The following is a 72,089-nucleotide window of genomic DNA, read 5'->3' as shown; positions in this document are numbered from 1 at the left end:
CCCTTGGGACTTTGGGACAGTCTCTTCTACTGTGTTCCCTGGATCCACAATTGTGGCATCTAAAGGCCTCATTATATTTATCTTGAAAGACTACTTTCCTAAAAGATTTGTGTTCTGTTTGGTTACTGGAACGATTTTTTCTTGAATTGTCTTCTGCTATCAATTTGTTAGATAGACTTTCTATTGATAAATATCCCAAATTAATGGTATCTAAGTGTGACATAAAGCTATCCCATGATGGATCAAGTGAATTGATAATAACACTTTTCATAGTTTGATCTGAAATCACTTCCCCCCTCAATTGCAGCTCAGCTCTTATTTTGTTTAGATTTATCAAATGTTCACTTATAGAAACCCCTGGTTTCACTCTAGAAGAAAAGAAATCCTTAGACATTCTTGTGGTTGTGGCTACGCTATCGCTGTGAAATAGATTAAACATGCATTGAATTATTTCTGATACAGTTAGGTTTGGTTTGATGCTATGATACATTGCAGGAGACACGCTAGAAATTATTATGAAAAATGCTCTATGATGTAAACAGTCTATTTTTAAAGTCCAAGGTCTTCTTGGAGGACTAGTTATAAAGAATAGTAAATTTTCTTTCATAAAAATAACCTGAAGCTGTTGGTACCACTCTTGTAAATTAATGCCATCAACTCTAAGTTTTGGGAAGTCACTGGGTAAGTTCCCCACATTATTTTGTCCATTACTTACAACCTGAGGCAGTCCGTGGTCTCTCAAGTGCAGGAAATTACAGAACGGCATTGGGATGCTTGTAACGAGTCTGCGCGGTTCTCTGGCCAGTTCAAGTCTTTCGGGGCCGTCTACGTAGTTTTGCACATGCGCGTTGCTCATTTCTTCTTTGGCGCCGTTGTGGAAGGTTCTCTCCATTTCAGCTCTCTCGATCCGCTCCTCTTCAGATGAGTCGGTCTCTGGCTCGGTTTTTGGGGCTTTGGTGATGGCGGCGGTTCTTCTCTTTCTCTTGTGTGTGCTGGCACTCGATTCTGTCTGCGGTGTAGGACGGAATCGGCATGGCTCTCTGGGCTCGGGTGTCGTCGTTTTCGAAGTCAGGATGGGAGCGTGCAGGTCTTGAGTTGTCGGTTTGATTGCTTGCTTCTTCGTTGATGTCTTAGAAATTTTCAATCTTGGCCCAAAAGCAGCAAAAAGTGTTTTCATTGCTGACTTTACTTGAGACTTTGTTAAATCGTCTTCACTTTCTGATTTTGGTTCATCTGAAGAGTTCGAGACTTCTTTTTCACTTTCTTCGTCTGATAGCGTTTTTCGCGCCAGAAATTTTGAACTGAGCGTTTTGATTGGCTCTGCTTCACTCTCTTTTGAAGTTCGTTGAAACCAAGATGGCTGCCGTTCAAAATTTCGCGCGGGGTCACATCTTTTCTTTTTTACAACTATTTTCTCAGTAGTCATTTCACTCACAGTTTTTTGATCTTTGGGTTTTTCTTTAATGATGTTTTTCTCTCTCGCTGCTCCGCTGTTTCTCAGCATCTCCTGGAGGTCCGCGATGAGGCTTTCATCATTCTTTTGGCTTTTTAGTATTTTTAATATCTCTGACCTGAGTTCGTTATTTTCTATCTCGATTTCTTCCTGGTCGTTATTTTCACTCATCAGTTCTTCTTCTTCAGTGGTGTATTCTTCGGATTCTCTCGAAATCGCATTAGTGGATTCGTTGATCATCTCTTGATCAGTTTCTATTTCTTTGCTGTAGGCCCTGGTGTTGGGCCTATCTTTCTTGGACATTTTTAATTACTTATTGAGTCAATAAACCATCCTCTGCTACCAGCTTGTTGCAATATTTTCAGGATCAGACTCAATAAAGATAATAGAAGTTAGAGATTTAAATATATTTCTCTTTAATCATAATAGGCATTCTATATTCGCTGAATATTCAAGATAGAAGCAAGGAAAATGGGGAGGATGGCTCCTTTTATATACAAGGGGCGGAGCCAGGAATGGGAGTGGTAAATTATGAATACATTAAAGTCCAAGTAATAAGTTAACCCCTGATGTTCCATATATACATTATTTACACATTAGAGAATAAGGCATTTACATCTGACATTGAAAGACTCTTACTTTATTCCTGATGTGTTAGTGTAAGCAGGGCAATGAAACTATTTAAAAAGAAAAAAAAAACATTCTAACTACCATCTAGAGCAGGGGTGTCAAACTCACGGCCCGCGTGCCGAATGTGACATGCGCTGGCCACACCCATGCCCACAAAAGTTGCAATACATCACATGATGAGAACTTGACACTGCAAGTTTGACACCCCTGATCTAGAGCCATGGTGGCACAGTGATTAGAATGCAGTATTGCAGGCTAACTCTGCTGACTGCCAACAGTTCAATCCTGACCAGCTCAAGGTTGACTCAGCTTTCTATCCTTCCAACGTCAGAGCAATTGAGTACCCAGATTGTTGGGGGAAATATGCTGACACTGTAAACCGCTTAGAGAGAGCTGTATATAAGTCTAAATGCTATTGCTATTCCAAATGATTTTTAAAAATCCAGAATTCTATCTCTGCATAATATCTTGAACTGATTCTAAATGTACATTAAACCAATCAAGTATGATAGCATAATCATGGCATTACAGCTGGTTATTGCAGGCTTGGCCATGTGGCTGCACCTGGATTTAATTAAATTTTCCATTCTCAGAGAAGTCGGGCCTCCTTTAAAAGGAAAATGAAGAAATCTTTGACCAGAGCATGGCAGATATATTTTTGTGGCATGGCTAAAGAACCTGTTCCTAGACATCAAGAAAGTGGGACTTTGATAAAGGCTGTTAGAGATATCTATAAAATTAGAGATGCAATTTGCCCCATGTATATAATTTCCTCTCTCTCTCTCTCTTTTTTTTTTTTGAGGAAAAACTCCCAGCTTCATAATTACTCTTATTATGTAGGTGGGCAGTCTCTTAATATAGATAAAGACCTTTGCAGCTGCTTTCCGTGCAAGCTTGGTGTTTAATATGCACTTTGCAATTAGCTCGGATATAAAGCCCCATTTTTGAGGCAGCCCATTTTCAGATCATTTTTAATCTAAGCAGCGTTCAGCTGTGAAAGGCTGATAAGCATTTTGGAAATCTCTGGCTGTGACAAACACGACTTTAATCTCTGCTTAGTTTTTCTACTTTGTTCATTAAAACTCAGCTAAAAATATCCTTTCATGCATTCCAAATAGTCTTTTTTTTTTAAAAAAAAAATACTTTTCTCCCCATCTTCATAAAAAGTACTCAATTTGATTCCAAAGTCCATTAATTTTGGTCACAGTCTTACTTGGAGGTGGTATCTTTTCAAGTGTTTTCCTCCTAAAATCTGCTAAATGCTGCAGAAAAAGGAGTGCTTTTTTTTTTTTACCTAAAGGGGAAAGGATTAAAAAAAAAAAGGTAGTTTTATTTTTAAGATGTAAATTCACTTTTGGAGAACAATTCAATCTTATTAAATGAAATTAGGAAAGATGAAGAAATAAAAGGTTTGAGAATAAAAAAATAGGAGTACAAACTGCAAGCCTTTGCTGATGACGTGGTGTTTATCTTGGAACAACCAGAAATAACAGGAACTAAACTGTTAGGGAAAATAGAGGAGTATGGAAGAGTGGTGGGTCTCAAAATCAATAAACAAAAAACAAAAGCACTAACGAAGAATTTGACAAATGTACAGGAGAAAGAATTAGAGGATAAATTAGGAATACAAATGGTAAAAAAAGTAAAGTATTTGGGAATTTGGCTCACCAACAAAACAACATCAATTAGAGAAGATAATTATACTAAATTAACAAAACAGATTAAAAAAGATTTGGAAACATGGAGCAAACTACCACTGTCATTTTTAGGGAAAATTGCATCCATTAAAATGAATATACTACCTAGACTGCTATACCTTTTTCAAGTAATTCCGATTTGGCCAGGAAAGGATTTTTTTCAAAGACTTCAATAAAATGATAGCAAAGTATATTTGGCAGGGGAAGAAGGCCAGAATTAAAATAAAATGTTTGCAAGATACCTGAGAGAAAGGAGGATTAGGGTTACCTAACTGGGAACTGTACTATAAGGCGGCAGCATTAAATTTGATAAGAGACTGGATAGATCTTAAAAATAAGAGAATACTAATTCTAGAGGGATTTGACCTACAACGAGGCTGGCATGCATTTTTGTGGGAGGGAAGAGACAAACATCACGGATACTTCCAACAACACATTATTAGAGGATCATTACATAGAACATGGCAAGAGACCAGAAAAATACATTATAATAAAATTCCAAGATGGTTATCCACCATGGAGGCACTGATTTATCCTAATGCTATAGACATGGAGAAAATGAGAAACTACAAAGAACTATTGAACGATAGAAGAGAACTACAATCGAGACAAGAATTGAAAGAACAGGGTATAGACATTGATTGGTGGCCATATTTACAGATAGAATCAAGGTATAAAACAGATCAGGCACAATTCGGATTCCAAAATGAACCAAATGAATTGGATAAAATTTTACAAGGAACAGATGAGAAAATGATAACTAAAATATATAATTACTTATTAAAATATAAATTAGAGGAAGAAGTGTTTAAAGAAAACATGATAATTCGGGCAAAAATTTTTGGGTATAGTATCGAATTGGACAAATGGGAAAAATTATGGACTGTAAATTATAAACTGACAATGTCTATACCCTATAAAGTAAATCTCTTCAAAATGTTCTACCAATGGCACCTCCTACCAGCGCGCCTAGCAAAAATGTTCCCAAATATCTCTCCAATCTGCTGGAAGTGTAACACATAAAAAGGAACATATTACCATCTATGGTGGTCATGCTGAAAGATGAAACAATATTGGCAGGAAATAAGGAAAATGATAGAAGAAATTACAAACCAGAAGTTGGAAATGAAACCGGAAACTTTTCTATTCGGAATAATCACAGCACAATATGAAAAAAAGATAAAATACTTAATTATCCATATCCTAACTGCAGCTTGCATACTCTTTGCCCAAAACTGGAAACATGAATACATATCGACAGAAAACAAAATAATCACTAAAATCACAGAATGCGCAGAAATGGACAAATTTACAAAAGAGTTACAAGAGAAAGATGACACAGAGTACTACTTAGTATGGCAAAAATGGTATAACTGGTTGGAGAAAAAGTTAGAAATACATTCGTAGGTACATTAAAGAATAAGGTCAATTTTGAGAAAAAATTTTGAGTACCAATTAAGGTACTCAATTAAGGAGTGTAACAATTTAAGGATGGAATGTACATAAATGCCTCACATGTAAATACGTAAAATATATAGACATATAGATAAATAAGGGAAAAATAGTCTACTGATGTGACAACTTTAAGAGCAAGTCGTAAGACTGATTGATGTTTGTTTGTTTTGTATGTTATATTATTGTATTTATGTTTGTTTATACTTTTTAACTAATAAAAATTTAAAAAAAAACTCAGCTAAAAATATCCTTTCATGCATTCCAAATAGTCTTTTTTTTTTTTTAAATACTTTTCTTCCCATCTTCATAAAAAGTACTCAATTTGATTCCAAAGTCCATTAATTTTGGTCACAGTCTTACTTGGAGGTGGTATCTTTTCAAGTATTTTCCTCCTAAAATCTGCTAAATGCTGCAGAAAAAGGAATGCTTTTTTTTTTTAACCTAAAGGGGAAAGGATAAAAAAAAAGTAGTTTTTTTTTTTTAAGATGAAAATTCACTTTTGGAGAACAATTCAGAAAAGCAAAATGGAATTTCTTAAGCCTGTTGACAGCTGTTTAACAATGATGGTTGATTTAAGTTTTAAAATAAGCATTGCTGTTTTTAAGCAAGTCCTAACCTTTTCATTCCAGAAAGCCACCACTGTTTTTTTATGAGGGGAAAAAAATTCAGTATTTCTCAAGAGTGACAAATTATTTCTCCAAAATACAGAGAAAAACTTTGTTTTCACTATAGCCTGAGCTGCTTTTATTTAAGCATACAACAATGATGGGAAAAGAGAGAGTGAAGCAGCATCTGCAAATATGCTCCCATATAACAAACAGCAAATGTAATAAAAATGCATTCCTATCTGCTGGTAAGAATCTCATCCGTGAATGAATACTTGAAAGCAATCTTTAAAACATTTACCTGATCTCAGTAAAAGCCAGCTGAAGGAGAGTGAAAGAACCATCCACTTTTTACTGCTGATATAGAAAAATTGCTAAATGTATTTGCAAAATCATCAGGTTACAGAAATACAGCCAAATCCTTCCCTTTTCTTATGCACCAAGTCTTGTAGATGTGAATATCGAAAATTTAAAAGAACATTCCCAGGTCCTTCCTTTTTTGCAACCATAAAGTCAAGAGATGTTATTTCTAAAGAATACTTCTACAGGAAATCATCAACTTCCAACAGTTCCTTTGGTGACCATTACAGTTACACGGACAAAAAATTATTTGTGACCATTTTTCATGCTTATGACTGTTGTAGCATCTCCATGATCATGTGATCAAAATTTAGACGCCTGGCAACTGACTCATATTTATGACGGTTGCACTATTCGGGGTGGGTGGGTGGAGGGGGTTGTCACGTGATCACTTTTACAGTCTTCTGACAAGCAAAGTCAATGGGGAAACCAGATTCACTTAACACACGTTACTAACTTTAACAACTGCAACAATTCACTTAACAACTGTGGCAAGAAAGCTCGTAAAAGGGGGCAAAACTCGCTTAACAACTGTCTCATTTAGCAATGGAAATTTGGGGCTCAATTGCGATTGTAAGTTGAGGACTACCTGCAATGACAGAAATACAGAGGCCCTCCATCAGCAAAAACCCATTTCTGACAAACTCTCAAAGCCGTCTGGGCCTTCCTTTTTCTTCTACCTACAAACAGGTCCCTTTAAAACAAAATCTCTCTCCTTCTCTCTTTCGGGCATCTATAGAAAGCAAGAGAGCTGCCATTTTATTCCGTCCCCATTACATGTGGTATGTTGTTGCAAGCGGCTGAGGTAATAGCTTCCTTTTCTGCAAGCACCACCTGGTTATCCTCTCCATGCCAAATTACAAGAATTTTCTTCTTTTTTAAAAAAAACAAGCTTAAAAGTCTCTGCTTGGCTCCCTTCGCAGACAGCCTCCCTTGGTAAATGGGCTCTTTAGGGACTGTTTTTTTTTCTCTCTCTCTCTGTAATATCCAGCAGGCGGTTCTTTGAATAGTAGCAGCTGCCCCGAAAGGTATTGCAAAGTATTTTAATCATTCTCTTGGATAGACACTTGGGGGTGGGGGGAAGGAGGGGGTATTTTCATTCATTCATGATCCTACCCTACTACAATCAAGTCAGCATGCAGAACAATTAAGATGGCAATATATCTCTCAGTGTCACACACTGAAACCTTGCATTGGAGTCCCTACAGCACATGTTACTACAGAAAATGCAAATTGAGGGGGACATTAGATCTGGTCTTTTGGTGACATGAGTCTTTGAGAGCTGGGGGACTTACAAGTGTAATAAATTATTATGGTTGTTTACACAGCCATACATAGGTTTAGACCAGGGTGGGTTCTACTTACCTTTAGTACTGGTTTTCAGTGGGGCCGTGTGTGTGTGCTCGCTTCGCTTGCACGCACATACACTCTTCTGCGCATGCGCAGAAGCGTTTTGATGGTGTTGGGGTCGGTGGGTGGAGCCTCCCACTGGTTTTACTACCGGTTCTATAGAACCGGTGTGAACCGGGGGCAACCCACCACTGGTTTAGACTGGATATGGCATTTTTATCCATCAATTAGTCTTTCCTGAGGACCTGGGTTAGGCTGAAAAGTATCCCAAGTAAAGCTGCCTTTTGCGATTGGCTGATGGTCAGTTTGTCAGCGACAATATGTTCATATGGTGCTCCAGATGTTTTGGGATTGCACCCAGGGCACCTATTGTCTCTGGTACTCTCTTTGCTTTGTAAATTATTATCCAGAGTTTGGGTCTCTTTACATTACCAAAGAGAGAGAGAGAGAGAGAGAGAGAGAGTCCGTCCGTCCCTTGGAGTTGGGTGACTTAACAAATTTAAATAAATAAACAAATAAATATTGGATTTTGTGTGCCAATTCAAAGATTTTGCTGAAAATAGGTATGTTGAAGTCATACCTATTCATTTATTTGATTTCCATCCTGCTTTTTGTGCAAGAGCTCAAGGAAGCACCCATAGGATTCCCTCTTCCTATTTCTTCCCTCAACAGCAACTCTCATGAGGTAGGTTGGGCTGAAAGAAAGAGTAGCTGGCCCAGTCACTCAAGTAAGATTTGATGGCAGAGAGTGGATTAGAACGTTGGTTTCTTCACTCCTAATACAACACCACAAGAAGTATACCACACCGTCTCTCAAGCCAGTTCATGCCATGTTATACTATGCACTGGGATTGTAGCCAATGCAACGTTGGCAGAAATGCAAATGCAGGACATCCACAATATTACATTGTACAAAGTTCCTCCACAGATAGCGGATATTCTCTATTACACATAGTCACTCTCGAATCACATAAAATGATAAGAGTGATGATATCAGGCTTCTAGAAATAGCCTTCCACCACTTCTTTCCTGGATCCTGTACATGTTTTGGGATACCTGAAGAGAACTAATGAGCATCTGCTCACTTGGACTGCAAAAATTCAGAGGAACAGATGGGAGCAAAGAGGAATGTGTAGAGCAGTTATGGCTGTTAAAATGTTAGGAATCACATTTTGTGTAAGGCTATCGGTAGCAACAATATGGAAAATCTGTGCTTTTGTGGTACGGAGTGAGAAAATGTTTTGGTTTTGTTAATATTTGGTTTTATTAATGTTTAGTTCTGTAAAAAGAACTATGAGACAAATGTGCAGGTTTGGATGTAACAAGAAGGCAATATTTGGTAGTGTTTTATTTAGATGCTATAATAAGGGATTTACCTTATAATAAGGTGTTCAAAAAGACACTCCCTAACTATTTTCTTGACTCTTCAGCATTCTGTTTCTCTCAGATAATTTTATTACTATTTTTTAAAACTAACTGTGAGTTGTCTGCTTTACAGCTATATTCTGATGCAATAGTACTATGCAAATTGTCAGTACAATTATCATCAAAGCTGTAAAAACTCTTCAAGTATTTGACCTCAACTACCTTTAGGAGTAAAATATTAGGCGGAGGATCTCTGCTATTCATTACACCCTGGCCAGAATGCACATAGTTAATTGCATGGTACACCCAACTGACATTTCCAAAACAGACCAAAGGAACTGCCTGGAAGGTAAATTTTGGTGGAAAAGAGGCTGCAATTTTAATTTTAAAAAGAAGGAAGCATTGAAGCCTCATTCCTGTTTCAACAGCAGCCTGCTGCAACAAATGGTTCTCGAGTCAAAGGATCATAACGTGGAGAGTAAAGTTTATAAAAGAAAATAATTGCATCCCCAATAATATTTTGATTGTTAGAGGTCCATCTCTGAAAAACTCTGGATTTCACAGTGTAGTCATGCTTCAAAAGACTGGAGAGAAATGTTTCTGAGCATGTTCAAGCATGACATGTCTCTGCTAGTGACCAAGGTAGCTTGGCTTTTTTGCAGCTTCCATGCAATCCTGAGAAAAAGATCCTGGTCCTTTGAGGAATTCAGTCGTTCAGATTAATGGGATTCTACCTGGGCCTGGGGCTTTCCCCCCACCCCATCTTGTCAGATGACCTCACCCTTTTCCTATGTAATGATTGAGATCATGACTAAACTGCTATGTCTCTCTTGAATAAAGTAACAACTTCCCCATGTTGTAAGAATGAATATTACTTGAAGGATGATATACATACTTAGATGTATTCCAATGCTTGTATAACTAATTTAAAACCAATTGTTGACATCTTAAGAAGCTTTTTTATGTAAATAAAAATCATTTAGAGCCTCTTTATTTAAATCAAGGCTTATGATGATGATGGTTTTAGCTCTCCTGACTTTCAGTTTTATCATTTGGCATTTTGACTTCAATGCAAGTGATCAAGTCAAAAGACATAGTAGGCACAGTTAGAATGGTGTTGTGTGACCCCTTTCACATTGTGATAGGGGCTTGGTCCTATTTTTAACAATGGCTATATTATGTTTCTCACATTAAAGGCTGCAAGGCACATTAGGAAGGTGTTGGGACATTTTATCATATGAATAATCCTGCATGTAAATTGCAGGAAAATATATTTTTTTGGGTAGGGGGAGGGCAAAGGATGGAAGTCATGGGTAAGTAAAAAAATTAATTCATGGATTAATTTAATGCCAGTCATGTCTTTAAAGTATATGAACTTTGGAAGAGGAGTTTGGATCATCTAAAACTACAGAATGGCAGTATATTTCAATACAAACATCTTTTTATTTCATCATTTGTATTGCAAGACAAATTTGAATTGTCTAAAATTACAAAATGACATTAGATTCAATTAAAATGTCAGTTTCATAGTGACTGCATATTATTAAGTGAGCACAGGAAGTAGCAAAAAAGATTGGTTTTAAAAACAAGAAAGACAGTACAAACTCAGGATAGATATGTATTTAATTTCTGTTTGGGAACTCCCTCTCGATCAATGTGATGGAATGATCATATTATTGCTATATAGTCAATTGTCTTTAAAAATTAGACTAAATGATTTTTATGTTTCCCCTCTCTCTCTTTGTACATAAAGCCACAAAAAATTAAAAACTCTCAATGCATCCCCTTTTATGTTCCAGTTTTGAATCAAGCCAAATAGAATAATTGAGTCATAGCTAGAAGGCCAAATGAATCCTCAAACACTATGTTTTTGTTATGATCCTATAGAGCCATTTCTGAGTTTTCATCAACAAAACTTAATATTCTGGTTGGTGTCCAAACACTAAAGAAAGAAGGGATTGTAGATACAATGGAGAAAAAAAGTTATGTTGACTGATAAACCAAATCAGTTTCTTTCTGCTCATTGTACAAATTGCTTCCCTGTCTCTATTTTAATTGCTTAGATGCCGCTCATATACAATATGTGTCATCATTACCCTGTCTGTTTGGCTGCCTCCATCAATTTCTAGTCATGATTTGGGTTTCTGCTAGTTTTTCTTCATTGTTATTATTGGTTTGGCACATCCTCTTAGTATGCTCTATTTATTCCAGTCATATGCTTGCTTCTTTGTGTTTGATTCCATGCAGAAAATCTTGGCAAACTGGTTGCAATTACTTTCTATATTACTGGAAGAACTGATTCTGGTATTTCCTACATGGAAAATTTCCCTTTTGTTCTCTGCATAATTCCTGGACATTTGGGCTTTTTCTGTCATTGTTGGGTTTTAAGTAAGTATAAACAGTTCTGTTATAGATAACATCCATCACATTTTGTTTGTCCTGATTCATTTCTGGTGGACTTTGTCAAATTATTTGCCCAAATTATTATTTTATAATTATTTCCTTTTCTTTGACTCTTCTGCTTTTCTCAGAGATCTTTGCTAAAAATATTACATAAGCATTTGGGTAGCTCATGAAGCTTGAATGATGAAGTGCCATCATTAAATTAAATGGTACTTAGGAAACTGGATGGTTTAATGAGGGTTTAATGTGATTCTTAGTAGACAGATAAAGGTTTCTGGTTCTCACTTTGTTAACTGTTGGAAATAAGTGATTTCTTTCATCTCCAAATTAGGTGCCTGAAAGAGAAGGAAAGGAGGCCCGGTCCTACTATAACCTTCTTGGATGCATTTGGTTTGCCACCATGTGAAAGCAAATACTGGATAATTGAGCCTATAGCTTGATCCAGTTTATATCCTTATGAAAATGGTATTAGACACAGAAGATCATGAATCAACTGTTTACATTTTCAGTAAAATAGCAGAAACCAGAGACTTGAACATGACTTTTCTCAGGAACTCCAGGGGAGAAATGGTCAACTGAAGATGGTGGAATTGACCAAATCACAACAAAGAGCCAGTAGCTCTATATAAATCCTTTTTGGACCTGAGATCATTCACAACACTGGGTGAACTTTTGCAGCACTAGGTAAAATTTCTTTCAAACCCCAGCAAAAAAAGTTTTAAATTCAAGTTTAAGGACCTTATTTTTTTTTTCTCTTTAGGAATATAGAACAAAAGGGTGATTAGAACTTTGATTTTGGAAAGTTACAAACAGACTAAGGGTCCAAATGGATTTGAAGTAAAAGTTTGGAATTAATTATAAGATTCCTTCCCATGGGAAAATGCTTTAATTTTGAGCTTTTTTTAAAAAAAAAAACATGATAGGCTGGACTTCGAATGTTGGACACTAGAGGGAAGCAAAAGGAACTAAATAGAATTGGTTTATTTGATCAAAGTTAAAATAGATACGTTGTTATTTCTGGTAAACCTTAGTGGACTTTTGCTGATTAGGACTGAAGTGACAAGACTTTACGAATTTGTTTATAAATCAGAGATATAGGATAGGAGAAGGAGAGATCATTTGTTGTATTTTAAGGGGTGGTCAGTTACTAACATAGTTATACTTGTGGTGAAGGGACAAGTCATTTCTTTATATATTAATTTTCCCTTATTCTTATTTTTTGGTTTTCCATTTTTTTCTACGATTTTTCTTTTTATTCTTCTTCTTCTTCTTTTTTTTTTTTTAGTTTGTATTAGCTTTTCTCAAGACACTGCATTGGCAATCATACATTGCTATTCCGAGGACCATTTCTTTTCTCATTTTAAAGCAGTTTTATATGTTCATAAACAAGTTGAAAACCAGCTTTAATGTTGAGGAGACAAGCAGCAGAGAAGATAACGTTTGAAAGATACTGGGAAGTATCTTCCCAGTGGCTTCCCAGAAGCATTTTCCCATGGGAAGGAATCTTATAATTAATTCCAAACTTTTACTTCAAATCCATTTGGACCCTTAGTCTGTTTGTAACTTTCCAAAATCAAAGTTCTAATCACCCTTTTGTTCTATATTCCTAAAGAGAAAAAAAAATAAGGTCCTTAAACTTGAATTTAAAACTTTTTTTGCTGGGGTTTGAAAGAAATTTTACCTAGTGCTGCAAAAGTTCACCCAGTGTTGTGAATGATCTCAGGTCCAAAAAGGATTTATATAGAGCTACTGGCTCTTTGTTGTGATTTGGTCAATTCCACCATCTTCAGTTGACTATTTCTCCCCTGGAGTTCCTGAGAAAAGTCATGTTCAAGTCTCTGGTTTCTGCTATTTTACTGAAAATGTAAACAGTTGATTCATGATCTTCTGTGTCTAATACCATTTTCATAAGGATATAAACTGGATCAAGCTATAGGCTCAATATTCCCAATATGTAAAGCTGTTGTTTCCTCTGCAACTTGCATTTCTGCCCAGAACAGAAGAAAAGTACTTTCTGAGTACTAGAAAAATAGCTGAACTCCTATTTCCAAATACAAATGAAGAATGTGAAGAGTTATAGTTTAACAACGTTTGAAGAGCCTCAAGACTTCCATCCTTCAAATATGGAAACAGAAATTCTGTAAGCCCTAGGTAATGCTCTCTCTGTGTTTGTGTGTGTTTGTATGTATGTGTTACAACACAGACACACAAGCACTCAGAGATCTGTTGTGACTCCGACCCCCGAGGCTGACTTAGTGGAGGGAGAAGGCTCCGAACATGAAGGAGAGGAGTTGGCCAGGCCTCCCTCTCCAGGACCCTCCTCTCTGGCAATGCCTCAGGTGTCTCCCGTAGGAGAAGAGATTAGCCAGGAGCCAGGTATCTCCTCGCAGTTGGACAGTGACGGAGAGAAGTCTTGGCTGGATCCACCCCAGCATTGGAGAGACAAGCGCACGCAGCAGAAAAGGAGGCGTGCCACACCCCACAGGGGATAAAAGGGGGTGAGGTGGCCATTCAGAGTCTGTGACGGACAAAACTAACTACTAGCAAGTCACATTGTATCTTTGAAACAACGTTATCTGCCTTGGATTTAATATGGACTGGACTTGACAATTCTTGAACTGTGTGTATTTTGTTTGGGTTTATCTGACAGAGGAACACCCCCTCCCTGGTATGAGTAAAGTTCTTGGCAAGCAGTTACTGGGTTGCTGCCAATCCTCTTATCGAAAGAATTTGTTGTCTGCCAGTTTTATTTAACCCCTGGCTATCTGTTTGTGTGTGTGTGTGTGTGTGTGAGACGGGGACAGAACAGAGATCTATATAGGCATACAAACATTCACATACCCACTCAGAAGCTATTTTTTTTTAAAAAAAATCTTATTTTGATACTTTTACCAAATACAAAAAGAAATAATAGCTTTGCAGAGAGACAAAACAAATGAATTGCAGTGATTGTATAAATGAAAACTCCATTTCTTTTCCGTGCAGGTAATGCTGGGGTAATTGCAGAGATGGGTAAGAAGTGTAGAGAGAAAATGCATACCCGGACTTTCTGTTCTTCCTTTCTTCCTTATAAATGAACACAAGCTTCTGAAAATCCTAAGGGATGAAGTGGATAACCATTAATATTCTTTTGAATATAGTTTATCGTATAAATTCAGTGCAGGGATGCTGTAGTCAATAAGCTGGCTGGGGTGATCAAGTTAGGATACCCTTCCTTTGGATTTTTTGATTGGTGCCCTCAAAATATGCTGAGATGGCAATTTTCAGAATTTCTTAATCCCTATGGAATTCTGCTGGGTTTGACACCCAACATCCGAAGATTGGATGAGGAAGAAAATTGGGAAAATATTGTTTCTTATCCATGTGGAATCTTGCCTAGGTCCATTTCAGAACACAGCTGTGGTCCATAAAGCTAGATTAGATGTGTGTCTGTGATTATTAGGAGATCGGCAGTGACAGCATAATTCTGTTCATGTTTATTTCCAAGTGGGCTTTGCTAAATTCAATAGAAGAATATAAAATTGCAATCTGAGTTAAATCATCTGATTTAAATACATCAGATGAAATATCCAAATCAGCCTTAAATTGCCTTTTTATTTCCCCATTCCCAAATCCACGCAGGGAAGGCAATGTTCCTTTCACACTGTTTTGCATTCTACTGTACACAGACTAAGCACAATGTAAGCATAACAATCAGTACGTCTCCCTAGTGATTTTTTTGCCACTATCCGTAACACAACAACCCCAATCACTGCGTATTAATATCAAACCCAGCCTCCTAGGATGAAAAACGATCTCATCAACTATTCCACAAAACAGGAACATACACATATGATTACAATTAAAAATAATTATGACGGGCATGTTTAGTAAATTGCTTCTTGCTGCGTGAACGATTTCTGATGTTGGGACAAACTACTAACACACAGTCCAAAATGCACTATAAACCTTTTCGTATTCACATGAAAGCCACATTTTTTTTTAAAAAAAAAAATCTTCCTATCATTTGATGAAACTAATTCTTTCATATTGAGATTTATCTTTGAATCCTATGGTGCTGTCTTGTTAAAAACACAACCCCTGATTGCTCTAACTTTGACTCAGGAAGAAAAATGGTGACCTTAAGCTCTCGAGGTGTGGTTGGCCTACATCACCCAAGTCCCTAATTATTAGCTGCAATGTCTGGGGAGGAGAGGAATTGGAAGATTCACATTTGAGAGGGTCATAGAGTCTCCGGTCCTTTGCCATTCAAATCACACTGGTTTAAATGGCTGTATAACAAATGAAGAAAAAGTGGGGAGGGCTTCAAACAGGTATTTGGAGATACTGGACCATCTATGGGCACTCCCCCCCCCTTTTTAAAAAGTGTGATTACTGTATTTTTCAGAATATAAGATGCACATGTCTATATAACTCAATTTTATTGAATATGTGGTTATGATGTCAAGGAAGGTGTTTTCATAAAAAAAAAAAAAGACTCTTTTCAGAAATATGCCAGAAAGTTTAGGCTCCTGTCCTCATAGCATCCAAATCATGCAGTTTGGTTAAAATTATGAGCTGGTTGCTCATAAGATGCACCTTAGTTTTGGGGAGGAAAATAGGAAAAAAAAATTCTGCCAGCAGGTATTCATTTGGCTAGCGTTCTTAGCTTGGTCAGCTTCAGCACATTAGTTCACTGGTTTTGAGCCCCTGGTTGGGGCTTAAAAACAGCTTCTAAGCACAGCTGATCGTTGGAGGGAACAGCAAGGAGAAAAGCAGGCAAAACGTGGAAGATCGCTAGTGCCTCCTTAGGGCTGAAAAAAAGCTTCCAAAGCACAGCTGATCATCGGAAGGAGCTCCAGTAAAGCTCCGAAGGGATAAGAGAAGGCAGCAGCTGTTTCAGGCAGCCATTTTGGGCACCGTGCGTCACGTTTTAAGTCTCCAAACACATCACATTTTCAGGCAGCGATCAGTGGCAATGTGCTTTGGTAATCCCACAGCCTTGAAGGGCTCTCAAATGGAGCATTTGGAGGCTGAAAACACGACATGCAGAGCCCAAAAACACAAGCCATTGTCGGTGGCAATCTCTGCAGGCAAGAAAAGGACGTGCAGAGGCCGAAGGGTGGGAGATTTACATTCGGAGTATAAGATGCACTCAAATTTTCAGCCTCTTTTGGGGGGGGGAGGTATGTCTTATACTCTGAAAAATACGGTAAGTTCTGCTCACTCACATTGAAACCTACCACAGTTTTAACAATGGAGGGCAGAGGGGGCCTGGCATGCTATGGTCCATGGGCTCACAAAGTGTCAGACATGACTTAGTGATTGAACAACAGCAACCTTCAGAAATGTCTACATAACTCAATTTTATTGAATATGTGGCTATGATGTCAAGGAAGGTGTTTTTATTAAAAAAAAAAGACTTTATCAGAAATATGCCAGTAAATTTAGGCTCTTGTTTTCATAGCATCCAAATCATGCAGTTTGGTTAAAATTATAAACTGGTTGCTACTCTGTATATTCATTTATTTTTCTACTTGTATGTCACCTCAATCACAGGGTTAGACAATAGGATCAAATAAATCTATACAGCACAACAACTCTCCTGTCTGTTTGTAACCTTCAATTAGCGCAAACGATGAATCAAAGGACAAAAATTGTTGAATCGAACTATCTCAAAACTGCTAATTTAAAGAATGTGTGCAAAATCCAGGATCTATTATTCCTGTGTGTGTGTTAGCTTATGATTTCCGATGTTCGTCAGCTTCCCGCAAGCAAAGTCAATGGAGAAGCCGGCAGGAAGTTGGAAGTTATTTCCATTCCCATTGGTCTTTTGCCCATCCATGCTTCTCTGTAAAACAAAATGGAAGTGAAGCTTTCACCTCTGTATTGAACTCCTTTTCTTAGTGTGACACTGAGTGCAGGCAATAAAGTATATTATAATATTCAATTATACTGTTTCAGATATATGGTCATACGCATTAGTGAGAGGCATCTGATGGTTATATCTCTTGATCTCATGGCTGGGTCAGTGTGTCCAAAATAAGCAAACAAAATCAGCAGTTGTATTAAGCAATTCAAAGCATGAGTTCCTCCAGTTTACATGTGGATCAGCAGTGTTAATGCATTTTGACCAGGCCCATGTGAGCAGGGATTGCATGTAGTATAATGTTTCAACTGAGAAAATGTATCATTCAGTAATATAAACCCTTGAGACCATTATTCCTGAGTTTCTCCAGGATGATTATTTCCAGAAAGAAAATGTTGAATTTTTCCCCTTCAACACCCAACTTTCATTTACATCTGTAAATTCATTTACATCTGTAAAAGTTTATATATGTATTTTTAAAAAATACATATATAAACTTTATCATTCTAATAATGCCAAAATAGCCTTTGCAGATTTTTGGAATAAATAGAAGTATATGCATGCTGAAAAACTAAACAAATCACAACTAAACCCATCTTTACTTGGGGGGGAAATCCTCAGACTTTTTCCTAAAGGAATTGCATGACTAAGTTTATGCAAAGCTCAACCCTTTGATTGCTTGGGAGCCAATGAAGCCCCTTGTTAATTCTCTTGCCTTTCTATCTATAACCTCAACAACTAACAGAAAGAGGGAAAGTTGCAATTATCCTGGCAGAACATTTGCATAATGCTGCATAATGTATCTGGGATGGGGTGGGTTAGACCTATATAAACAGGAAAAGGATTCTCTACAAAACAGTACCTCAGTGTGCTATTCTTTGCCCAGCGCCCCTCTGTTTCCATAGAGGAATCCAACAGAAGGAAGAGTCTTTCCTTGCAGAATGTGTGCACATGAAACATCCTTCCACAAAGTGAAACAAACCGAGGCAGTTTTAGATTAGGTTGTATAAACAGAAGATTATTTCAGCAGAAATGTATGCCAAAAAGCTTATATGTTTCATTAGCATCTGGATTTTATAGTGCTCTTGCGGGGATGAGTAAGCAACATGTGAACTGAACATCAACAATCATTGCAATGGAAACTCGACTCTCCCTTCTCTCTGGTCTAAACTGGCTTTGTGAAAAGGAACTCCCCCAAATCAGGGGCAAAAAAAAATTACCTCCCAGGTCCATCTACAGGGCAGAACCATTTTGGTCCCAGGTCCGTAGAGGGTATTTTCCAAGGTGACACATTGACACATTGCACAAATTGTGCAAGCAAGGACTTACTACTAAGGCTTTGTAAAATATTGTTTATCCCCTGAAAAAAATCTCACCAGAGATATTAATATTTAGGAGACTCAGCCTGCTTTCCCTTCCACTGCAATACACCAAAACTGCATTCTTGGCAGGGTTAAAAAGAGGGTATCCTTTCCCAAGCAATTATCGCAATGCACAAAAATCCTTCATGGCAAATGGAAGTTATTTTCCATGTGGTTGTTTTGACTTGCTTGTTTAAAATGTATCTGTACTGCCATAAAGGGAAGCAACATACCACAAGGCTAAGGGAAACGCCAGGGTTGTGGATGGCAATGGTTTTTAAACTGTTTAACCTAATTACTCTTTTTTCCAGGTTTGAATAATGTCATTGCGCCATACGCATAAAAAACAGACTGTTTCTTTCTCTCTTTTTTTATATAAGCATCTCAGCAGCAAAGTCCAATACTGAATCCTCAACTCACAAACAACAATTACAAATTGCTCCATTGCCCAAACTACCCCCAGTTTAAGAACCACAAATGGAACAGTTCAGATCCTAGACCTGGATCTTGAGAGAAGCTAGCTTAATTTACTCTCAACCATGGCAGCTGGCTGCTATTGGGCCAAAAACTTTACCTCAGCCTTACTGTCTTTTCAAGGGGGTGAGGTGGGATGGAAAATATGGCCTTTAAAAGCAGTAAACAGTTCTTTCAGACAGCTAAAGTGGTACAAGCGAATAAAATGGCAGTAAGAGAGGTGTGGAATAAAGCAGCAAAAAAAAACAAAAACAAAAAAAACAACCCAGTCGTGAAAGAATGCAAGCTTTGGTTAAATTTGAACTAGCATGAGAGGATAGGGTAGAGCAGAATGGCAAACCATGACATGTGTCAAGGGTGCCTTGTTTTGGGTGACATGCCAGCATTCACCAACACCTGCTAAGAACTATTCCTGATTCTGACATGATTTTAGGAGGCTGCAGAGGCCATGGGAGAATGGGGTGTGCTGTTACATGGTCTCTGAACCTTCTAGAAGTCAAAGAGAGAGAGCTGTGTTCTTGTGTGGACCTTCTAGAAGTCAAAGAGAGAGGGCTGTGTTCCAGAGCCTCTGAAAATCATGCAAGAACAGATTTTTGCGCAGTTTATAGAGACTGCAGTGGCAACAGAGGCAATTCTCCAAAGCTGCTTCTAAAACGAAAGCTATGTGCAACCTGGAGAAGCTGCAAGTAGGCCGCAGGGGCCTGTCAATAGAAAGTGAGCGCTGCCTGAAGGTAAGCTGTGCGTGGCAGGTCCTGGGAAGCTGTGGGCCACGGGGGTAATTGCGCCATTCCCTAAGGTTCATGTGCCCTGGAAAATGGCATGAGGTGGCCTTTTGGAGTGGCAGTGGTGGCATTAGCTTTTACTTCAGCCACAGCCTCAGTACTGCCACTGAGTGCTGCTGTTCAGTGGGGCCTAGATTTGGGGGAGGGGGGGGAGATAGAGAATTGTTTCTCTTTTGTTCGGGGAGGGGATGCAACATTCCAGCATTCTGCAGCCAGGAAAGTATTATTTATTTATTTATTTATTTATTTATTTATTTATTTATTTATTTATTTATTTATTTAATTTCTATACCGCCCTTCTCCTGAAGGACTTAGGGCGGTGTACAGCCTAATTAAAAACACAAAGAGAGACAAAATTTAAAAATAATTAAAATTATTAAATAATAGGCCCAATTTATAAAACCCCAAATTTAAAAGTATTGAACAGAGCACCTTGTCTCTAGCCACTACACACTTAATTACTGCTAATAAAGTTACTTGAGCTAAAAAGAGCTTCTGATGAAAAATTTTAATGAACCTTCAGGAAGGCTTCTCTGAGAACAGGCAGTCCTTTGCAGACTTACAGGGCTTATATAAGGACATGCATATCTTTTCAGATGCCAAACCAGCATCAAAGAAATGGAAAGCAGCATTTTAGTGCTATATTTTTAGGACTGGAAAGATGTATCATGACCTCTTATAATATAAACTGTTCTTACACCAAGGAGGTCTTAGTTGTAGAGTTTGCTGGATGACTTTTTTGTAGAGGCCTTGAATTTGAATCCAAAAATGATAGGAAGATGAGAAAAAATAATTTGCTGTAAATTGTTCTTCCTGTCTGAAAGAAAACTAGGAGACAAATAAGATTAATGGTTAGAATGTACAGAAAATCACATTTAGCAGAATTTCATGACCTATTCATTTTTATTTCGTTTATCTATCAACAGTTTTATGAAAAATTGAGGCTTCTTTTATTTTGTTACGTATTCCAAAGCATTTTATTGCAACTTTTATTATTTAAGTTAATCATAAAATAAAAGCCATTAATACATGTTAAAAGCATTTGGTACTTTTTATTGATTTATATAGATTTTTAGCCTACTTTCCATTAAGCAAATACTGCTTGACTCCCAGTTAATATTATTTAGCAAGTACCGGTACATAAGTAAAAAAGTCAAAATGAAATTTCAATGCTATGCATATATCAAAATTTAATTTGACAGGTTATTACCTCAACATGAAGGACCATTTCATAATAAATTCAATATGTTATACCATCCTAATTAAGGAGAAAGTTAGAGTCATTTTGGAATCACATGAATGACTGGTAAAATTGCATTAGTGCAATGCTTAACACAGAATACAGATTTTGGTGAAGATTTACTATTTCCATACTGATTTTTAATTTAGATTTAGAATGCTGGTTGCTGATAAATGAAACACAGATTATGCTTTCAATCTTTTCAGACAAGCAGATGGTAATTTAGGAAAAAACATAAAACAGTAGTACACACCAGCTCTATTATTTTATGGCGATTAATTAGCACATGATGTGAATTTATTGTGATATGAAAGGCACATAAATGGCTGGCATTGATGAACTATGCGAAAGACCAAGTCCAAATGTGAAGGTTCAAATTAACTGACTTCTTGTTAAAAGCCTATGCACAGGAATCTTCTCAGCTAATGATAGGCACCTGCTTAGATAAGGCTCAATGACACCCAAAAGGGGAGTTGGATTTAATTTACTTGTGGTTACATAGGGATTCTAGGCTGATCCCCTTTTCACTCCACCTCCAGGTTCTGCCATCCCTATACTAAAAGTCTGAAAATTAAAAAACAACAACACAGTTGTGGAAGTTAGCCTTGAGCATCCGAACTTTGTTTTTATTTTCGAAGAGTTCTGAATAGGTTTGAGGTATGAAAATTTTCATTTTCATATGAAAATCCATATGAAGACAAGCATAACATTTGACAAATTTTAGCAGAATGTGTGCGCAGTCACAAGGAAGAGCCCAAAAGCTATACCTGCTGAAAGTCTGCCTCACAAATCTCTTAGATGGATGTATTGATTTTGGAATAAATGATAAAGAATTTCAAGCAAAGTAGTTCCCAAAATACATCCCCCAAGGAACAAATGGCCCCATTTATGTTGTATATATTTAAAACTCTGCTGAAATCTCTTCTGTGCATTTTTGGAAGTACATCTGTGAAAGAAACATCTGGCCCTTTATGTACTTCTCAGGGTGATTTAAATTTCTTTAGTATTTTTCTAGTTAAATATACAGTGTGTTTATATATATGTGTGTCTCTCTCTCTGTGTGTATTTGAGTACAGTTTGTTGTTAATGAAGGTGCTGCTTTTTTGTTTGCTTATTTGTTTCTTTTCCTGTTGCACTCCTCTCCGTGAACTGACTGATCACATCAGTTTCACTGTCTGAGGAATCAGCCCACCCATGATGTCTTCTCCTGGGAAGGATTGAACTGAAGGTAAGAAAGCAGGGAAGCTGGAGATAGCTGGAGAGAGATGCCTGTATAATGACAGGCAGGAGATATGGATTACCCCTGTCATTTGTCTTTTCATGGAAAGGAAGAAGTCACACTGCCAGTTCCTCTCTCTCAATCCAGTCTGCCTCACAAGATTGTTTTTGTGGGGAAAATAGGAGGAGAAAGGAGTATTAAGTTTGTTCGTCTCTTTGAGTGATTTATAAAAATAATAAGTAAATATTCACTAACAACTGGAAAAAAAATAATGACAAGAAAGTTCAGTCAAGGGACTAACTTGGCTAAAGAACTATCAAATTTGTTTATACATATATATTCTTTTTCTTTTTCCACACATTTTATTCTTTCTCTTTCTTTCCTTGTGTTTAGTTTGTATTTGTTTTTACTATTGTACTAAAATTTTTCAATAACAATTATTTTTTTAAAAGTGGAAGCATTAGCCCAGAGATGTCCAAGCTTGAAGACTTGTGGACTTCAACTCCCAGATTTCCCCAGTCAGCCACGTTGGCTGGGGAATTCTGGGAATTGAAGTTCACAAACCTTTACATTGTCAAGGATGAACACCCCTGCACTAGCCCATTCAAAAGTGAAGCAGCTTACCTTCCTGTTGCAATTGCAATGGCTGCTCCTGATTGCTACCATTTTATTTACTTAGACGTAAGATTCTTCTGAACCGTTCAAGAGGGAAATGGAATAACCACTGTGAATTTGTTTATTTTTCTCCTCAGAATATTACAATACTGAAAGATACAATATTTGGGCCATATTGGGAAATAAAATGGTTGCCAAGAGTAGCTGCTGAAACCTGCAATGTTGCTGCAAAAATTCTGGGACAAAAAGATAGCAGCAATAACAACAACCTGCAGAAATAAAAGCAAGTAGAGAAAGCATTGAACTAGAAATGACTACTTAATGAAACAGACCCCCAGAGTTGCAATAACAATGAGCCACAGGAAACCCAGGGGATAGACCTCTGAGCTTATATGTCGAAGTTGGTTTCTCAGAATCATTTGTGGTGGTGTTCCTCACCATGAGACCTAGACTCTTAGTTTAGATTACAGTATGTACAACATTAACAACACATGTATTCCATGAACCAACTGGAAAAATCATTTTCTTTCCTGTAGAACCTTTGTTCCAAGGAATGCTAAGGATATTTGATATACTGCTAAGTCCCCAAACCTCTAAAGTATTACATTCTACAGAAATCTTGTAAGTTTCTGGGTGTGTAATAAATGCAAAATTCCATGGCTGTGGTTTTGCTTTGCTTTACATAAATCTTAACACTTTATTTTTAACGGTTTATTTCTGGTCTATCCCTTAATCTGGATCATTTCAAATAAGTTCAGTGGGGAGCACCTTCATTTATTTACCCCTCTCTTGAGGGAATGTTGATGGCATGGGTTTATGTCGAAAAGCTGCATTTGAAAATCTTTTGCACATAAAAGGACATTTTGTCCAGGAGAAGAGCTGTCTGTCCAGGCATGAAATAAAATAATATTTATGTTCCCCTGGGGAGGAAATGAAGTTGATATAAGAAAGAACGGCTGCTTCTTGGCAAAGCAATCCATCTGGTCAGCTGTCAGACTCTGAGGACTGGTGCTTTAGAAAGGAAGCGGAATTCCCAAAGCTCCAGAGACCAAACTACTGCTATAAAATGACATGTGTTCTTTCACCCCAGAGAGATCTCACTACACAATGCATTGTGATGCGCCGCTGCTGCTGCGTGGCTGTCCTTTGCCCTTGATGTTTATTGGGCCATTGTAAGCATTATCTAGGGAGACTTCTTCAAGGACTGAGTATTTGCTGTGGTCAATTTACAAGCTGAGCTGATTTTTCCAACTATATTCCCCCCCCCCCCCCCGAATCACTAAAACAGCAGAGGCTATCTTTAGGCTTGCTGAGTCCGCTTTTCACATAACTTCGCAAAACTATGTTAAAGGATGTTAATAATGGACACCTGGCATTGCCAGCAATAGGTAACTGCTGCAGACATGCATTCATTCATTCATTCATTCATTCATTCATTCATTCATTCATTCATTCATTTTTTATCCTACCTTTATTAATTTATAAATAACTCAAGGCAGTGAACATGCATAATACTCATTTCCCCTCTTCTTTTTCCCCACAACAACCATGCTGTGAGGTGGATTGGGCTGGGAGAGAGGGACTAGCCCAAAGTCACTCAGCCGAATTCACTGTCTCCTGGTTTTCGAGGCCAGTGCCTTTACCACTACACAGAACTAATTCACTCTCTGAGCCCTACGATGCCAGCTGCTGATGCCTTGGCACTATTTGGAAGCAGGATCTATTCAAAAGTGCTTAACTCCATGCATTCCAAATTTAGTGTTACTAAATTTAGTGTAGAGTTAGGATTATTTAGGATTCTATAATTAAGGATTACAAGATTAAGTCAAGAATTCCAGAGTTATATATCTTTTTTTTTTTTTGAATATTCATTAAATATTACGTGCATTTGTGTTTTTCCATTTCTTTTTTGGCTAGAATTCTTTGCATAGATAGGATTGTTGTCATGTTGCCAGAGATGCCCTTTGCCTTGAAAACATTCATTCCAGAATGCAACAGCTTTAAATAATGTGAGCCAGGTCTTTGATTTAAAAAACATAAAGAATTACAAATTATTCTGAAAATTCTGAAAATTATTCTGGTTCCATGCTGAATACTGGATTTTATTATTTACGGAAAATGTAGCCTTTTAAACATATAATATTTAAAAACATTTTCTTACAAGAAAAATAAAAACAAAAGTTAAACACTTTTTTCCAGCCTATTTATACAAATAGCCTAGTAAAAAGCCTGAAAAATCATATTTCAGTTCTGTACAGCTCATTAAGAAGCAGCAACACAAAATAAACTTTTCTATTGGATTGAGTAGCTAAGATGGTGGTCTTGGCCAGTAACCTTGCTATGCCATTAATTATATATGATTTTTTTTCCAAGCCAATTATAATTTATAATTTATAAAACAAGTCAATCACATAACTGTTTTATCTCAGGCCCAGAATAAAACCAGAAATATTTTTATTCTAAACCTGATATTAAATATGAGCCATACGGATGCTTTGTTCCAAGGATGATGCATCTGAAATGCTATTTCAATATGGAACATAATGTGCATTACTCATATACTTTTCAAATGCGGCTGACCCTTTTATTCTGTCTAATTGCTAATTTTAAAAATGTAAATAGTTTCTATTTATCTAAAGTGTTTCAAAGACTTATTAAAGGGTATTGTTTTTCCCTTGGTTAATAATAACCCTTGAATTACAATATCCCGTATCTCAGCATTTCTAAATTAAGCATTTCACTCCATTTTTATATGTTCCAAGATCAATGGCTGAAGCTTAATTTGCCTTCTGCCTTTAATCAATGCTACCATGATACAAATCATATCAGTTTCTTTTTAGAGCTTTTCATTTTCATTTTGATTCACTTTATATCTTTCAGTAATGGGAGTGGGAGTAGAGAGAGGAGTAGCTCTTCCATGAAAATGGAAGATAAAAATTCAGTGAAATATAATACAGAAAATATTTAAATACCCTATAAAAATTAGTCCTGCACATTCATTAAAAATCATTCCCTTCTCCTTTAGTATTGGCTCAGCTGTTAGCTTACTCGGAGAAATGTGAATAAAACTTAATGGTTCCTTAAAATGTAAAGGGAAAAAAACATTGTCTAAGATATGGAGAAAGGTTATATTTTGCTTCTCTAAATTTTCACTGGAGAATCAGAAAGAAATAAAATACAAATAGATCATGCTACAACCTACTACCCTCCAAATCATTCCCAGTGAGCAATTTTGGGAGTTGAAAACCCACCTGAAAAACACCAAGTTGAGGAATACTAAACTAGATAGGCTTCTGGTCTGAGGTGATTTATGAATGAAAGTGCACTAGAACTTGAGTTAAAATATGGTTCAGCAAAAGCCTCTGTTTGCTGTACACTATCATCCCGTAAATTCAAGGCAATACAACCCACAACCTGCAGATCACACATGATCTTAGTAAGTATCACCAGCATTTAGTAGCAAATCACCAAACTTTTAGCATGATTTCGTAGGTGTGTTATGCCTTTCCTATATAAAACTAAGGGTGTAAGAAACCCTTACCCTTGCCAGGTGTCCACTATTTGAGCGGACAGTCTGTTTTTTTCACATTATGTTCACTATTTTTTTTCACAAAATAGTGGACATTGTTTTTATTCAAAAGCTTTATGATGAAATGGTACATAATCTAAAGCTGTACAGTCTAAGAGAATAAGGATAGGAGAATTGCATTTTGTCTTTTTTTTCATAAGTTAGAATGAGACAAAGATCGAATATCCATTGAACATGATTCTCCGAAAAAATTAATGATGAGATTAAAATAAAAATACATTATAAAATTATGTACAGTTCACATTTTTAAAATGTATTGTAGCTTGTGTCGACTGACCTAAAATGGCGTCGAGTGATGAGAGTGACAGCGGCGAGATTTCAAATTCTTTAAAACGAAAGAGAGGAGTGTGCAAATACACCAAAGACTGGGAAGGTACTTTTGCATGGATTACCAACAACGAAACCGACAGAACAAATACGACGGCCTACTGTAAATTGTGTCAGAAATCGTTCACAATTGAATATAATGGTATAAAAGCTGTCACACAGCATGCAAGCACAAAAAATCATTTAGATAAGGAGAAAATAGCTTCCAGCAACAAGGGACTCAATACTTTTTTCATTGTTAAAGACTCCTCTTTCAGTGAGAAAGTGACTGTAGCTGAAATGGCTGAAACTTACCATGGGATCAAACGCCATATTTCTTTCCTGGCTCAAGATTGCGGTATTAAGTTAATGAAGCAAATTTTTGATGATCAGAAATTGTAAAAAAGATGTCTTGTGGAAGAACCAAATCATTAGCTATTGTCAATGAGGTTTTGTATCCTTTTTCTATTGAGTTGGTTCTCAATGATCTTAAAACTGGAATTCCATTTTCTCTCTCCACTGACGCATTAAACAAGGGAAATCGCAAAATGTATCCCGTTATTGCACAATATTTTACTTGTGAAGAAGGACTGTGTGTGAAAATTTTAGACTTTTATGAAAATTCTTTCAAAGATTCTACATCAATAAAAAATCAGCTGTGTTGAGTTCTTAGTGATAACGAATTGGAAATAAATAATGTTTCAGCTTACTCAGCAGACAATGCATCGGTCAATTATGGAGTGAACAAATCTGTTTACCAAAAATTATTGCTGGAAAATGACAATATTGTAGCTGCTCATTGCAATAATCACATTTACACAACAGCGCAAAAAATGCATTAAAGCAGTTATCTTTTGATATCGAAAATGTAGTGCTGAAGGTTTTTGCTGAATTTTTGAATTCTGCGAAGAAACGAGAAGAGTTGAAATCATTTTTTGAGTTTTGCGAGTCAGAATTCCATGAAGTTTTGCGCCATGTTCCAACACATTGGTTAAGTTTGTTTAAAGCGGTCGAAAGACTTCTTTTAAACTGGATATCTCTAAAATCGTATTTTATTTCTCTTGGATCTGATGAGTGCCATAAGGTTATCTGGAACCTTATTTCGGATCAGGAAAATGAACTCGCGAAGGACGATGAACCAACAATTTCAGAATTGTATTTATATTTCACGCATTTCTTCATGTCAATAATGCAAGACACCCTACTGAAGCTGGAAAGCAAGAAAATTCTTGCATGTGATCTTCACATTATCATGTGTAAGCTGCATGATTCTTTGCAAAAAAAAATACAATGAGCAGTTTTTTGGAATGAAAGTTTTATTTGCCTTACGTAAAAAACATTTGCCTGAGAATGCCGTGCAAAAGTTCAAGAAAGAAGCCATCAATGTGTATCAAAGAGCCATTGCGTACCTAGAAAAGTGGTATAATTTCACCGATTCAGTATATGAGACGCTAAATTGTTTCAATCTAATTGATCACAATAATCCTCCAACTTTAGAAGAAATGATGAACATCTGGTTATTATCACCATGGCGAGAAGAACTTTCACCCAACACTCTCTTCGATGAAATTTCTGCCTTAGAAGAAGTTTATGTTCATCTGCAGGGCGACTCATCCCTTGATAAGTGGACGTACTTTTTCAAGAAAGAGCCAGCTCCGAGTTTACTGAAACTGTTCCAGTATTGTGCATCAATTCCAGTATCAAATGCAAACGTTGAACGAATTTTCAGCGTCATGGGAAATTTGTGGATTGACGAACGTAACCGACTGCTTGTACCATCAGTTCGAAGTGAACTTTGTATATTTTTTAATATTTCTCAACGTTGTACTGAAATTAAAGAATTATTCCTTAAACACAAAGAATTGATCAAAGCTGCGCAGTCAAATAAAAAATACACACGACAGCAAAGTAAAATGTAATTTAATATTTTACATATTATTATAATATATTTGATGTTTTGAATTTTAAGTAAAGTTTTGAAGTGATTATTTTAATACGTGTTAAAATGTTTGTAAGAAAATATATAATTTAATTGTAAATTTTTTTAAAATTTTTTACTACTTAAGCCCCCCCTCCCCCCCGCTTGTCCGCTATTTTTTGGAAGCAGACCTGGCAACCCTAGAAACCCTTTGGTTCGGTATATTATTACACTGTGCACAATTGCACAATTGATACCCTACAACACTTAAGCGACCAGTAAAGTTATTCAAAGGAAGTGCCATTGCTGGCATCCAGAAGGTTATTTGTCCTATCTTTTCTTGAGATGATTTCTAAATACATTTTTCTCAAAACATGCAAGTTATTTTCAAGCATTTCAAGGCATTTGCACAATGTATAGGTTAGTTTGAAGCAGTTTAGTGTGTGAAATCATTCAGAAAAGCCTCAAAGCCAGTGCATAGGCTAAGTTCAAATTTGCTATTCAAGGAATCATAAAATCATAGCTAAGATTGGAAAGGAGGAACCTCAATAATCATCTCATTCCTTGTCCATGAGGGAAACCCATAGCGAAATCATCTCTAATAGATAGTAATTCAGTTTCTGATTAAACTCTTTTCGCAGTGAAGAGTCTACCCCCTTTTGTGACTCCTTCCTTATGACAGGACTTATTTCTGGAAGAGGGAATTTGGTACAAGCTCCTCCTTAAGGTAGAAATTTGCACCTCTTAAATCTGCATTTCCAAAACTCAGAGAGCCTCAAGATGGAACAATAAGCCTTTCTAATCTTTTCAACACTCACAAACCCGGGATGGTAGGTAGGGTTTACAGTATCCTGTGCAATATTTTCCTCATGGCTTAAAATGTGAAACGGGAGAGAGAGCAAGCATCTCTGTTGGATTGCAATCAACAGTTATTTAGTTACATTGGAATGTTCCACCATAGCTGTTCTCAGACCAGTCCTGATACCTTAATTGGTGGTGAACTGCCGTGGAGTAGCAGAATGGGTGCTGAAATCACACCTCTTTAATCTGTGCTAAGATTCTGAATTTCACTTATCCTGAAGCTAAAGAAGTAAAGGAAGCTGCATAAATTCAAACGATATTTCCCAAAAAAGTACTGAATTAGCTGGAGTTAGATTTTACAGATTAAAAAAAAAAAACTAGTTGAAACCATTATTAAACAGGCAGAACCACTACAACAAAATGGATTAATGCAGAGGCTAAAACCGAATTCTGCTACAGTTACAAAGACCACCCAAAGAGACCAGTGATGTAATACTTCTGCAGATATCATACTTGCTTTAAGTTTCTTTCAATAATTATCAGCAGACCCATATTAATTATTGGCTGCGTTAAAAACTCCCTTCTGATATGAGCTAAAACATCTGCATTCCAAACCAGAAATTAAACTTTAAAAAACTTCCATCATCACACAAATGAGGTGTGCCCATTCCTGCTTGCCTTCATTCATCAAAGCCAGTGCCTTGACCCATGTTTAATGCCTTTCATATTCAAATTCATCACCTTATTTGGATTTGTCCTCTTCTTCAGGTAAAGTTTCTGATTTCAGAAAACTTCTTTAAAAATGTTGTCAGCTTGGAAGGGGAGAGAGAAGGCAGTTTTCATTTGTTCACTCTTCCTTTCACAGAATTACAGCATTCATATCCTGCTATCCAGTTGTTGCTGAACTATATCTGCGGCCAGTGGTGAAATCCAATTTTTTTTACTACTGGCTCTGTGGGCGTGGCTTGGTGAGCATGGTGTGACTTGGTGGGCGTGGCTTGGTGGGCGTGGCAGGGAAGGATACTGCAAAATTTCCATTCCCACCCTACTCCAAGGGAAGGATATTGCAAAATCCCCATTCCCACCCCACCCTGGGGCCAGCCATGGGTGGTATTTGTTGGTTCTCTGAACTACTCAAAATTTCCACTACCAGTTCTCCGAACTGTTCAAAATTTCCACTACCGGTTCTCCAGAACCTGTCAGAACGTGGTGGATTTCACCCCTGTCTGCAGCCTCATCCAAAGTGGTCAGTAAAAAGAAAGGAAAGCTAGGAATATACTAAGATCAGAAGAAGTAATTTCCCCCTTCTAGTTCCACTGGTAGTGGCATTGATTTTAGAATATTTGGAGGATATCTAGAGATTTTTAAGAAGGGACTGAACAGCCACCTGTCTGAAATGGTATAGGGTCTCCTGCTTGAGCACGATGTTGGACTTGAAGAGGAACCTCCATGGTTCCTTCCAACTTTAGTTTGATTTTGTTTTCACATCCCTGAGGGATTTGATTGCTTTCATAGGAGCTTCTCATAATAAAACGGTGCCAATCTTTGAAGGAGGCAGATGGCTTCAGAGTTACCTACCAGTGTGCCCTTTTTAAGATACACTAAAGTAGGAGCAGATCATGTGGTGTGCTTCCAATTACTGGTTGCCTAGTTCCACACTGGCAAAATAATAGGCTTTAACCCAAGTAACTATACTGCAGAATTAGTATATGGGGGTGGAATCTATCTATATGGTGGCTAGGAGTTGAAAATGACTTGATGGTACATCGTCAATCAAAAGTCACACTACTGAATATGTGTCTGTTTCTTTTTTTAAGCCACTATTTTGCCCTCGGCTCTATTAGGAGGTCTCAGGGTTCCAGAGGAAATAAATACACAGAATATATTTCCCCCAGCCTGAAGTCTGCTCAGATTTAAACAACACCGCTGTGAGTTACTCCTAATTGGCTTTCTGCTGTGTACAATGAGCTCCATGCAAGCTGCTTTTGGTCTTTTTAGGAAGATCTCCTATTTGGTATGGACATTCAGCATAGGACTTGCACGTTCTGCAATGTCATGTTTTGTTTATTAATCTCAGAAAAGATGAGGATTAATAAAGCACATGAAACAATGAAATGTGAAGTGGTTACAGTTTTCACAGAGCTGACATTTTCAGAGTTTGTGTGGAATCAAAAAAATATGAATTGTTTATAATCCAGTGCCTTATTGTGTATGTTGAGGAGCACAAAAGGCACTCAATCTTTGTTGTGGAGAAAATAGGAGGAAGGAGGAGTATCATGTATGTTATTTACAAAGTGATAAAGGTGGGATAAATAGCTAACAAATAAATTAAAATCCTGAAAGAAAGGAGAACATTTCATTCTAAACTAGAGAACATAGATTCATATTTGGGCATTTGTTTGATCCAGGTCACAATTTAACAAGAGAGTGGTTCATCCTGTTTTTAATCATAAGGAGAAACCCAGTTTTTGGAGAACACATAGATAGCATTTCAGAACAAAGATAGCTGAATGAGTTCTATATTTATATAACCCTTGTTGAGAATACTGTGACCTAAATATTTTTATGTCAGCCTGAGAATACGCTTTATAAAGTACAAAAAGTTCTATATATACAAATAAAAGTCAGCAATTTGAATCCATGTAGTTCTCAATTTGCAATTCATAACAACTGGGTATCCCTTTTCCTATGCCTGGTTAGCAAGCATGAACTGTGCCTTTTGGGGGGGAAAAGAGGCAGAACAGAAATCGATGTATTATAAATCCCAAGTGACCCAATTTTTCACGGGCTGTCTCTATATTCCATTATGGTAATGGTGAATGCAGAACATCAGTGATCCATATTACGATAACACAAATGAAAAGTAACCCTGTTTCTTATCTATTGCTGTTTCTTATCTTTTGTAATTTCACAAGGCCCTTGGTGATGACCCACCTTCCAGTTAAGTAAACCTTCTTATCTCATAATGAAAATGAACCAGGCCTTGGGCTGACTGTTCAGACAATTTATGGACACCAAGATGCAACTAGCATGTCTACTTCTTTGTGAATCTACTGTGTTCCAAGACATCCAAGGGTCAATCACTTGCCATTCCTGGCTAATATACAAGCAATAGATGTGGGGGCAGGGCACATAGAAAATGTGGAAGAATAAAATTGAAGAAATGAAATAAAGTATTAATATTGCTTTAAGTTTTTTAAAAAATGAACAATTATACTTCCACACACAGATAACACTGTTGTAACACTGCCCATCTCCTGATATCTCAGCTGATTTCCAGGTTTAAAATAAAAGTAAAGTAAAATAAGAGCAAGAATAAAAAGAGTACTCTTTGTTCATACCAACATATATATACCCCAAGCATATAAACATCTGTATGTATACCCCATCCACAAACACACACATGTAGAAGTCTTATTTAGAGAAGTTGCAGAAAAAGGGAAAGCATGCTGTCAGAGACGTATTTAGCCACAGAATTGGAGGCCACATCAAATTGTGCAACAATATCCCATAAGGTGATACTGGATTCTGAGGTGTTCCAAAACCAAGGCATCTTTTGATTACTCCAAATTATTTGAAAATTTATTAATCTTTCTCTGCTGCTTGGGAATAAGTTTACCCAAAGTCAATAACATAGTTAAGACATACCTACTGTGTATAGAAACAAGCTTGCTTTTTTATATGTCTCCTTTTTGTATGTATAGGTATGCCTTAGATGGTTTTCCCAGTTGCAATGTATGGCTGGGAAAGTTGGACCATAAGGAAGGCTGAGCGCCAAAGAATTGAGGCCTTTGAACTATGGTGCTGGAGAAGACTCCTGTGAGTCCCTTGGACTGCAAGGCGATCAAACCAGTCAGTCCTAGAGGAGATCAACCCTGACTGCTCTTTAGAAGGCCAGATCCTGAAGATGAAACTCAAATACTTTGGCCACCTAATGAGAAGGAAGGACTCACTGGAGAAGAGCCTAATGCTGGAAACGATTGAGGGCAAAAGAAGAATGGGACAGCAGAGAATGAGGTGCTGGATGGAGTCACTGAAGCAGTCGGTGTGTGCTTAATTAAATGGACTCTGGGGGATGGTAGAGGACAGGAAGGTCTGGAGGAAAGTTGTCCATGGGGTCACGGTGGGTCGGACATGACTTTGTGACTAACAACAACAATGCCTTAGATATCATTTCCTAGTGTGCAGATTCAGATCTCCTGAGAAAGTTTGAGGAATGACCCAAGGTTTAAGCTTTATATATACAGGTAGTTCTTGACTTACAACCATTCATTTAGTGACCATTCTAAGTTACAATGGCACTGTAAAAAGTGACTTGTGGCCATTTTTTACACTTATGACCCATGCAGCATCCCCACAGTCACATCAACAAAATACAGACGCTTGGAAATAATTTGTATTTATGACAGTTGCAGTGTTCTGGATGTAATCCCCTTTTGCGACTTACTGACAAGCAAAGTCAATGGGGAGGCCAGATTTACTTAACAACTGTGTTACTAACTTAACAACTGCAGCAATTCACTTAACAACTGTGTTGCCTAGCAACGGAAATAAGGACTACCCGTATTGGGCCAGCCATGCATTATAACTTATTCTGCAGGCCTGGAGGTGGTGAATGCCTAGTGCAATCTCACCATTTCACAGTACTGAGACTTGACAAACTACAGAATATGATTCATGTCACAAATGATGCGTTAAAAAAAATGATTAAATATTTTTGCCCATAGAATTATAATTGCAGTGTCAAGTTCTTCTGAAACATCTTGACAGCGAATGCTTTATTCAAGTTTAAGGGCACGAAGATAAGGAAAGCCAGAGGATTTGTAGGTCCTGAAATTATAGTATCTGTGTGTGTGTGGGAGGGGGAGGGGAATCCTTTTATTCCGTCTGTTTAATTTCATTGAGGCAACACTGTGTTTTCCATCGTCAACACATTCTCCCCTCCTCGAGGTGAAACATTTTCAAGGGCTTGTCATTATCTGGGTTCCAATGTAGCTTCATTATACTCTTCTAGCTAATGCTTGCTGAAACATCTGTGCCAATGAAGGCTTAATCTCCATTTTTAAAATGGATTTGTGCATTTAGTCAAAAGGGGTCGGATGGGGAATAATGAAAAAAAGGCCTAAGAAAAGGACGTGTCAGGCTCAGTGCTAAAGGCTCATTATGGCGATTCTCGAAAGGGCTAACAGGGCAACGGAGCCTTTCAGCACTTTAGCCTTCTTCTTCTTCTCTATTCTCTTGGGTGGTGCTTTTCATTTACCACCTGTGGTCTCAAAGCAGGGTCTGAATGGAATATGCCAGAAGTGGTACCTTCTGCCCAACTCGGAGAAGTAGGAATACATTTCTTTCAGGTACAGATTGGCACCAGGTAGGAGGTTTTACAAATGAAGAATATATTCACCCTGAAAAAAAACAAACCACCTTCATTTGTTCTGCTGTTAAGAAAGGGAAGTTTGTATTTTGCTGAACAGAATACTTAGCTAGAGGCACGCTTTAGAGTCGAATTGTTATTGATTTTATCTGCATTCATTCCAGATAAACAGGATTGTAAGACTTAAGCGTGGCATGAAAATCTTGCCAAATTGCTTTGACCAAGAGCAATGTAGCCTCAAAGAAATGAGTTTGTCGTGGCATCACAAACCCACGGGGACAGGGCAATGCTTCTGAGCAAATGATGCTAGATGATCACATAGCATAATTCTCATGCATGTTGTTGATTTGGATTTTTTAAAATTTATTTATTGAAATGCCTCATTTTATTATTTTTACAAATAATAGCAATAGCACTTAGACTTATATACCGCTTCACAGTGCTTTACAGCCCTCTCTAAGCGGTTTTTACAGAGTTCAGCCTATTCCCCCCAACAACCTGGCTTCTCATTTTACTGACCTCGGAAGGATTGAAAGCAGTGGTGGATTTCAATTTTTTTTACTATTGGTTCTGTGGGCGTGGCTTGGTGGGTGTGGCATGGCTTGGTGGGCGTGTCTGGGGAAGGATGCTGTAAAATTTCCATTTCCTTCCCAATCCAGGGGAAGGTTACTGCAAAATCCCCATTTCCTCCCAATCAGCTGGGACTTGGGAGGCAGAGAATAGGTGGGAGTGAGGCCAGTCAGAATTTTTACTACCGGTTCTCCAAACTACTCAAAATTTCTGCTACCGGTTCTCCAGAACTGGTCAGAACCTACTGAAACCCACCTCTGATTGAAGGCTGAGTCCAGCTTGAGCCTGGTGAGATTCAAATTGCCAAATTGCAGGCAGCCGGCAGTCAGCAGAGGTACTGCATTCTAATCATTGCACCACTATGGCTCAAGACAGTGAACATATTCAACACACCTTCTTTCTCAACAACCCTGTGAGGTGGTTTAGGCCGAGAGAGAGTGACTGGCCCGAAGTCTCCCAATTGGCTTCCATGCCTAAAGTGAGATTAGATTTCCCAGTCTCCTGCTTTCTAGCCTGGTGCCTTAATCATTAGACCAAACTGGCTCTTAAACTGGATATCAAATCATTCTTCAATTATTAAAAGAAAAAAGAATATTTTGGGGGAAACACATGCCAACTCTTATGTGTAAAAGTCTTCAATCCGAATGTGAAATTACTTTCTCCATTTCTTAAAAAATTCCAAATCACCCCATCTTTTCTCTGGAGGACAAAAACTGGCAAAGATGACGTGAAAAATCAAATTAGTATAGACATGATCACGAATGCAGTACAGGTAGTCCTCAACCTACGACCACAACTGAGCCCAAAATTTCTGTTGTTGTGACATTTGTTAAGTGAGTTTTTCCCCTTTTATTGCTATAGTTGTTAAGTGAATCACTGGATTTGATAACTTAGTAACCTGGTTGTTAAGTGAATCTGGCTTCCCCATTGACTTTGCTTGTCAGAAGGTTACAAAAAGTGATCACATGGCCCCGAGACGCAGCAATGGTCATAAATATGAACCAGTTGCCAATCGTCTGAATTTTGATCACGTGATCATGGGGATGCTGCAAAGATTGTAACTGTGAAAAACGGTCGTGAGTCACTTTTTCAGTGCTGTTGTAACTTTGAACCAGGGGTAAAATGCTCCCAGTTCGAGCAGATCTCCCAATCCGGTAGCGATGGAGGCGGGTGGTTCGGAGAACCGGTAACAAAAAGTCCTGCCCCCCCCCCATGCCCAGCTAAGCCGCGCAATCATCAGAGGCTTTTTTTAATTTTTAAAAGCATTTTTTCTACAACCTCTTTGGCCGAAAAAATGCTTTTAAAAGTAAAAAAAAAAAAAGCCTCTGATGATCGTGCAGCTCAGCTGGGATCGTCAGAGGCTTTTAAAAGCATTTTTTTACAACTTGTAGAAAAAATGCTTTTAAAAGCCTCTGACGATCCCAGCTGAGTTGCCTGATCGGCAGAGGCTTTTAAAAGCATTTTTTAACAACTTCTTCGGCAGAAGAGGTTGTAGAAAAAATGGTTTTAAAAGTAAAAAAAAAAAAAGTTGGCCACGCCCACCCAGTCACATTGCCCCCCACTACCAAGCCACACCCAGAGAACCGGTAGTAACAAATTTTACATTTCACCATTGCTTTGAATAGTCACTAAATGAACTGTTGTAAGTCGACGACTACCTGTATCTTACTTCTTAGAATAAATTCATACAAGGATGACTATCGTTACTCTGTTAAGGACCTATGCCATATCCTGTTTCTCATGAAACTTGATTGCAATTTAGTGTTTAATCTTAGAATCTAGTTAAGTTTCAAAATATTATTCATTACTTTTAAATTCAGTCCCCCAAAACATAAATGAAATAGTATCCTCCCGTTGTGAGACACAAGAGGATAGAAGCTATGCAAAGACAAACAATGATGGAAAAACATTGACTATATCCACATGACTCAGCTTGGGAGTCTTACCCTTAGCGTTATTTCAACTTGTAGATCTCTATGCATTTATTTTTTTTCCCTCCCTTAATGCAATAATGACTGTAATTTTCTAACAGGTTATTTATATGTGTGCAGATACTTTTTGAATGAAAGGAAATCAGTGCTTTTGATGCTGCCCCTACAATAAACCTATTGTGACTCATTAGCACAATATTAATGAGGCTGGCTTTCAAAGCAGGTGTTTTTAAGTGCAATCAAAGCAGTTTTATTAGTCTACAAATTGTTGTGACGTGACAAAGAAGGCAGATGGGTTCATGCTCGGTTAACCTTTGCCTACATGCCTGATTTGGTTGATTAAGCAGCAATTGATAATGACCTTCAATCTGGCAATTTATCTAAAGGTAACGCAACATGAAATTCATTGTAATGGCATAATACCTGATAGAACTGTCTTCTCCTTCGTTTAAGGAACCACGACACGTGATGATTTTCAGATTAAACAGGAACAGCAAAACACTTAACGTGAAACATAAATGTTGCAATTTACTTAGGGGATTGCATGGAGGAAACTACATTAAAATCAATATTTTCATCGTGAGATTTCCCAAGCATTCTACAAAAGTATAGAGAAATGTGAGGAATCTATACAAAACAAAATTCTTGAGTGAGTTTGCAATATCTGGAATGATTAATGCAAATATTATCTACTGCTGTGTGATAATGGCCTGCTTTGGCTCATTTATCTGAAATATGAGTTACGGTATATTTGCATCACAATGGTAATAACAATAATCTACATAATTATTTCTACCTATCCATAGTGGTGAACGGTGCAGGATATCCATACATTTGTATGTATCTGAGAATATGTAAAAATGTATTTATGCTGCTTGTTAACTAACACTTGGATTCAAATTATAGAGAAAATAATTAACTTAGGTCGATGAAAGAAAAAACAAACAAACAGAACATGCAGAACATTCAAGCTAATTCAGAAAAGCTGATGACACATAAAAAAAAGTAGGGATGTAGTTAGGTAGGCAGCGGGGGAGCCAAAATGGTTAAGAGGAAAAAAACAACAACATAAAAATATGATTGTAATAATGTTGCAAGGTTCCTGGCATGCAAATAATTATGAATTATGCATGTTGCAAGAAAAGTATGTTTTATATATTTATTTAATAAACATACACCTAAATTCTGGACAACTTACAATTGTGAAAAGTAACCATGAAAGAAAAAGAATTCATAAGCAGCTTAAAGACAGACATATAAATCAAACAGTGGACCAACCAGTAGCCTGCTGAGAAGACATCTAGGTGTTCAATAGTTTCCTGAACACCATCAGAATGAGATTCATTATTTTCTAAAACATTGTCCTGTTCAAAGGTCCATGGGAACCAACAATAGTTTGAACATAAACTCATTAAATGCCTCTAGAAGGAAAATATGAAAAGGGTTGGGACTTGACATTATTTGCTAAGCTGGGTTGAGAATAATAAAAGTACAGGTTGGATGACACCTTAGAATTTGGCCTTGAGCCAAATTCATTTCAAGAAATCGCCTGGTGATTGAAAGCTGAAGAAAATACCTCAGCCTGGATTAGATCTTAGACAATTTTTTTTAAAATTTGATTTATATGCCGCCCTTCTCCGGAGACTCAGGGCGGCTTACAATGCGTTAAGCAATAGCCTTCATACTTTTGTATATTTTATACAAAGTCAGCTTATTGCCACCCACAATCTGGGTCCTCATTTTACCTACCTTAGAAAGGATGGAAGGCTGAGTCAACTTTGAGCCTGGTGAGATTTGAATTTGCAGTAATTACAGGCAGCTGATGCTAATAACAGTGCTTTAGTCTGCTGTGCTACCAGGGCTTCGTTCCTGTGCAAGTTGGACAATTTCCCCCTTACACTGACAGTTAAATGCACAGCTGAGTCATTTTAATTGCACAGCTGGGAACTTTTCCTGATTTTATATATACCATATATACTTCTGGAGAACAAAAAACCCCCATTCAGTTGAAATAAAATGGGTTATTATGATTTATTCAAAAGAGCATAGGTGATTTAAAGGTGGAAAGAACAGAGGGAGCCAATAGTGACACAGCAAGCATCGGTTTTATACTTTTCAACAGCCTCTTTCCTGAGATTCTAGAGTGTGCTCTCCAACTATTCTGGACTCCTCTCAGCTTCAACCAGTATATCAGAAAAAAAAAAATACGGGAACTGTAGTTCAGAACAAATGGAATGCTTCAGGTGGCTTTCTCTGTTTCAAAGGGCCTTCTCAGTCCATTCAAGCACTGTGGTCCCTTTTACCAGCCCTCCTGTTTTATACAATCTGGCCATGGGCATAACCTGCTAAGGGCCACATTGCATCATCCCAGTGATGGGCAGAGTGTAAGCAAGTGTGAGATTGGATTGGACCATCTACTGTTCTGCTTTCTTATATATTCCCCTGTTAGGAAAGGTGGAAGGAAAGAAAAGAAGATGAGCAGCAACAAAATGGACTCCGTTACAGTGGTGAGAGATGCACCATTGGAAAGAGGCTAGTTAGGGATAGGTCATCATGGAGTAAATCTTTGTGGTTGAGTTGAAAATGATTCAATGGCATATAATCGATCCTTTTTTGCATTTCTTCTCCCCCTCATTCCTTCTGTCCTCTGTGCAAAAGGCTGCCAGGGAAAGGACAGATCACTCTGATCAGAGATCCAAATTAATCACTTGTAGAAGATCTAATGTGTCAAGGGATGCAATAAGAATGAAGGCCCAAGTTACCTTGAGATCCAGATTCCCTGCCTCTGCTGTATTTTTCTCAATGTTGTTTAGTTCTTTGATTTTCAAATCAGGAGAAGTTCTGCCTACTGCCTATGAGTGGAACAGCCTAGAGAGAAATGACTGGGGATTTAGAAAGAATGACTGGAATGCTCCCATTTTCTCACCTTTCATTAGAAGGCTATCTGCTTACTAGTGATGACAGCCATTTGAAGATTCCCAGCATGGTTACAATTCATTTGTAGAACACCATGTAGTTTCATGTACATCTGAAAACAATTTTAGATGACCTTAGGAATAGCTGCCAATAATGTTAGAATAATTCTTTACTATTTATCAACAAAGCATGCCATAAGGCAACTATATAAGCATTTTTATGCATTAGAACAAATGTTGGAATTATATTTTGACATTGCCACCTTACTTGTATATGCAGATCATAAACAGCCAGGAAAAAAATTAAGCTAGCAGACAGAGAGAATGTTGGGTTATTTATAAAAAGCTTAAATATCTGTTTGTTTGAGGCATTGGGCTATGAGTCCAAAAATATGTACAAACCAGCACAAATATATACTAATTTTTCCATAAAATGTTTTCAGTGATCATTTAAACCTAATTATGTGTTTTAGTTCAAGTCAACATCTTGGCTTCCAGTAAACCTCATCAAATAACTCAATGGCTTTTCTTTTTTACTTTCATACATTTAACTATGGATTTCATATATTACTGGGTGGAAATAGGGGATGCAAAAATACTATAGTCGACACTAAAATTCAAAAGAAAAAGTCCTGGGGTTTCTTATGTGAAATATGACACTTAAAAAATTAAAATGAAAAAAGAAAGTGTGTTTTAATTAGACTTTCAGATGGTTCATACAGTCCTTTTTTTATTTTTCTGATTTCAGATGGTTAAATTAACTTCCTTGATTAGAAAAAAAAGACAACATTTACATTTATGGCTGCTGGAAACAACTTTTGGACTTTTTGCATGAATCAGAAAAAAGGCACTGATAACTTGTGGTTTTGAAGATTTAAAAAAAATAGATAATTTAAAAAGTGAGCTTTTTGTAATTATAGAATAAGAGATCATCTTACTTATAATTGTTGCAAAGGAAATGGGAACTTGCTTATTTCCATTATTTTTTCATCTTTTCTTTCTGCATTTTTTCTCTCTCTCTTTTTCCTTATTCTGTATTACTTTGTGTTTGTTTTTATGTTCTGATACATATACACATACACATACTGTAAATATTGTTTGACAAAACCAGCAATTTAATTCAAAGTAGATTGAACAGGAAGAATGCCTTAATGAACTCAGATTAAACTCTGAGTAAACTTCACTTCCAGCAGCCTAAATATAGCTATGCTAGTTGACAACCTAAGAAACCTGGTCCTGCTAGGTTCCTGAATGGTATATATTTTTCTTAACACAGCAGCAAGGGACTACAATTCGAGTAAAAATCTAAGGAAGAAATTGAAGTCTTTGTAAGAATATTTGTAAATGCAGTGGTGGTGCAGTGGTTAGAATGCAGTATTGCAGGATTGATTCAACTCACTGCCAGGAGTCTGATCCTGACCAGCTCAAGATTGATTCAGCCTTCCATCCTTCAGAGGTCAGTAAAATGAGTACCCAGGTTGTTGGGAGCAATATGCTGACTCTGTAAACCACTTCAATACAGAATGTGATAAAGCACTATGAAGTGATATATAAGTCTAAGTGCTATTGCTATTGCAAAACACTGCTTGCTGGAGTTTGTGATGATGATGATCAAAAGAGATTCAAAAGAGGTAGTGGGCCATTCTCCGGTTGTCCTTTGGCTATCTCCTCTTTTCCAGCCATTCAACCTCCAGGAAATAGTAATCATCTAAAGGGATCTGCAGGGAACTTAGTTAAGTTTGTTCTGTAGACCGTCTCATGAAGGTCACAGGAAAGCCAGAAAGGCATAAGATACACTGGAGAGCCATTCATCCCTTTCTTGATCGGGATTCCATGTGCACAGTCACTCATGCCCTCGTCACCTCTCGCCTGGACTACTGCAATGCTCTCTACATGGGGCTCCCCTTGAAGAGCACCCGGAGGCTCCAACTGGTCCAGAATGCGGCCGTGCGGGTAATTAAGGGAGTTGCATGGCACTCCCACATAACACCGCTCCTGCGCGAGCTGCACTGGCTCCCAGTGGTCTTCCGGGTGCGCTTCAAGGTGTTGGTTACCACCTTTAAAGCGCTCCATGGCATAGGACCTAGTTATCTTCGAGACCGCCTGCTGCTACCGATGACCTCCCACCGACCTGTGCGCTCCCACAGAGAGGGCCTCCTCAGGGTGCCATCAGCCAAACAATGTAGGCTGGTGACCCCCAGGGGGAGGGCCTTCTCTGTGGGGGCACCTACCCTTTGGAACCAGCTACCCCCTGAGATAAGGAGAATCCAAGACCTTGGTGCCTTCTGCCGTGCCCTTAAAACTTTCTTTTTTCATCAAGCCGGGCTGGCTTAACATATTTTTAAATTTTAAATTTTAAATTGGTTTGTCATTTTAAACTGGGGCCAAATTAATATATATTCTTTTAATTGTTCTTAATGTTTGTATTGTATGTTTTTATCTGGCTGTACACCGCCCTGAGTCCCTTGGGAGAAGGTGCGGTATATAAATTTGAAATAAAATAAAATAAATAAATAAATCTTAGAAAGAACTATCTGACCTGGGCTGAAAATATTTAGATGATCACTCGAATAGCCAATATTTTCTTGTCTGGTGATATCTAATGGATTTTTGCTATCCAGGTCTGGTAACTCTACCTAAGAAGAATGAAATGGACCTTTCAAACAATGGATCAAGAAGAGAGGGGTCAAAGCTTGATTCCACCCCCCCATGTTAACCAGAGTCCACTATTTAAAAGAGCTGCTTCTTTTTGTCTAATGTTCATATGCCTTTTTCTTTATCATTTCTTTATCAAATATCTGATAGTGATATGATGTGGATGCTTTTAACTAATAAGCCAAGGCTAGCCTCGTACTTTGGGAATGTCAGTGAAATTATCCAATCCATCACAGCTTTCTTTTGTGCAGTCTTAGGAAATGTAGAAATAATCTAGTTGAACTGAAGTGGTTGGGTTGATATAGACTATGCTCAATGGTGCAATCAGAATGCAAATTAGTTATAAACTTTGTTACATAGATAATATTTCAAGAGTTATCTGTGATTGAGTTTCAATAATGTAATATTTACGCCAGATGGTACAGATGAATGAACTCTCATATTTAAAATGCAGCTGAAAGCAACAAAACCCAAGCCACAAACAAATTAAGCCAAAGGCTTTAGATTTTAAACGTCAATTCTATGAGTTTGATTTGAAATGTAAACAAGATTCTGAAATACTCAAGGAAGCAAAATATTTTCTTTATACAAATATCATCCCGAAACCTGAAACCAACATAATAATAGATCAGCCTTCCTAACCTGATGCCCTCCAGAGATTGGGGATTATAAATACCACAATTTCCCAGGGGTATGGTTGGCACATAAACCATGCTTTTGGGGGGGAAATATCATAAAACTATCTTAATCCTCTTACAGAGTTATAGGCCATCCTAACTGTGTTTATTCAGGATTAAGTTCTACAATGTTTTCTCATTGGTAACTGTGCCTAGGCCCATTGGGGGGAAAAGCTGATTAGTTTCATTTTATTTATTAGGAACAAACCCCCCAAAAGCTAGGTTAATTCTTGACTGCTAATTAGAGATTTCTATATTATGGCACTCATATTTAAGTAAAATACTGTTTAGGATTGTCCAGTGCAGATTACTAGCCAAGATGGAAAGGGAAAGGTAAGATTTTGAGCTGCCTTTAAAATTGGCCAAGAAGTATGAGACATTATTGCTGATGCACACTGGATAGAGTGTGAGGAAACTAAAGAATAACAAAAAGAAGTTCCTATGTGCTTCGTGGTTGCGTAGTGGTTAGAATATAGTACTGAAGCGCTAACTCACTGTTCACTCCAGGAGTTCAATTCTGAGTGGCTCAAGGCTGACTCAGCCTTCCATCCTTCCAAGGTCAGTAAAATGAGGACCCAGATTGTTTGGGGCAATATGTTGACTTTGTAAACTGCTTAGAGAGAGCTGTAAAGCACTGTGAAGCGGTATGTAAGTGTAAGTACTTTCAGTTTTGTCATCATTTTAAGTTGCAGAATGTGCTTAGCTACATAGAAATCCCAGAACATCTTATTGTTCTCTTGGGAACCCTGTACATAGGTCAAGAAGCCACAATCTGGATGGAACATAGCAAAATAAACTGGCTCCAGCAGAGGAATGAGGCCAAGTTTTATACTACCTTTTCTTTTTCAGCTTAATTGTAAGTATGTATTGAGAGACCAGATGGATTAGGAGAAGATGAACATGATTTCAAAACTGCAGATAGAAAGATCAGTAACTTGTACTATACTATATAGACACTATACATGAAATGACTCTTGATAGCTGAAAATACAATGATCTCCAAGTCTGAGTAATGAAAGTCAGGAAGCACCGTGAAAAAAAAAAATATGGGACTATGACCAAACTAATGACAACAGGCCCAGCAATCAATGTAGAATTGACCACAAAGATATTGAAGTGGTGGAGAGCTTCTGCCTTTTAGGATCAACTGTCAGTAACACAATTAGCAGTCAAGGGATATGCTACAGACCAGTGCTTGGTGGTGTAGTAATGAAAGCCTTGGAAAAGATAGATAATGGGATGCATCTTTGCTTATTAAAATCAGAATAGTGCAGGCAGTGATTTTTTTTTTTTTTTTTTTTTTTGGTGATACTGTATGGAAGCAAAAGTTGAACTTTGGAGCAGGATAGAAATAATATTGACCCTTTTGAACTTTGGTGTTGGAAAAGATCCCTGAGAATACCGTGGAAAACTGTGGAGAACCAAGAAACTAAATAAATGGATCTTTAAATCAATCAGTCCAGGATTCTTATTTGAGGCACAAATAACCGAACTCAAATTAAATTCCAAATTATGTTTTAGAAGTCTATAATGCTGGGAAGATGAAAAGAAAAAGAAGAGGATGACTAGCAACCAGATGAAATGACTCAATTAGATTTGGTATTTGATAATTGAAAGACTGAAGGACCTGGATGGGGAGAGATTTTCCTAGGAAAAAAGTCTGTCTGTGTAGTTGCTTAAAGTCAACACAAACTTGATGGCAGATAAATCAAAATGCCACAGTGATTCCAGCATTGCTTGGGGATTTTTTTGTCTCACGATTCAGACATGTAGTGACTAACTGAGGTTTACAGCTTTCATTTTTTACTTCCTGAACTAAAAGTTTAATTTATCAGCATAGGTTTGTGTTTTGGAAGAACTGAGATAGGACATGTTGGATAGTGGTGGGATTCAAATAATTTAACAACTGGTTCTCTGCCCTAATGACCGGCTGGGTGGGCATGGCCATGGTGGGAGTGGCCAGTGTGTGTGACAGGCAGCATTCAACCTCCTGCACCCCCCTGGGAGCAAAAACGGGCCGCAGTGGGGGGAACATGCAGCCCCCCTGAGCCCCATTTTGGGCCTAGGAGGCCTCCCTGCAGCCTCCTGGGAGCCAAAATGGGGTGCATCGGGGCTCCTGGAAGGGATGGGGCAGGGAGGGGCGAGGCGGGGCCAGCCAGCAATTTAACTACCGGTTCATTTGAACCGGCCCAAAACAGCTGAATCCCACCACTATATTATGTATAGTTTCTCCATTAGTGTAACGGCTCTAAACAGCTAGGGTTCCCACTCATTGTTAACACTTTGCAACAAAGCTTGAACAATCCAATATGGACACTTGTCCCATCTTGGCACTTTCCCCACATTTTCAGGTAATTATTATTTTTTTTACCAGAGTGCCATTACCTGATTCAGATCACATGAAACCATCCGCTGATTAGGAAGTCATGTTTCATGGTGAGAATGGAACATCCTGTTCTCAACTTCTCAACTTCTTCAAAAGTGTTATTCTCCTGAAATGTTCCTGACAAATCTTTTTGCCTTTTCTGCCTGCTTTAAATGGGCCACACATATTCTACATGGCCATTCACACAAACACAGTTCATAAAGTACACATTATCACTGTACCATTTATAGGTATTTATAGCACAATTGGCACTAAATACATTAATTAATGGTGTAATACATAATTAACATTTTACTTATTCATTAATCAAATTTGTATAGCTGCTCATCTCACCAAAAGCCACTCTGGGCAGTGCACAATTTCCCACAATTTTCTAATATCTACAACAAAGCATTATAAAGTAGCTAGACCTAGGAACGGTGGAGATACTCCCAAGTAAGTCTTAAATTAAGGCACAGAATGTTTCTAAGTCACTCTTATGTGTCATAAAAATGTGTGGAACCTCCCACAGCTATCAAGGGCAAAGATAACACAGAAGTTCTATGAAACACCGTCTGGTTCAGAAAAAGAATGACGGATTTTGTGTTGAGGACTCATAATTATAAACATTACACAACCTACCCTTTCATTTCCTTTTGTTATACTTTGCTTCTCCTGAGGAATCTATGATATAATGCTTTATATTAAGAACGCTCAACTGTTATTTGTGTTTTGCATCTGCAGGGTTTGAACCATACCTATTTGCAGCTGATAGCTAATCTTTCCGGAGATGACTCATTGGAAACTGTAAATTCATCAGAAGATTTTGAACAAAGAAAGTTCGGGGGGCGGGGGGAAGTGAAGAGGCAATCTGCATAAAATTGTAGGAAGTTTTTTTTTTTCCCTCCTGCATCTTCTAGACTAGAGGTTAGTACAGATGTATCTCAAATGTGTTCTGGGGAGTTCATTCACTATACTGTATTACTATCAGATGCTTCTCTTCAGTTGCAGATCTCAGTTCAAGACAAACCATTGTTAAATTGGAATGAAAATTGATTGCATGCAGCAGAAGTGGGCAACTTGAGAATCCATGTGTCCCTCAACTATTTTTCTACAGTTGATTGGATCCCTCTGATTGCATTAGTTGAAAATAGGAGAAGGGCAAAAAATTTTTAAAAAACAAAACTATCCTTCCATTCAATGAAAAAAATATATCCTACAATCCCCTTTTAAAAACCTTATTTTTATGACCTGCCGCTTTTGTAGTGTAGTTCTTACCATGCTTCAGTGCTGTGTTCACCGCGGTGGTGCAGTGGTTAGAGTGCAGTATTGCAGGCTACTTCTGCTGACAGCCGGCTGCCTGCATTTTGGCAGATCGAATCTCACCAGGCTCAAGGTTGACTCAGCCTTCCATCCCTTCGAGGTGGGTAAAATGAGGACCAGGGGTGAAATGCTCCCAGTTTGGACCGGATTGCCTGATCCGGTAGCGATGGCGGTGTGTGGTTCGGAGAACCGATAGTAAAAATCCCTGACCCCCCCATACCCAGCTGAGCCACACGATCATCAGAGGCTTTTTTTTTTACTTTTAAAAGCATTTTTTCTACAACCTCTTTGGCCGAAAAATGCTTTTAAAAGTTAAAAAAAAAAAGCCTCTGACGATCGCGCGGTTCAGCTGGGATCATCAGAGCCTTTTAAAAGCATTTTTTCTACAACCTCTTTGGCCAAAGAGATTGTAGAAAAAATGCTTTTAAAAGTAAAAAAAAAAAAAAGTTGGCCACGCCCACCCAGTCACATTACCCCCCACCAAGCCACGCCCACAGAACCGATAGTAACAAATTTTACATTTCACCACTGATGAGGACCCAGATTGTTGGGGACAATATGCTGACACTGTAAACTGCTTAGAGAGAGCTGTAAAAGCACTGTGAAGTGACATATAAGTCTTAAGTGCTATTCCTATTGCTATTGCTATACCTTGGCCCAGTGAAGTTGGGCATGCAAACAGCATGTTACACTCATGCTGCTAATAATTAGGGATGTGCATTTTAGATCCAGATTCAGTTCCAAAATAGTGATTCACAGCAAACTGAGACATAAGTGTAGCTTTTGTCTTCATTTTTTGAAACAGCTCAGTTCTTCCAGGACTGAGTGGTAGCTGTCAAGGGCAAACTTGTGATCCTGGGAAAAGATGCAACTGCTTGAAAAAGTCACATGTAGTGCAAGGTTTATATTTTTCCAAATAATTTCTGAAGGGCTGAGTTAATAATAGTATTAATGGCAATCAATCAGTCTACATAATGATGGAGGAGAATAACAAAACTAATTTAGCAATGAAAAGTAGAAGACAATTGCAAATCAATTTCAATGTCATTGTCAGGAGAAGCCCAGTTCGTTCTGTTGGAGAATAATTAATACATCAATGTTCCATAAAAACATTTCTAAATTTTGCATAAAATCAGGAAGGGGAGAGGGGGAAATCAAGGTTGAGCTGTTTCATTGGTACACTTCAACTATCTCTCACGACATGACTAAACAATCACTTAGTTAAGGAATGACTATTTCTCTTTTTTTATCATCTAATATTTTTTTTCTTCCTTCTTTTTCACATATTTTACTAACTTTTTCTTTCTTTCCTTCTTTTTCTTATCTCATGAGAATATCAGGGCCAGCAAAGCATAAGACGCACAACATGTCAGTCAATAATGAATTAATTGTCAAGCTCTGAGGAAGTCAGGAGATTCAGGCAATTCAAATGAGTATAAAGATTTATTTATGAGTATAAAGATTAAGCTCTCTACAAGAATCTGGCCAACTAATGTTCAAAGGAAATGCTCGAGAGATAAGACAGGCATTCAAGGTGAGCTGGATGTAGATCTCTTGCAGGCATGAAGGGACTTGTGACTTATGATGCATTTGACCTCACCCTTGGACTCAGCCTGGTCAACTCCTAACACTTATCCATGTCTTTTCTGGATCTTCATTGTTTTATGAATGGTGGAGGGCAAGACGTGACAATCTTTTTGAACTGGGGACAAATGTGGATTTTTGAGAGTCTGAACAGCTATCAACTTATTTTTTATATATATATAATTTTTATTAATATATTCTATACACTAATACACAAATAAAATATACAATCCTGCCACCATGGTTTAATATGATTACATTGTCCATAAGTATAAAATCATTCCTTTATACATACATATTTGCCACCATATATATATATATATACATCATCATATATCTATTCTATCCCACCTTTTCTGGACCCAATCGTACCATACTTTCCAACTGTTATAAAATTCTGAATCTTTTTTACCATTGATCAATCTAGTTAATCTATCTGATTCCGCACACTCATTAATTTTATATATTATTTTCAAATCTATCGATAAGTATTGATTTTTCCACTCCTGCGCATACGCTAATCTTGCTGCAGTGATAATGTGAATCAACAAGAACCATATATCTGATTTAACATTCAAAGGTTTTGCCCTCAATAGGAAAATCTCAGGTCTTAATTCCAAATTAATCTGTGTAATTTCCAAAATCCATTGCCGTATTTTTTCCCAATATTTAACCGCCTGCGTGCAGGTCCACCATTGGTGAAAATAGGTTCCATTGCCGTAACCGCACCTCCAACAGCAGGCAGATGTCCCGGGAAACATTTTAGCTAATCTCGCCGGGGGTAGATGCCACCGGTAGACCATTTTATATATGTTTTCTTTATATGAGGAGGCCATGGTTAATTTCATATTTTTCAACCAAATCTGTTCCCATTGCTGGAAGTCAAGGGGATATCCAAAATTTCGCCCCCATGCTATCATACAATCCTTCACTACATCCTGTCCTATCTGCAGAGACAATAAATATGCATAACATTTAGATAATATCCCTTTCCCTCCTTCTAATAAGATCTTATCCAATTCTTGTCTTTTACGGTAGATTCCTTCACTATGTAAATCTTTTTTATACCTGGAGTGCACTTGAGAATAAGACCACCAGTCTATTTTATATCCTTGAAGAGTTAATAATTCTCATGATTTTGGATTACCCTGAACATCCAAGAAACCTTCATACGTCAAGGTTTTCTCCCCTTTATACAATGTCGGGTAAATCTGAGCTTCCTGCGCCGAAATCCAACATGGAACTTTTGAATATACTCTTCTTCTAACCTTTTCCCAAGTGTACCCAAGCATCCTACGTAAATAGTGATCATCAAAGTGTCTAGGACGGCTGGATGCTCCCGGCCATAGAAAATAGTGCCAGCCATGTTGAAGACCGGCTCCCTCAAATGTCAAAAGTCGTCTCTTTTGTAGGACCATCCATTCTTTCACCCAAATCAAGTTCGCTGCTTGGTGATAGAGCTCCCAATTTGGGAGTCCAAATCCTCCTCAATTTTTGGGTTCTTGTAACATTTTAAGTCTAATCCGCGGCCTCTTTCCCTGCCAGATAAATTTAGATATACTCCTATCCAAATTTGTAAAAAACTCTTTATTCAACCTTACCGGGGCTGTTTGGAATAGAAGAACAGCTATCAACTTATGTATGCATAATTTATCCCACTCAAGCTCATTCATGAAATGCCCAGTACTTGAATTGCTGCGGGTACTCCAGTGGTGGGTTTCAAAAAATTTTACTACTGGATCTGTGGGTGTGGCTTGGCGGACATGGCAGGGAAAGGATACTGTAAAATCTCCATTCTGTCCCCAGTCCAGGGGAAGGATACTGCAAAATCCCCATTTTCTCCCGATCAGCTGGGACTTGGGAGGCAGAGAATAGACGGGGGCAGAGCCAGTCAGAATTTTTACTACTGGTTCTCTGAACTACTCAAAATTTCTCCAGAACTGGCAAGAACCTGCTGAAACCCACCTCTGGGGTACTCCCTGCATCCCTTCTAGCATCCCATCATACTCCCTAGTATTCTAGCTTACCATGTTGTGTTCTCTAGGCATTTCTCCAACCTCTATAGGGCACTATAGTTGTCAAACATTTTTACTTCTCAAGCATGCTTATGGGACTAAAACATGGTAACAATCAAGTTCGATGCTTTGCTTTACACATTCTAGAACATTGTGTTTTTACATACTTATTAAAGTTAAACAGTTTTTAAAATTGCATTTCATTCAAGTAAGGCAGGTAGTACCAAAGTTCTGCCATCACAGAAATGTTGGTGGACATCTTTCCTATAGAAGAAAGATACATGGATTATTTGTGTATATTAATCAGGAATATGTGGTTGATTTTTATCTAACCTTCCTTTTATTCTGAATTGGCTGTTTGTTAGAAGTAATGATGATGTCATGTATATTGTGTCAACACTATTCAAATGATGTCAATCATGTGATGTAGCTAAGGCTACATCACATTATATTATTCATGTCATCATCTACGTGATAATGCCATGGTATGGTAATGTCACAGAAAGTCACGTTGTCATCCCATCAAACAGTCACACTCAAAGGCTGCATACAAGTCATAATAGGAACAATACAGGGTGGGAAGGTTGTTGAATACTCAGTGAATCATTTCAGCAATATCCTTTCAAATAAAAGAACTGTACTGAAAGAAACTATATTTTTGTACAGTCTTACAGTAATGATTATAGTGTGACGCATGAACTAGAGTGAGTGTGATATCCTCACCCTTTAGGCATATTATTATGGCTATTCAATATTTATATTCATCCAGCACCTGGATGAAACGACGTATCTGGATCCGTTCCAGTCAGGCTTCAGGCCTGGGTACAGCACGGAAACGGCATTGGTCGCGTTGGTTGATGATCTCTGAAGGGCTCGGGACAGGGGTTGCTCCTCTGTCCTGGTCCTATTAGATCTCTCAGCGGCTTTTGATACCATCGACCATGGTATCATGCTGCACCGGTTGGAAGAGTTGGGGGTGAGAGGCACCGTACTACGGTGGTTCTCCTCCTTTCTCTCCGACCGGTCGCAGTCTGTGTTGGCAGGGTGACAGAGGTCGACCCCGAGGCCCCTCATATGTGGGCTGCCACAAGGTCGGTCCTCTCACCCCTTTTGTTCAACATTTATGTAAAGCCGCTGGGCGAGATCATCCGTGGTTTCGGGGTGAAGTACCACCAGTACGCTGACGACACTCAGCTGTACATCTCCACCCGGATCACCCCAATGATGCCCTTGAAGTGATGTCCTGGTGCCTGGAGGCCGTGCGGATCTGGATGGGGAGAAACAGGCTCAGGCTCAACCCATCCAAGACCGAGTGGCTGTGGTTTCCGATGTCCCGATATATTGGCGCCATCACTGACTATTGGGGGTGAATCGTTGGCCCCCATGGAGAGGGCTTGCAACTTGGGCGTCCTCCTGGATTCACGGCTGTCTTTAGAAGAGCATTTGACGGCCGTGACCGGGAGGATTTTTCTTCAGGTCTGCCTGATTCGCCAGTTGCATCCCTTTCTAGATCGGGACTCCTTACACACAGTCACTCATGCCTCGTCACCTCCCGCCTGGACTATTGCAACACTCTCTACATGGGGCTCCCCTTGAGGAGCACTCAGAGGCTCCAACTGGCGCAGAGTGCGGCCGCGTGGGTGGTTATGGGAACAATGTGGCATTCCCATGTAACACCTCTCCTGCGCGAGCTGCACTGGCTCCTGGTGGTCTTCCGGGTGCGCTTCAAGGTTTTGGTTATCACCTTTAGAGCGCTCCATGGCTTAGGACCTGGTTATTTACGAGACCGCCTTCTACCGGCCGGTACGCTCTCATAGAGAGGAGCTCCTCCGGGTGCTGTCAGCCAAACAATGTCGACTGGCGGCCCCAGGGGGAGAGCCTTCTCTGTGGGGGCACCTACTATCTGGAATGAGCTCCCCCCAGAGATACGGAGGATCCCAGATCTGCGCATCTTCCGTCGTGCTCTCAAGACTTTTTTATTCCATCAAGCCGGCCTGGCCTAAATCTTTCCCCTTTAAAATGTAAATTTTAATTTGTTTTTAAAATTATTGGGTGTTTTAAATTTGTCTTGGCCAAATTGTTTAATTCGGTTTTATTCTGTTTTTAAATTTTGTATTTATGTGTTTTATTCTGTGGCTGCTCACTGCCCTGAGTCCTTCGGGAGTAGGGCGGTATATAAATCCAATAAATGAAATGAAATGAAATGAAAATGAAATTTCAACAGACTTACAAGCAACCCTGCCACTTGAAAAATGGATAAATCAACGGTGATCTCAATTGGAAACCAAATTGGCAAATTAAACCAAAAATGATCCCTATTCCTCATCCTCCCTCCCCCTCTTTTTTTTCTCTCTCTCTTTTGAAGGCAAGCATAGGCAATGAATGTATTTAATGGAAAGAAAATATGTCAACGTTTGGTCGGTATTGATAGCCTGGATGTGCTCTTAAGCTTATCCATTTCAAGTCAATTCTTCTTGAATACATCGATGTATGCAAAACTCTTTTCATCCAATGATCACCGCTGCAAGCATCCATGCAGGCCAAATAGGCTACCTAGAGTTTGCTGCTCTCCCCATTACTAAATGACCATTATGGTATGATTCCAGCTAAAACCAGTAATCGCAAGTTGAATCATTACTGACTCATTCAGCCTTGAGTGGCAAAAAAAAATCCACTATCTCGCTCACCATTCCTAACTGCACTCTCTTGATTCTTTTACCAAGTCCGGAAAACTACTCCATAGTCAGATAGACATTTCTTCCCACTCAGAGATTGAGAGACTGAATGCGAAGATGGGGGGAGGGGCTGCAGTAAATGTTAAAGCCATAAAATTATTCAGAAAGTTTGGCTTTATTTGCTTCGTATCGGAGAGATGTGGCTTAGAACTCATTTATGACATACGTTTACAGAGCTTCTATGCATCTTAATGGAAAGCTCATCTTGCAAATTCTAATGCATGAAAAAAAAATTACATGTAATGAAAGATGCACACTGGAGGAAAAAAGGGGGGGAATGGAGAAATATTTCATTCCCCCCGCCCTATGAATTTAGCACTGCTAAGCCCTTTGTTAGGGAGGAGATGATGGCAAACCACTTCTGAAATTTTGCCAAGAAAACTGCAGGGTCATGTCCAGGCAGTCTTCAGGAGTCAAGACTGTCTCAAAGGCACCAAAAACAAACAAACAACAAAAAAAAAAAAAAACAGCGAAACAAAATAATAACAAAAAATTATTATGTACTATTCAGACAACTATTTTTTTTTAAAAAAAGTGTCAGCCTCACAGCTGTCTAAAATGAATCCAAAACCACCCAGTTATTGTTTCAACATAACCACCAGAAGCTATCCAGCTTTAATTTTTGAAAATTATCTACATACTTAATATAGTTACCACATTCATTCTGTTTTATCTGTTCCGTATAATAAGTTGCTACGCTAAACAACAAACCATAACCAAACAAACCATATTTTAGCATTACATGTTCCGAGCACCCACCCTTCAGAAATACAGATTTGATTTCAGCCTTTCACTAGCCTGTACTGTAATGTGATTTATCTGGAGTTGGTTTACATGCTGAGTGGAACCTTGTGGCTTGAAAACAGTGGTTTATGATTGCCTGAGTGGCATAAATCCAGCCGTCTGGGGTTTATTTCATAAGCTGAGATTGAACAAATTAGATCATATATTGCTCACCTGGAAACTGTTCATGAAATCAAGAGATTTTACATGGAAGGTTGAGCTATAGGAGGCCCTGTCAAAAGCGTATAAGTTATTCCTAAGGAAGTGGTGTCCTTTTACATTTAGGAATCTCTTTGTGACCAAAATTACATTATTTAAGATTCAGGGAAGCCTTTTTTTAAAGGCTGAGAAAAATTCCAATGATTATAGCTTGCCATTTCAAGCAAGCTCCCAGTAAGAAAGATTATGTGGCTTCTATCTTGGGAGTCGTATAGCTAACAGTCTGGGAAAGCCATTTTCAGCAGGGTGAACTAGAGGTGATGCGTTTGATTGAAACATCTATGACAAGCCAATGAGCTCACAACTCACAGGATGATAAAAATCTGACAAGATAGTTTAAGACCAAGGTTGAAGTGAGGCACACTTGTCTCTTTCTTGATTACTGTTTAATTTGTATTAGAGGCCACCATAACATTGGCCAAAAATGAACCAGGAAGGGACATAACATGCATCCAGGTGGCTAACAGCCTTTGCTTCTGGTATAACGTATATCAAATCACTCATACCTGAACATGATACCCTGGAATGTTCAGACATTAGCAATACATTAGCAAGCTAATTATAATAGGAAAAACTAATCAAAATCTTATTTTTAAGAAAAGCATGTGAAAGTTCAAAATGATAGTCCACGAACGGGCATACCAGAAAATATAATAAATTATTTTCATTTGCACAATACGTTTATTCATTAATCATGGTTTGATCAAAACTCTAATTTTGGAGGCTTACCTGATACACTGACCTAAAAACTGATCCTACTGACTGATTGTCACTACTCTAGGCTGAAACATGGTTAATTAGGTTTGGGTGTCATACAAATATATTCAGCATCTCTTCCAACTGTTACTACTGGAAAACCTTTTTGGCCACTTAAGCTAATATATCAGTTCCATGGCTCTGTTGGAGCTTAGGCTTGCAAAGGAACTATAAAATATTGATAAAAGCAGGTTGAGTCAGATCCAATCAAGTTGTTTATTGGTGAGGTGTTGTCTTCCTAGAGACCTGAGAGGCCTATGTGGTCTTATTTCATCTGCAAAGTGACTTTGTTGCTTAAAAGGGACCTTGCCTGCCACTTCATTGCTACCAAGAATATTATTCTACAATACAATAATATTGTGCATCCGAAGAAGGTAAATACATTCTGAGCATCCTGATATTATTTCAAATGCTCCTGTATTTTGAGAGTAAGAAGTTCAATAGGGTGTGTTCAGGGCTGCTAGAACAATACCATTGTAAAGGTTTGTGGTGATTCCTGCTGTGAAAATGTCTTCCTTTTGGATTGTTTTGGATATTCGGAGCTACAGTAGATTATATTCATTCACTGTTTGCTCTTCTACACCATCCATAACAGAAGCTTACATGCAAGATTTATAACCTGGAAAATAATCCTGACATTATAATTGCTATTTATTTAAAAAATACGGACTTTTATTTATAGGGACTGGACTGATAGGATTCTACATTCTTGATAACTTGCTTTAAATTTTGTTGAAGGGACAGATGTAAACCAAATTCCAGTATCCTCGATTTACAACCATTCATTTTGTATTCATTCAAAGTTACAACAGCACTGAAAAGTGACTGTCCTCATACTTACATCATCACAGCATCCCCATAGTCATGTAATCAAAATTTGGCCACTTGGCAAAGATCTGTATTTACAACAATTGCAGCGACCCAGGTGATGTGATCACTATGTGCGACCTTCCCAGCTAACTTCCAATGAGCAAAATCAATGGGGGAAGCCAAAGTTGCTTAATAACCACATGGTTCACTTAATAACTCCCTGTGATTTGCTTAACCATAGCAAGTCATAAAATTGGGCGCGATACACTTAACTAAGCAACTGCCTTGCTTAGCAATGGAAACTCTGGCCCCAGTTGTGGTCATAAATCAAGGACTACCTATATGATAACAAATACCTGCTTCCTGGATTTGGTTGCTTTGAGAATTTGGATGCTCTGTTAGATGGATTGTCACTATGATTCAGCTGCAGGGCATCGGCTTAAGTTCCCTTAGCAAGGATCATAATGCCTTGGGAGTAATCTCCCAGGATCTACCTGTAATAGAGGAAGACCTTAACAAACAGCGGATGGAGATTTACCGGAAATGGAAAGAAGCTAATGACCCAGGAAGTCTTCAGCTCAGAAATGTAGGAATGAGGCTGTTGCAGATTTTTTTAAAAAAAACTATATTCAATTAGATTAAGCCAGACTCAAAAGAGCCAAAAAAGAAATCACCTGGACAGGTATGTATGTATGCATGTATGTATGTATCTCTCTCTCTCTCTTTTATATTAAGATATAAAAATAAAGGGTAAACCTTAGAAATCTATATGTGAATGCTTTCTACTGTGTATCCGATATTCTTTTCAATCACAATTTCTACACTACTGTTCTAATTACTATAATGATATTTCCTCTATTCTACTCTTGATAGTGTAACTATTCTATTATTACATTTCCTCTTTCTTATTACTATATTATACTCTATAGTATTGCTAAGGGATGTGGTGACTCAGTGGATAAGACGCTGAGCTTGTCGATCGAAAGGTTGGCAGTTCAGTGGTTCGAATCCCTAATGCTGCATAACGGGGTGAGCTCCTGTTACTTGTCTCAGCTTCTGCCAACCTATCAGTTCGAAATTAAAAAATGCAAGTAGAAAAATAGGGACCACCTTTGGTGGGAAGGTAACAATGTTCCGTGTGCCTTTAGCGTTTAGTCATGCCGGCCACATGACCATGGAGACGTCTTCAGACAATATTGGCTCTTCGGCTTTGAAACGGAGATGAGCACCACCCTCTAGAGTATGGAACTAGAATATGTGCGAGGGGAACCTTTACCTTTACCTATATTCTTGCTAGCAATGTTTTCTTCTTACAAATCCTCTTCGGCATTAATTCCTCTCTCTCTCTCTCTCTCTCTCTCTCTCTCTCTCTCTCTCTCTCTCTCTCTCTCTCTCTCTCTCTCTCTCTTTCTATCTCCCTCTCCCCCCCCTCTCTGAATTTCTTCTGTTTTTTCCTTCTCTGTTAGTGGCCAGCATATCAAGTACTTGCACATTAGGCTTTGCTTTGTTTCTATACTTCTTTTTCACCTGGACCATCCACTCCTTTTGAAGAAAAAAAAATCCCTTCTTTTATTTGGCTTCTTTTCTGTCTGCTGGTAGCCCCAGAGCTTCCAAAACATGCATCTCCTCCGACACCTGTTTCAAAGTTGCAACTTTATTGGTAATTCTGAGTGTTGACACTAGGGAAAAGGTTCAGATGGAAGATGTTGAAAGCAACACAGGTGCCTGCAATTTTTCTTTTTATAAAAAAAAAAGTTTTTATTTTTTATTATTATAACATAATATGACATTACAAGACACACAACATATATATATATATATATATACTCTCTTAACAGCTATTTCGTGATGATCCTCTTCTAATATTCACATTCTCCCCCTTTTCCCTTTATATTATTCCAGTTTCTTCTTGTCCCCTTCTCTTTTAATTACAATGTATTTCTTAACATTCATATTGATTTTATACTTTCTAAACATTGACATATTCATTCTTTCCATTTTTAAATTTCACCCCTATTTTTCTTCTCCATTATTCCTATTCTCTAGCCACTTATACCATTTGTGCCAGATTATATAATATTCCATAGCCTCCTTTTCTTTAAGCTCTTTTGTTAATTTGTCCAGCTCGGCACATTCTAGGATTTTTTTTATTAACTCTTCTTCTGTTGGTATATTTTCTTTTTTCCAATTGTGTGTGTATACTATACAGGCAGCTGTTATAATATGTAAATCAAATATTTTATTTCCTTAGTATATTTTTCAGTAAATATCCCAAATAAAAATGTCCCTGGTTTTCCGCTCATATATTGTTCTATTATTTTCTCTAACCATTTTTTAATCTTAGCCCAAAACTTCTTTGCAGCTGGACGTGTCCACCAGAGATGGTAATATGTTCCGTAGCTCTTGTTACATTTCCAACATACTGGAGATTTACTCGGAAACATCTTCGCAAGTCTAGTCGGAGGTAGAAGCCATCTATGAAACATCTTCAACTGGTTTTCCTTGTATGCTGTGGACATAGTTAATTTTGTATTTATTTGCCACATTTTTTCCCATTTCTCCAATTCTATTGTGTGGTTAAAGTTTTTTGCCCATTTAATCATTGTATCTTTAACTATTTCTTCTTCCATTTTATATCGCAGCAAAAATTTGTATATACAAATTATATAAGGGACGGATGAAAAATTAATTAGTAAGATATACAAATTTTTGCCTGCAATTTTTCTAAGCAGACCCTTCTTCCACACAGCCCCCCCTCAAAATGGAAAATGAGCTAAAAACTAATTAAAAAAAAGCAAAACCTCAGGATAAATAGGTCAACAGCCCAAGAGAAACAAAGGAAGTAGTAGGCTCACAGCTTACTCCAAATGGTGAAATTTAACAAATGACCAGAAGAAAGCAGAGGAACTCAATTCCCATTTTGCCTCAATTTACATCCATAGAAAATGATTATTTGAATGGTATAGATAGGAATGAATGCAACAGGGAATGTGTGCAAGTCAGTAAGTTTTTGGCAAGCAATTTTTCTAGCTAATTTGAATGCATTCAAATCCACAACACTTGATGAAATATGCACCAGAATACTGAAAAAAAAAAAAACTGGGTGAAGAGCTGACAATTGTTTTGAGGGAGTCCTGGAGATATATGCGGTATCAGATGACTGAAAGAGAGTTAAGATGGTTCCCCAATTCAAAAAGAAAAAGAAAAAAAGGATCCTAACCTAACATCAATACCTGGAGAGGGACCAAAGGATATAGTTTGTAGTCATATTTGTAAGCTTTTTTACAAGCCTCTTGAAGGTCATGCCATGAATACTTAAGAGTCAGTGTGGCTTTGTCAATATCAGTCTCATGAGACAAATCTCGTTTCTTCTTTTGACAAGGGGAATGCTACCTTGATTCTGATAAGATTTCACATGACATTCTCATTGACACATTATTAAAGTGTTGTTTGGATGCCACTATGATAAGGTGAGTCCACAACTGGCTAGTTAATTGCACTCAGCATTAATGGCTCTACATCAAGTTGGAGAACAGTAATCAGTAGAGTCCCCTTAGGGATCTGTCTTGTGCCCAGGTTTATTTAAAACTTTTATTAATGAACTGTTGGGGTTGATGAATTTGTCAAATTGGCAGATAACAAATGAGAAACCTGGCCACTACCCAGATTGGCAAAATGAAATTGCAATCTAATCTGGACAGGTTGGAAGGCTGATTGAGAAGAACAAAATGTCCTTCAAAAGGCCGACATATAGTATATTACATGTAGGGAGGAAAATTGTAGAGCACACATAGAAGATATTCATAGAGTGGAAAGTTACATTAGAAAAGGATTTGGTTATGATTATTGATAACAAGTTAACATGAGCCAGCAGAGTAGGCAGTTGCTAGAAAGGCTAATGCAGTTCTAGGCTAAATTAGAAGCAGTGTTGTATTAAAGATGCATAAAGTCCATATTCTCTTCTTCTCTACTGTGAGATTATATTTAGAATCCTGTATACAATTTTGGACATCAGGTTTCCAGAAGTATATTGATAGAATAGGAATAGGATAGGTAAAAAGGATGGTAACAAAAGGAATATATAGATTTGATGAGAACTTGTTCAATCTGGAGAAGACTGAGAGGAGATACAAGATCATGTCCAGGTCCAAAAAAGATGTGTGGAGGGAAAGTGATCAGTAATTATTTTCCATAGTCACAGAAACTGAGAGCAGAAATAATGATTGAAGGCTACAAAATACCTAGACTTCAATTAAATATAAGCAAAAAACCAACTTTCTGATGGCAAGATTAATACAAATGGTGGAATGTCTATTTACAGGGACTTCGTTTCTCCATCTCCATCAAGGTCCGTCTTAGTCCATAATTCTATGTTTCTGTGACAGGCCAGAGCCAAACAGGCATTCCTTTGTTTTAATATTCTTTTTCATGTTCTTTATTTGTGCTGAGTTCCCATCTTGTGCTTCCTATTTCAAATTAAAATATGAGGGAGGCAGAGAGAGAATACGAACAAATGAATTACAGAAGTTGTAAATACGAAACTCCAACAACAACAAAAAAACAGCATCATGGATTTCTGAAGAATTTATTTCTCTGAGGGACATAAATGCCTTTTGGTGGCTTTCTGACAATTTCCTATTATACTCTTATTAGTGTTATTTTCTATGGCAATTTACCTGTCAAAAAAATCATGGCAAACTCCTCTTTTCTGCCAAAGAAATGGCTTTGTGCTGCTGCCACTGTCTTTTTTGCCATGGCTGAGGTCTTTCATTTGCTTGAATAAAAGGATGTCTGAGTAGATCTCATAATTTGGCATGCTCAGTTTATTCACACACCTCTTATAGCCTGCATATTACATTAAAACAAGGCAGCCTTCCATCTTTAGGTTTTAAAGAGGAACACCTTACCCTCAAACAGCTGTAGGATTAGATATGCAATTAAAAATGAAAGGGTCAGGTTGCTCTGTTTTGTAGTTTTTTGCTACTCATTTCTGTTCTAGATGAAATTGTCCCATTAAAGAACATAGCAGATAGCAATATTTTTTTTGCTCAGCATTCCAATATTTTCCCATTACTGCTTATTTAATTAGTTTGACACTCAAATTTAATGATATCGTTTTAAATGAATACAAATTTTTGCCTGGCAGATGCATCGGAATCTCCCAAAATCCTTTGCAACTCCCTATGTCTAACTAGACAGAAAAATGACTCCAAGTTCCAAAATATTTTAGGATGCTGGATTCTTTCCTCTCTTTTCCATATAGGAGTAAGGAAGCAGTAAAAAGACTGCTGAAACATTTAAGATTTTTAAATCATGGAATTACTAATGCTTGGGCATTTAACTTGAATAATATGATTAAGAGTTTAAACCATCCTTTCCTAGGTATCTAAAAATAGGCTATAGCTACAGTCAATACATGTCCTTTATTAGAAAAGGAAGTCCTTTATTTCGGAAAGCTGTCCTTTAGATTTATTTATTGTTCAAAAACTCATTTTTGTCTTTTATTTTGGTCATTTAACTTTTACCTTACAAATGGTACCACTTAATGCACAGTCTTTTGCATTCATGAGAGAAATTGAATTGCCTGTTTAAAACAAGTTTGATTTTCGATAGTTTGATTAGAATATACATTTTTCCCTTGGTTTTGTTCTTGGGTTTTCCTTTATAAAGCAAAGTTTATCCTTATTATCCTTATTCTTATTTTTTTTATCCTTATGAACTGCTTTCAGATTTGTTATTTTTTCAAGAAAATATTGTTAATATAACTAGAGCAGAAATGCCATATAGAAACGTGTATGTATGTATGTATGCATGTATGTATGTATGTATTTGTATATCATTTTTTAATATTGTCCATTTTGCATGGACTCGTGGTAGTGTATAATGAAAACTGAAATGGTATTACTATAGAAATAATGGATGCTAGTCCCTTTCACAAAATAATCATAATAAATGTATTAGTGGCATATTTTAACAATGGCCTTTTAAGAGATTTTTAAGGATTTATGCGGAAAGGCTGTCCCATAGAGAAACAAGATCTTCTCACTTTTCTCTGGAACTCATGTGGGAAGGATCTCCTCAGCATTTGGACAGGTAGAACCCACCTGAAATATATCCATGTCCTGGATGGCAAATCATAAAGGGATTTAAGAGTTAAAACTAGCACATCACATTGCTCCTGGAAGCTTCTTGAGAGCCAACACAGAACTCAGAGCATTGGTGTCAAGAATGGATCTATCAACTATCCAAAATTGTATTGATGCATGTTGAACTGCATGTCCAAGTGATTTTCAAAAGCAGTCCCATGCAAAAACTGTTGCAATGGTGTAACTCATGAGAAAAGCTTCACTTCACTTCATCAGGAAAGGGCACAGCTGCCATAACAGCCACAAATACAAAATAAACCATGGCATATATATCTCAGGGAGGAATCATCACACCAGAAAATGTTTCCAGTCTAACCATTCAGCATCCTGTTCTGAGGGTTTCACTGGGTAAGGGACATCTATATTCATGCCACTGAAGTGTTTCAGAAGTCAAATCAAGCACTTTCCCACAGCTGAACAGAGGCTTTGGCAAGGCTACATTACAGCATTAAATATTTAATACTGCAACTCACTAATGCAGTATTTAAGAAGAGGATTGTGGCTCATTGCCAGAGCGCAGGTTTTCTGTGCAGACAATCCGAGGCTCAGTTTATAGTTTGCCAAGAAAAGTCTTAAGAAATTATTTCTATCTGAAATAATTTGTCACTACTTTCCATATTTCCATGATAAGCATTTCATAAGGAGTAATCCTCAGCAAGTCAATATAATGTTAATACCTGTCTAATTATATTTTCATTGTTTCTGTTAATATCCTAGCTGAATTAATTCTGAATATGACTTGGATTAGAGACTTGGGTTTTGCCTATCAAAATATCTCTGAATGGGATGAAATACCACCCTTATATCTAGCTTGGAGTATGATGGTCTAGGCATTGCCACTAATCTTTTGTCTAGGTCGACACCCAGATAAGTGAAGCCATTTCTCTTCTATATACTGGGCAGACATTGTCATTAATCACTGTTACATTGAAGGTGAGAATTGTGGGTTATGATGACTGGAAAAAAACATAATTTATAGACCTCCTTTCCTATACAGCTGCAACAAATCTAAGAATGTGCCTAAAAGTTATTGAATGGTTGCCTTTTTATTTAACTCTTAAATATTATTACAAACGGGTACATTTTTTAGAAAATGATAGTATAGCTCTAAGAGCACAAGAAAGCTTCTTTTGGTGCTGCAATATTTCATTTTATCATGCAGTATATTAAAGTCAATTTCTATTTTGATGTGGAAAGAATGAAGGATCTGGCTGATAATCTACCCCAATTACACACTCTTTCGTACAAACATTTTTAGGAGAATCTGATGCTATGGCTCATATTGTTAATTTGGGGAGAGGATTCTGATGTGAACATTAGTTCATCCTGAATTGGCTTTGTTTCATTGTATTAATGTTGATGTATTAACAAATATATTAGGCATGCATATTGCAGAATCTTATTGCTCTCAGTTGAACTTCAGCTGCTTTATATAGGTGGCAGTGTGTTCCCTCTCATTTGGCTTTGTGCCTAGTGAAACTCTTAGGTAACAAGATCTAAATGGTTAAATGTAGTTATGTGGCATTAATCTGTTTTCCATATGTATTGATTGGATTTGTCTACGACTAACATAAGAAGAATTTGCATTACATAGAATAGGACCTTTAAGTGAGAGAAGATAATTTAAATAAATAAATGCATTTTATGCAACAGGTTGACATTCTGATAGCTCATTATGAGTTTACTCAACAGTAACCAATAATATGGCTGTTACCAGCCATCTGGTAACAGCCAGATGGTGTCATGGCTAGATATTAAATTGAGAATTATATTGAAACCATAGAAGCTCAACTTTGGACTACTCTGTAATTCTTAGCCCCAGTCCACCTCAAGAAGTTGTTGGTGTGAGGAAGCATGAAGGTTAGAGTGAAAATATGGAATATGATAAATAAATAATACAGTCCATAAAATTGGCTAATAAAACTCAAGAATCTGAAATCAATGGTATTCATGTTTGAATGTGAAACTTTGCATGAACATGAGCATAATCTATTTTCTGCTTAAAAATCAGTGGGCCTGAAAAGATAGTTAGCTGTTTTTTTGTCTTGGATGTGGAAATCTTTTTTTAAAAAAAAAGTCTTTTGGAGTTCTATGCAAAGCTGAGTTATATGAACTATTCATTAAAAGAACATTCATAAAATCACCAACTAAATATAGACTTTAGCAGGTAAGAGACATGGTGGCTCAGTGGTTAGAGTGCAGTACTGCAGGCTAATTCTGCTGACTTCCAGCTGCCTGCAATTTGGCAGTTCAAATCTCACCAGGGTCAAGGTTGACTCAGCCTTCCATCCTTCTAAAGTGGGTAAAATGAGGACCCAGATTGTTGGTGGCAATATGCTAACTCTGTAAACTGCTTAGAAAGGGCTGTAAAGCACTGTACAGTGGTATATAAGTCTACATGATATTGCTATGTACAAAATTCACCTGAATAACAGTAACTCCTGCAGTAAATAGTGGATGCCACAGAATCCTTGGTCCTCTCTAAGCTTGGTTGTTTGCTTACAGATGTTTTATTACCCAACTAGGTAAAATCATCAATGCAAGTGATTATGCAAGTGATTATGAGTTTTCTCTCTTCTATGGATGCCTGAAAATACATAAGCCAGATGTACCTCTTCATCCAATTGTACTATTACCAGGGAACCCAACATATAACACAGCTAAAAAAAATACAAAGAAAGCTGGACATCTCACAGAGGGGAGTGAATATTCAATCAATTCCCCATTGGATCCAGATAATCAAAATCCTACAGTTAGAAGAAAATAGAATTTTTATTTATTTGTCAAATTTGTATAACCACCCATCTCACCAAAAGTAACGTGGGGTGGCGCACAACAATCATTATGGTTACATTAAATGTCACAACACTCTGTATGGCTATAGACCCAGAATTAGTGAAGGAATCCATGGCAGCAGAGCTACACAGCACACCTGACATAGCCAAATAGATGAAGATCTAAATACCCAGAATCATGGACATCAAGTTCTGCCTCACTACCTACTTTCAGTTTGATGGACAAATATATCAACAAAACAGAGGAACACCCGTGGGATCACCATTCCTAGATGTATAGTAGAGACCATAACTCAGTGCCTAGAAATTATAGCACTCCCACACATACAATTCAAAGTATGGATCCGGTATGTAGACAATATCTTTGCCATAATAATAAAGGAACAACCAGAGGAGATACGTGAAACAATCAACATCTTCAAAGAAATAAAATTCACAAAGGAAGAAGAAAACAACACAATATCCTTCCTGAATATCCTCATCAGTAGAGACAGTGATGGCAAAGAAGAAACACAAGTGTATCGAAAAAGTACCCACACTAACCAAATGCTGCATTATCAAAGTAACAACCCAATCTCCCATAAGAGGAACTGTGTAAGAACATTATTCAGATGACTACAAATGCACTACAGCAACCCAGAGCATCCGTCCCCCCAAAAAGGAAATAGATCATTTATATAACATCTTCCAACAATATGGATACCCACACAACTATCCAAAAATGTCTGGCCATTCAATCCATTATAGCACAACCAACACAAGCTCTGTATAACACTACCATATATCAAAAATAACTCATAAACAAACAACAGACTATTACAACCACGCAGCATTATCGTAGCACACAAATCAATTAAAAGCTTCCAAAACATCTTAAGTAAGCCAAAAAACCTAGAAGCTCAAGAAGAAAAAAACTAAGAGCCATCTACAACATACAGTGTAAGGACTGTAACAGTCATTATGTAGGACAGACAGGCAGGAGATTACCAGACTGCATTCATAAACACCAACTAGCAGTCAGAAGACACAATGAAAATTTCTAAATTTTACATCACATGGGCAAATTCAACCATAGTTTGAAATGGGAAACTGTGAGTATCCTGGACCAAGTTAAATCCCAAAACATTAGGGAATTTTTAGAAGCTTAGCATTCAGACAAATCAGCCATCAATAGACACATAGGGATAAACCACATATACACTCAATTCAAAAGTTACAAAGGAAACAAAAATACCCAAACACATCCTCTCCAGCAGCCAACACCCTGATTAGCAGGGATTTAATTCAGGCAAATATTTTATTTTTTATTTATTTTTTTTTATTTCGAATTTATATACCGCACCTTCTCCCGAGGGACTCAGGGCGGTGTACAGCCAGATAAAAACATACAACACAAACATTAAAAACAATTAAAAAGATATATATTAATTTGGCCCCAATTTAAAATAACAAACCAATTAAAAATATTTAAAAAATATATTAAGCCAGCCCAGCTTGCTGAAAAAAGAAAGTTTTAAGGGCAATGCGGAAGGCACCGAGATCTTGGATTCTCCTTATCTCTGGGGGCAGCTGATTCCAGAGGGTAGGTGCCCCCACAGAGAAGGCCCTCCCCCTGGGGTCACCAGCCTACATTGTTTGGCTGATGGCACCCCGAGGAGGCCCTCTCTGTGGGAGCGCACAGGTCAGTGGGAAGTCATCGGTAGCAGCAGACGGTCTCAAAGATAACTAGGTCCTATGCCATGGAGCGCTTTAAAGGTGGTAACCAACACCTTGAAGCGCACCCGGAAGACCACAGCGAGCCAGTGCAGCTCACGCAGGAGCGATGTTATGTGGGAGCGCCAGGCGGCTCCCGTGATATGCAGAAAACAATACCCAAATCAAAGAACTTTCAAACAGAAAGCCACATCCCCACCAACATTGACAGGGCAAGTGACTGTATAAACAGAGAGCAAGTCCCACACTCATTCACAATGATAGTGTTAGTTAAGTAATGAAATGTTTGGCAAACAGCCAAACTCAGAGAGCACCAAGGACTCCATAGCTCAGCCATAAGCTACATATATTCTCTTCTGTATTCATTTATGCTTGACCACCAACAGCCACAAATTACACTGTGTGCCTTTGACAATTTCCATGGATACCCCTTTCTACCTGTCAAAATGATAGGTGAAAAGCTAAAACTGAAGTCATGTTATATAGCGATTATAGCTTAGACAACTGTTTTTGTAAACAAAACCCCTATATTTGCTGCTAAGAGTGATATGATACTATATGCAGGTTTTCTGACAGCTATTTTAGATTCAGAACTGGGGTTCACAACATGTCAGCTAGTATATAAAACTATTCATATATTCGGCTGAGAATAAAACTATTCCCGTCTAGAACTAATGAAGAAGCACCACGCATTGGTAAAAAAGAGTATTAACCACAGAATGACATTTAACAGAATCCTACACGCAACTTACTATAGCTCAGGTGTCAAGATTACCCACTGAGTAAAGAAACCCAGAGCAGTTGCTGTTTCCTGACATGACACCATCTTGATATCTTTCAGCTCAGTACAAGCAGCCCTGCGTGAATCTGTAGATTGTGTAGTTTCTGAGGTACAAGACTATCATTTTATTAATGTTTTTAAACTGCTCTGAATGCAGGAATCAATGTATTATTGTCTGTAGTGCTCCCTTGAAAGAAAGATGACAATGAATGAATATTTAAGGAAAAGAAGCTTGCAATTTATGAAGGAGCTGTTTAAAGAAATTCAATGTCTTTACAAAATTATACACGCTATTGAGAATAGAATTTGACTTTAATTGTTTCCTCATGTGGTCATCTAGGACTTAATTCCAACTGTCATCCCATATTTGAATACATTTATTTGCCTAACAACAACAGGGAAAAGATAAATTACAGGTCTCGCAAGTCAAGTGGACATGTTTTCTATAATTATTTTAAAAATGCATTTTTTTCGTTTCTTTCTGCGAGAAACATTCCATCACTTAGTAATTTGTTTCCTCTTCTTTAGCCTATACAGCATTCTACACACTTCATGCCTTGTTTTTCCATATTTTGTTACCAAATCATAGAGTTGGAAGTGGTTATAAAGGTCATTTGGTCCAACCAGTGCCTCAACACAGAATCCTCTAGACCACAGATGTCCAACCTTGGCAGTTTTAAGGCTTCTGGACTTTAATTCCAAGAATTCCTCAGGCAGCCATGCTAGCCGAGGAATTTTGGAATTGAAGTTCAAGTCTTAAAGTTGCCAAGGTTGGATACCCCTGCTGTAGAGCATTTTGACAAATGTCTATTCTTCCTTTCTTTGAAGATCTCTCAACTTACTCCAGTTTGTCCTATCTGAACTACTGGGAAGTGTGTACAAAGTTCCAAATGCTCAGAAGCTAGAATAGATCCTTTATATTCATGATGTTATGGGATTAAGAGTTTAGTTGCATAAACATTCGACATAGTGTGTTTCTGTGCTTGTGATAGTAGAGCAGATAGTTGTGTTGAGCCTGGCAAGATATCTTATGGTAAACTCATAATCCTTTTATGGTCATCCTTAGCCATTGCAGCAAAGTTCTGCATGGGAAACTTTTTCTTTCCCTGTTGGGAATGACATAAATCAGGGTGAACAACCTGAAGGCCTTTTGCAGGCCTTGCAAATAATATCATTGAAATTCAGCTACTGTTGTGACCCAGGCCCAAGTAGGTAGTAATCGATGCAAACAGTTCCAAAACAAACAGACTTTATTAGAACAGCTGAGAATTAACTCATTCTCAGCGTAGTCCAAACTAAATTAAAACAAACTCTTCATAACACAATTTCTTCAGTCTAATCACCAACCTTGGTATAATTAGGCAAACTGCCAAAGGCTTCTCTTGGCAAAAGTTCAAAAGCAGAAGATGCCGACAAGAGATCAGTGCAGCAAGACTATCAACGTTGTTTTCCGACAAAGAGCCCAAGAACCGTTGCTGGTCTGTTAAGCCTTATGGGAGGGGCCAATCATCTCTTGGCCCTACTCCCGAGTTGTCCTCTTTGCTTTAGCTGCTTTTGCCTTCTGGCAGCTCTTCTCATATGTGCACTACCTCTGCCTCTCTACTGTCAGCCTCTGGAGGCTCCGGAGTCCACACATCAGTCCCCGATGGCCCTGGCCCCATCTCTGCCTCCGACGCAGAGCCCTCATCCAGGCCTTCCCCAGCCTCCAGGACTGGCCCATGTTCTTCCTCAGCCTCATTCCTGTCCGACTCCGCTGCCAGCTCCACAGGCTGCTGGTGAACCACAACAGCTACAAACCAGGTTTGTTTCTGTTTATTTCTGACATATAGTAATGGGAGATAAAGCTGTGAGATGTCAACCCATAGAGCAGCCCCCAAATACCCTGGAAATCCCAGATCTGCTCACTTGCATCATGCCATTGGATTATGGCCCATCCATTCAGACCTTGAACCCTGTAAAGGGTAATTTTTTTAAAAAGGTATTCCGCACCCAGCACTACAGGCTACAGTTCCCTGATAGAAACAATGAAGAAAAATCAAAAGTTGTCTGACATTTTAGAGAAGCAGAACAAGACCAGATGAATTTTTCGCTCTACAAGAATCTTCAGTTGCAAGTTCCCCTCTTAGAAATCCAATGGTGGAACAAGAGAACTTTGGAACATCTAGTGCATGTCATAGAAGTGTGCCTCCAGCGATACTTTTTATCCTGCCAGAAGGAACAAAACAAAGACCTTTGTTGAAGATATTAATATGTCACTGAACAAGCTGCCTGTGAGTCAGCCCACCTCTCTCTATTCCTTTGCTTTTCTTCTCTGAGTCAATCCAGTAACTATTCCAAGCCAGCTGGAGGCTGCGGTTTTCCCTCAACCTCTCCACTGCTTTGATAACTCAGAGAGGGCAGCTAGCAGGAGAGAAACAGGAGGAAAAACAATAGAACCTTGGCCTACTTGATCTAGCATTTCCTGACAGCTTTTCTTGCATTTTTTTTTCTTCCTACCTTGTAGCTGAGAAAGAAGCCAGCTCAGCTGCAACAGAAGAATTGCTGAACCCTATTGCTATGAGAACACAACAGGGCAGTGCCAATCTTGGAGAAGCATACATGCTGCATATGGATTGCTACTTCAAAGAAGTGTTGACTGGCTTCAGATCATTACACTTTAAATTATTCCTTACATAGGTCAGAATCATTCTCTCTTTCTCCCCCTCTCTGTCTCTCTCCATCAATCCATCTATCTTAAACCTATTACAAGATTCCTGACGTCATACTGTGCTTCTAGTTTCAAAGGGAAGGGGGTCTTAGTAGCAAACACATATCTTTCTCTAACCCTTCTGAGGAATGCAAGAAAAGAGCTGCAGCATTAATGCTGGAACTGTAAAACAAGTGGTTTCCTGTTGCCTTGGCCCACCTCTTCAGATCTTCTCTCTGCTGAATCAAGGCATCTTGGTGCATGTCTTTAGCTTGCTCTTTAAGAGTCTGGCTGGGTCTCCTCCCCACACCCCCTTGAGACAACAGACGTGACAACAAATATAATAATAGTAATTTACTTCTTTCAGAAAGAGAAAACAACAGCATTACAATTCAGCTTCACTCCTGAGACCCATCTCTGCTTAATCTACTGGGTAATTCGTTAGCGTCTTACTTTCTCTGCTAGTGAAGGGAATAAACATGAGCTTATTTATCTGGAAGAATCTTACAATATAGGCAGTTCTCATTGTGGTGACCGCAATTGGGACCTTAAACAGTCGCTATGGGAAACAGTTACCAAACAGAAACCACAACTCTGCTTAGAATAGAATAGAATAGAATTCTTTATTGGCCAAGTGTGATTGGACACACAAGGAATTTGTCTTGGTGCATATGGTCTCAGTGTACATAACACAAAAAGATACATTCATCAAGAATCATAAGGTACAACACTTAATGATAGTTATAGGTACAAATAAACAATCAGGAAACAATATCAATATAAATCATAAGGATACCAGCAACAAGGTTACAGTCATACAGTCATAAGTGGGAGGAGATAGGTGAAGGGGAACGATGAGAAGATGAGAAGATTAATAGTAGTGCAGATTTAGTAAATAGCTTGACAGTGTTGAATTATTTCTTTAGCAGAGTAATGGCGTTCGGGAAAAAACTGTTCTTGTGTCTAGTTCTTTTTTTTTTTCTAATTTGATTTATATGCCACCCTTCTCCGGAGATTCAGGGTGGCTTACAGTGCGTTAAGCAATAGCCTTCATATTTTTGTATATTTTATACAAAGTCAGCTTATTGCCCCCACAAACTGGGTCCTCAATTTACCTACCTTAGAAAGGATGGAAGGCTGAGTCAACCTTGAGCCTGGTGAGATTCGAACTTACTTTTAATTGCAGACAGCTGGTGTTAAATTGCAGTGCCTTGTCTGCAGGGCTATCCAGGCTCCACACAGTTCTTCTGGTGTGCAGTGCTCTATAGCGTTGTTTTGAGGGTAGGAGTTGAAACAGGTTATGTCCAGGATACGAGGGGTCTGTAAATATTTGCACAGCCCTCTTTTTTACTCGTGCAGTATACAGGTCCTCAGTGGAAGGCAGGTTGGTAGCAATTGTTTTTTCTACAGTTCTAATTATCCTCTGAAGTCTGTGTCTGTCTTGTTGGGTTGCAGAGCCAAACTAGACAGTTATAGAGGTGCAGATGACAGACTCAATAATTCCTCTGTAGAACTGGATTAGCAGCTCCTTGGGCAGTTTGAGCTTTCTGAGTTGGCGCAGAAAGCACATTCTTTGTTGTGCTTTTTTGATGACATTTTTGATGTTCCATTTTAGATCTTGCGATATGGTAGAACCTAGAAATTTGAAGGTCTCTACTGTTGATACTGTGTTGTCTAGTATTGTGAGAGGTGGAAATATGGAAGGGTTTCTCCTAAAATCTACCACAATTTCTATGGTTTTGAGTGTGTTCAGTTCCAGATTGTTCCAGTCGCACCACGAGGCTAGTT

This window comes from Pituophis catenifer, unplaced genomic scaffold (assembly GCF_029215685.1).
Source record: "Pituophis catenifer annectens isolate HBS135680 unplaced genomic scaffold, rPitCat1.0.hap2 SCAF_1, whole genome shotgun sequence".
Lineage (NCBI taxonomy): Eukaryota > Metazoa > Chordata > Lepidosauria > Squamata > Colubridae > Pituophis > Pituophis catenifer.
The sequence above is the reverse complement of the archived record's forward strand: the minus strand, read 5'-3'. Positions refer to the sequence as shown.